General features: G+C 38.9%; 2 protein-coding genes and 1 pseudogene across 8 annotated transcripts in view; all 3 read right to left on the bottom strand.

Annotated features, from left to right (window-relative positions):
• CR2 (complement C3d receptor 2) overlaps nucleotides 1-1,636 on the bottom strand; it is a 66,771-nt gene extending 65,135 nt beyond the window's left edge. Inside the window, exon 1 of the mRNA XM_035010427.1 lies at nucleotides 1,619-1,636. Coding sequence (XP_034866318.1) covers nucleotides 1,619-1,625 — 7 coding nt within the window. The 5' untranslated portion in view covers nucleotides 1,626-1,636. The remainder of the gene's footprint in view (nucleotides 1-1,618) is intronic.
• Nucleotides 1,637-19,080: 17,444 nt separating this feature from the next.
• CD55 (CD55 molecule (Cromer blood group)) lies at nucleotides 19,081-46,637 on the bottom strand. 7 transcript variants are annotated; one of them, XM_035010422.1, is made up of 11 exons: nucleotides 46,475-46,637; nucleotides 45,497-45,679; nucleotides 43,847-44,038; nucleotides 43,354-43,453; nucleotides 42,182-42,267; nucleotides 38,437-38,625; nucleotides 31,861-32,733; nucleotides 28,962-28,982; nucleotides 23,365-23,434; nucleotides 21,244-21,349; nucleotides 19,081-20,374 (listed from the first exon to the last, which is right to left on the bottom strand). In XM_035010422.1, exons 1-10 carry the CDS (start codon nucleotides 46,536-46,538, stop codon nucleotides 21,247-21,249), a joined length of 1,881 nt encoding a protein of 626 aa, XP_034866313.1. In that variant the 5' UTR covers nucleotides 46,539-46,637; the 3' UTR covers nucleotides 19,081-20,374; nucleotides 21,244-21,246. The 7 variants fall into 7 exon arrangements, 6 of the variants coding, with proteins under 6 accessions (XP_034866313.1, XP_034866317.1, XP_034866315.1 ...); XM_035010426.1 differs by lacking the exons at nucleotides 21,244-21,349; nucleotides 23,365-23,434 and having other exon boundaries at nucleotides 31,861-31,926; nucleotides 32,575-32,733; nucleotides 46,475-46,636; XR_004680232.1 differs by lacking the exon at nucleotides 23,365-23,434 and having other exon boundaries at nucleotides 20,288-20,374.
• Nucleotides 40,514-40,613, bottom strand: LOC118014659 (annotated as a pseudogene).
• Nucleotides 46,638-72,089: the final 25,452 nt, after the last annotated feature.

The following is a 72,089-nucleotide window of genomic DNA, read 5'->3' as shown; positions in this document are numbered from 1 at the left end:
GTATCCCTCTGTTGATTTCCGAGCAGTTTGTCTTCTCTCTGATGCTCAGCCCCGCAATTCTAGCCACCTCGCGCCCCGCAGACTCCAATCTCTGCCTGTCGACCTGGCGAGGCTGCTGGCTCCCTGCACTGTATCACCGGTGACTGTCTCCAAGTAGCAAGCTGTTCCTGCAGTAAAGCGCACCTTGTCTGTTTGTTTCCCTTCTCACGAAGATCACGGTCCAAAGTTGCTGCTTGTATGATGTCCCAGGCAGGTGACCCTTCAGGGATTCCTGGAGCTCTTTCTGTGTGTAGCCCTTCCACTCTGGTTCTCTGCCCAGAAACTCCTGCCACTTCAGACTCCCTGAACGCTGCTCTCTATCTCTTAAAGTCTTTGAGCCCACTGTGTTCTGCCTGGGTTTTCCCTCTTTCCATTGTGACCCAAAATAGGGGTCCACCTAGGAGCCAGAGCAATCGTTTCTTTTTCACTCCGTGTCATTTAATATCTGAAACTTGCCGTGCGTATTTTATCCAGTTTACTTGTTGTTTATTGGTATCAGGGCACGTCTGGGACTAGTTATGCTGTCTGGCCTGATCTGGACGTGTGAATTACTGTATTTTTAATTTTTAGAATTTTTGGTTTTTTAAAAAAAAACAGATTGGACTCTTTTCATTATGTCTTGTTCTTATATTATGGTTTCCACTCTTTACTTCCCTTCGGAACATTGTGAACATCCTTAATGTAAGGCATGTTCATCTTTTTTCTATTATCTGTATTTCTTTGGATGTGATTTATCTAATTCACTGCACTCTCTCTCTTCCCTAGTTCTTTCGCTCCTCATGTGGGATACACATTTTTATTAGGAATTCTTCTTCCGTGGAAGCTAGTTCCCCAGGAATCAAGTGTACTAATTTGTGGAGGTTTTCTCTGTGGGGCAGAAGCACATTTGACTCTGTCTGCCAAGGCCCCAAAGGTTTCAGTTTTTATAAGACTTTATCGTTTGGGGTTTTCCACATAGACAAGATAATGCAAATTCATACAACACACCGAGCAAGGTTCAGAGGCAGGCTTCCTATTTCTTTTTTTCTCCGCCCTCTTGTTTCTTTGCTGCCTCACTGGCTTAGTGAGCAGGCTATTCTAGTTTCCATTTTATGGACTGGCTCTCAGATTTACGAAAAGACCTGTTTCTGGGTGGCAATGTTGCCTGGGACTTTGCACTCAAGTCTAGAGCTTCGTATGTGCTAAAACCATGGTCCCCATAGGGATTTACTTCATTCTGGCTTCTCTCTAGGTCACTGGGTTTAGCTCTTGCTCACTGCATTGATTTTGAATATTCTATTTGTTCTTCTACTTGGGGATTTCCCATTCTCAATTTCAAGCTCAGCTGTCTGTTTTAAAAATTAATTTGGGTTTATTGTATCCAGTTTTTCCAAGCTAAGTCAGTCCTGTCTACTGTATTGCCTTGAAGGATGTGTGCTATTAAGAACTCCATCTTACTGCCTCTCAAGTCATATGGTTTCTGGAATCATACTCTTTACCTTTTAATGAATGTATTATTTATCTCTTACTTTGTTCCAAAGAGAATTTTAGATGCCAGTGGTGAACTTCCTATCTCCTTGTGTGATTATAAGGTACTTACGTGGCATGGAGCACGTTACTTAGTTTCTACACTCCAGGACACCTGAAGAAACACCAGCCTAGCACAGTGCTAAGTATCTGTTGAAAAGAACAGAAGGAAAATTTCTAAAACTTTATTAAGAACTTGTGTTTATTAAGTTCAATTTCTTTAAAATGAAACATAAGACAAACTTTCACCCTTTCTATTGGACTGAAGATAACTGACTATTTAAATAGGTAGACAATCACTCAACCAGTAGATGTTTTTGATTTTCTCTATTAATCTGATAAGAAAATATAGCATTAGAAAAAACCTCAATAAAAAAATAATACCTCCTTGGTATTTAAAAATAGAGCTACCGTATGACCCAGCAATTGCACTACTGGGTATTTACCCCCAAAGATACAGATGTAGTGAAAAGAAGGGGCACCTGCACCCCAGTGTTCATAGCAGCAACGTCCACAATAGCCAAACTGTGGAAGGAGCCGAGATGCCCTTCAACAGACGAATGGATAAAGAAGATGTGGTCCATATATGCAGTGGAATACTACTCAGCCATCAGGAAGGATGAATACCCACCATTTGCATTGACATGGATAGAACTGGAAGGGATTATGCTAAGTGAAATAAGTCAAGCAGAGAAAGACAATTATCATATGGTTTCACTTATATGTGGAACATAAGGAATAGCATGGAGGACATTAGGAGAAGGAAGGAAAAAATGAAGGCGGGGGGAATCAGAGAGGGAGACAAACCAAGAGAGACTCTGGACTCTGGGAACCAAACTGAGGGTTTCAGAGGGGAGGGGGATGAGGGGGTGAGTTAGCCCGGTGATGGGTATTAAGGAGGCTACGTATTACAATGAGCACTGGGTGTTATATGCAAACAATGAATCATGGAACACTACATCAAAAACTAATGAAGTACTGTATGGTGACTAACATAATAATAATAAAAAAATATCTCCTCAAAGAGGCAATGCTTCAATTAGCTAAAATGGGAAGTGACAAAATAGATGCAATCCTTTCAAATTTTATTGTTTATCATGAAGTAACTTAGATACACAAAGATGCAGAGAGAATGACATCATAAATGCCTAGCAACCAGTGTAAGAAACAAAACTTCCGAATGGAGATGGGGGTCCAGGAAGGAGTGGGTGGTGGCACTCTCTCTTGGGACTCTGCTATTGGAGCCCCCAGGGACATCCTCCGGATCTGGAGCCGGAGCAGAGTGAGATGTGGAGGCAGGGCCCCTTCTGTAAGGAGGAAGCTCTGAAACCCCCTCATTCTCACTGCTGGTAGCTCCACAAGGGGTGGTGTCTCCCAGAGGGCTGTATAGTGTGGGGACTAGAGGGGCCTCTGGTTGACCTCCCAGCTGGAGACTTTGGGAATAGTTGGATGCACCCCATTCCTCCTCATTTTAAGAAAATCCCTAAGAGACCCTTAGTTGGAAATTTACGCAACTGAATTGCCCCAGACTTCCCCAAGGAGAAGGAACTTCTTGTTGCTTTTGCAAAGAAATGAATCATTTGGAAAACTTGGGACTCTGGATATTCTTTCAGAAGACTTTTCTAGGGAGGGGGCCACAGAGAGAAGGGGGACATGATGCCAATGTGAGACGCTTGAGCACAGCTGGGAAATAATTTATTTGGGTGCCTGCTTCCTGCATCCGGATCTTGAGGAAACCTCTCTCCAGAAGGATCCAGGATCCCCGGAGGGATGGTAGCAAGGGGTGAGGACAGGTTTAATTAAGAGCAAAGTGGCCTCAGCACTGAGCAGAACAGGCTTCATGGGCCTTATTGCCAAACTGAGGACAGTGTTCCATCCCATGGGCAACTCCTCCTTCAGAGAGGGCTTCTAGAAGAATATGTAAAGAAAAAAACTCAAGCTATATATTGGAAAAAGCTGAAAGCACTCAAATATTTATGACTTCCATGACATTTTAAAATTTAGATTAAAGTTTACTAAGAAAGAGGAAAACCAGCAATGATAATGCAGATTCTCCAGAGGCAGGTAAAGACATCCCTCAAGTTGAGTCTACACTTTTGGTACTTGTAAGACAAAACGTTAACTCAGTGGACAGAATGTTAAACCCAAAGGGAAGGAGGGATCCTTTCTCAGAAGAACTTATACCAATTTGGCTCAGTTATTTTTACTTATCTGCAGGGATTGCCCAGAGAGGTGACTCATTCCTGTACCAGGGACTTTTGAAGCAAAGGCTAGGAATTAATTTCCAGCTCTTGATTAGACTACAGAGTCAGCTTACCACGCTAGAAGAAACCTTTGCTAGTCTTCAGTTTAACTCATTTAATTTGCAGGCGAGGGCCTGAAAGACAGGTGGTCATACCACTCAGTGACAGCTGGGACTGCAATCTGATGTCCTGACACCCAACCTCATGGCTTTCTCCGATACAGCTCAAAAGCTCCTCTGGGCTGGAGAACACATTCAGAGCTGGCTTACCTGTGAAAGACAGTTAAGGAAATACTGACTTCAGGTGGGGAAGCGACTTATTCAGCTATAATGGAACCTTTCCAGGGGCAGGAAAATAGATATGGACTAGCCTGTACTTTCTTATTACCTGTGATGGGAAGGAAGAAAGTCCAAGTTTCCAAACTCAACTTTAGACCTTATATTTATTCTAAAGTAACAATCTGTGATTAGTTTTGAGTATATCTGGTTAGATTATTAGAACCACAAGTAACTCCAGTCTCCTTCTGTGTTCAGTACTGCCGGAGAAGGAAGACTAAGTTTGAGATGAGATCTTTGGGTTTTCCTTCTCATTATTGTTGAAAGGAGTGCATGAGGTGGGAGGGCAGGTGGCAGAAGTTAAGAGAAATCGAGGTTACGATTCAGTTGCTCTTCCGTGTAGAGTGTGTTCAGAATGTGCTTTCTGTAAGTTCATACGGCAGGTTCCTAAGGTACTAGGAAGCACAGTGGGCCTCCAGGTGGGCTTGGAGAGACTTGTTCAGATGGTCGGTAACCTTGACAGGACCCCAGAAGGATGTGACTCAGCTTGATGTCTCCTCCCTTTCTGTTGTCTCATTGTTTTATCCAAGTCACAATTCCTTTGATGGGAATAGCATGAAATGGAAAACGGAAGCAAAGGAGCAGGAGAAATAAGAACTTTTTAAAGAGAAGAACCGGAATTGGTCATCTTCGAAGCTGGCCTCCAGCCCCCACCCAAAAGCACTCTCCGTACACAGGGAGCCTCAGAAAGACAGTCAACAAATACACACGCTTAGCCTATTTCTTTTTTTCTTGTTTGTTGGACTGCATAGCATCTTCTCCTTGTCGTTCTTCGAATTTATAGCAGAAATCTTAACATAGCAATAATTGACCCAATGGTATTTTAGGAAGATGGTGCAGAAAAATTGTGGGAAGGTAGAAAATACGTATTTGTAGAAACTGTATGTACATAAAGCCTCTCAAATTTCTGGACATTTTTTATTTTGATGGTCAGCTCAATTCAGCCTGATGTATATACTTTTATGAAGTATTTTTCTATCTTATCTTTCGTTAACCTTCTCACATTCAAAAACCTCATTGTTCTCTTTATTATGTAATTTTACAGTGACTTATATTCCTATTGGATTTAAGCATTTGTAACAAATATTAGCTCATTTAATTATCATAATTGCAAGTGAGGGGAGGTCTTATAAAAGGCACTAAATTTGGAATCAGGAAATCTATGGTACATTTCCATCTCTGACATTTACTTGTTTTTTGAGATTGGATTAGTTTTAAGATCTCTTTACACCACATTTCCTTCACCAGAAGACAGAGACATAAATACTTTTCCTACCTCCTGGCAAAGTTGTGGGAAGTTGGGTGAGACCATGTGCATAAATGCAGGAAGTATTGGAGGTTTCTCAAATGTTGATATTGTTACAGATAAAGAAATGAAGGCTCAGAAAGATTCACTTAGTGAATGAAGGAGAGTCATTACAAAGGTATCTACCTTTTTAAAAACATTTTTAAATTTAAATTCAATTAACTAACATATAATGTATTATTGGTTTCAGAGGTACAGGTCTGTGATTCATCAGTCTTATATGACACCCAGTGCTCATCACATCATGTGCCCTCCTTAATGTCCATCACCCGGTTACCTCATCCCTCCACCCCCCTCCCCTCCAGCAACCCTCAGTTTGTTTCCTATGGTTAAGAGTCTCTTATGGTTTGTATCCCTCTCTGGTTTCGTCTTGTTTTATTTTTCCCTCCCTTTCCCTATGATCCTCTGTTTTCTTAAATTCCACATATGAGTGAGATCATAGGATAATTGTCTTTCTCTGATAGGCTGATTTCGCTCAGCATAATATCCTCTAGTTCCATCCACATCGTTGCAAATGACAAGATTTCATTTTCTGATGGCTGGGTAGTATTCCATTTTGTGTGTGTGTGTGTGTGTATATATATATACACACACACACACACACACACACATATCTTCTTTATCCATTCATCTGTCCATCTGTTGATGGACATCTGGGCTCTTTCCACAGTTTGGCTATTGTGGACGTTGCTGCTATAAACATTGGGGTGCAGGTGCCCCTTCGAATCCCTACATTTGTATCTTTGGGGTAAACCCCTAGTAGTGCGATTGCTGGATTGTAGGGTAGCTCTATTTTCAACTTTTTGAGGAACCTCCATACTGCTGTCCAGAGTGGTTGCACCGCTAGCATCTTTAATATATGTTTTTATATTAGAATTTTAGACATTACACAAAAGGATCTTGTTAATATTTTAGAAACTTGACTCTACTAATTTGAATAAAGTAAAATTTAAATAAAGTTTTCAGTTGGCAGAAAATATTTCCTCCCGGGCGCCTGGGTGGCTCAGTCGTTAAGCGTCTGCCTTCAGTTCAGGTCATGGTCCCAGGGTCATGGGATGGAGCCCCGTATCGGGCTCCCTGCTCAGCGGGAAGTCTGCTTCTCCCTCTCCCACCCCCCCTGCTTGTGTTCCTGCTCTCGCTGTCTCTCTCTCTGTCAAATAAAATCTTTAAAAAAAAAAAAAAAGAAAGAAAATATTTCCTCCCTACATAACAAGATAAACTGTGGAGACCCTGATGACAATTACCCAATAGCAGCCACAGTAATTCCTATTTATTCAGTGCTTCAGATGTTTCCCAGTGTGACCATGGCCTTACTTATTATACAAATACTTGAAATATATTTCTACCACTAGATGGAGACATAACCATAAGTGATCAAAGTTCACTTGCCAGTTTAAAAGAAGGAAAAAAAAGCACCTCACCTTCCAATAATTGTATATGGAAAGGGACATATATGTTAGTAATACAATGTGACAATTTTCTTTGACATTTTTATATACTTGTTTAAATTTTTACTATTTTATTACTATGAAAGCTTGACATGTGAAATGTTCCAGGTAGTTTCCAAATGCCATATTGATACCTCAAATCTCTGGGACTGAACAACAGAAGATGGTCAGTTGTAAAAACAGAATAAAGTCAAACTGCATATGTAAAATTATTAGAACAGTGTCTAGAACCTAGTTTTCTCTCTATTTAAGAAGGGTAAAAGATCTAATAAAAACTATTATATAGCACTACTTTCTGTCAGGAATTTAAAGATTTTTTTTTTTTTTCAAAGTAAGCCTAGATGGATGCATCAGTTCTGCCTAAAATTCTGTAACTCTTTTCACTCTACTGATTCAAGACTATCTTCAAACTAGAAACATCTTCCTTTATTATTTCTGTAGTTATTGACTACAATGAAAGTGTTTTATGTACATTATTATGTGCTTATATGTGTATATGATTTTACAAATTGATATATATATATACACTTCTTTTTATAGGATATAGATCATAAAAGTGAGATTTCTAGGTTAAACATTATTGGTATTTAAATGTGATCATTTACTGCCAGATTATTGTCCAATTGTTTAAACTGACACTTCTATCGCTGATGTGTAAGTTTGCTTTACCAAAATGTTTTTAACACTGAATGCTTAAAATCTTGCTGATCTGATGAAAGAAACTTAATTTATAATTTTTTTATTTGCACATCTTTGAATACCTGTGAGATTGAACTTCTTTTCATATTTTTATTGGGTATATGTAATTTTTTCTCTGTAATTGTCTATTTGTTGGCTTATCCAATTTCTTATTTGAATGTTTATCTTTTTTTAAAAAAGATTTTATTTATTTATTCATAAGAGACAGAGAGAGAGAGGCAGAGGGAGAAGCAGGTTCCCCGCTGAGCAGGGAGCCCGATGCGGGACTCGATCCCAGGACCCTGGGATCATGACCTGAGCCGAAGGCAGATGCTTAACCAGCTGAGCCACCCAGGCACCCAGAATGTTTATCTTTTTAATTGTAAAATTCTTCTTATATTAGATATTAATTTGTTATCTATTATATGGTTGCAAATTGTTATCTATTATATTGGTTCTCTCTAGCTTACATTTATAGTGATTTGTGCCATATATAATTTTGAAAGTAATCAAATATTTTTCTTTAGAATTGTTTTTTGGTATTGTTCAAGTTTATTCAATTGTTATTCTCAATTCTTGTCACGTATATATACTTTCACAAAAAGATAATAAAATGATATATACATATTTAAATTTTGGATGCTTACTCTACCTGGATTTTACTCATGTGAATGAGGTGATGCAGCGATCTTTTTGTCTTCCAGAACAATATGCATTTATCCTGGCTTCATTTTTATAAAATACTCTATTATTTTTCTGCTGAATTAAGATATCAAGTTGATCCTAAGTTAAGTTTTGGTATAATGTTAGATCTGTTTCCCTACTCAAACATTTCACTATATTGGTTTATCTACTCTGAAATATGTATTAGTACCTTTCATGATTACAATTCGACAAGTCTTGTTTCAGATAATTAAAGATATAAAACAATGGCTACTATGAAATCACAGTAAGTCTCAAAATCAGCTTAACTCCTGCACTCCTGACATTGAAGATAAGCAATTTCACTTGTTCCTCTTTCTGAGGCCTCAGAAATGATAAAGCTAGGTGATTCCTAGTTTTCCTGAAACCTAAACACAACACAGGGCTTTTTTAAAAAATAAATTTTCCATGACGAATAGTTCCATTGTCTTGATTTGAATTTTTTTTTTTTTTTTCTTACGGTAAATAACTGTTTTCTCGGAGCAGTGTGGCATTCTGTCTTATTATAAATTACTTAAACTTAGAAAGACCTTTGTCTCTGAGTGGGACTTTCAGGAGGGGAAAGCCTGGGTTGACTGCTTAACCGTGTGCTCGCCTGGTTGGAATGTAGTTCTCTCAGTCTTTCCAAAAAAGAGTCTCAAAACTGTGTTATGTAAAAGTCATCTTATGGTTTGTAACATATTCCCTAAAAGTATGGGCTTCTGATTGGTTGCTTTAATAATATTAGCCTTAGTTATAATATTGAAATTCATATATCTCTTCTGTCAAAGATATAAGTATTTGTGAGCCAGGGCACCTGGGCGGCTCAGTCAGTTAAGTGTCCAACTTTTGATTTCAGCTCAGGTCAGGATCTCAGGGTCATGGGATGGAGCCCTGTGTTGGGCTCCGCGCTGGACATGGAGTCTGCTTAAAATTCTCTCTTTCCTTCTCCCTCTGCCACTCCCCCCTTTAAATAAATAAATACTTGTGAGCCTTATTTTTAAAGAAGAGCTTTGACATTTTTTCCCCATTATTCAAAAGATAAAGTAAAACCCACAGTCTTGTTGGATTCCTTATTCAAAGAGAGAATTAAGAGACCTTGTCTCTTTTAAATTAACAACTCTCTGGGGATTGAATGATTAAACTGAGGTGGAGTGTGTGCTAACAAAGGTCAGAGTAACCTCCATCTGGGGCTCAGAGGGAAGACCGTCTGTCTGCTGCCATCTGTCCCAGCAGCTGGTTGTCACTGAGGTTGGATCCATAGGATTCAGATTCTTTTTTTAATGACATGAGGACATCTGCAAGCCTTTGAACTTAAAGAAAGATGGTTAAACTGCTTAATTCCCCATTTCTGGTTTGATACTTCATCTATCAAACTGGTTAGAGCCCTGGTCTGGTTAAAGGCAGAAAACAGGTGTTTTTTTTCTTAGGGCGAGCTGAAGGTCCAGCAGGGGGAGGTTGTGTTTCTTTAATGTGCCCCCCCCCCCCCCCCCCCAGCAGAAGCTCTGTAGACACATGAGGTACTGCCACCCCCTGGTGGCTAATAAACTCCGTGATGCTCTGCTCTCCGGAAGCTAACTCTGGGCAGAGATAGGCACCTCTGAGTTGAACAGCCTCTCCTCACCCTGGCTCATCATTTGCTATTTCTTTTCTTTTTCTTTGGACAAAAAAGGATGGCAAAACTTCCACTTCGTCGCCCAAGCATTTGATGAAATTCTACTACTGAACATGATCTGTTTTTTCTTCCCTGAATGAAAGTCCATGAATTAAAAGACAGGGAAGTGGGGAATCCAGGTGAAATTCATGAGTCCTAAACAGGGTCTCCAGCCTTCTAGAAGCACTTTGTTTTCAGGATCTGCATATTTCCTGCGAAGTGAAATGGGCGTATTGAAGACAACCCTGATATATTCTGAATATAACCCGGTTCCCAAGGGGGGAATGTTGATCAAGAACTGTTTAGGTATCTAGTTCTTTAATAGAAAGACAATAATATTTTCTAAATGCAATGGTATATTAGTAACAAAAGACCACTAAATGCATATATAAATCAGAGATGAGTCTCTAAGACTTCAGAAAAATTTAAGAACATTATTACAACAAATGTAGTAACATTCCTAATGTTTTAAATGTGCTTTCTGAAATAAAAGCAAAAACAATAGAACAATAGAAACCTCTCTAGTTTGAAGAAAATGGAAGCACCTATCTTGCAATCACTGTGTTTGCAAAGACAACGATTACTTATATATGATAAAGAAATGAATATTCAGGGGACAAAGTCTTAACATGTTTTTTTCTATTAAAAAATGTTGCCTTCAAAACTGACTTATTCAAATGATCTAACACCAATGGCTAAAGATAATAGTATACTTTGATGAGAGAGAGGAGAAATAGAGTACATACATATTAGCTGTGTAGAAAAATCTAAATTAAAAATTAAAATGTTTTTCTGTCCCGGTATAAATACTTTCTATCCTTTCAGGAGTTTTGGGTGAGGAAAAAGAAAATCTATGGTTTAAAGGCCTCAGTGTTTCTACTGAAAATAATAAATTAATCAGCAACATTCCAATAATTAATAGTTATGAAAAGGCCAAAGGAGAAAAACAAACATGGAAGGCATTAGGCCTAAACTGGTTTTTATACTAAAAAGACAATATTCGGAAATATAATATACTTATAAATAACATTAGAAATGCACTTTATTTTTACTTACATTTAATTTAATAAACACATAGCATATTGGGCCAGACACTACTCTAAACACCCTACAAGTATTGACAGATTTCATTCTTATAGAAATTTTATAAGGTTCTACTGTAAGATTTATAGAAGAGGAAACAGAAAGGTTATAAAACTTTCACAAAATCACACTGTTCAAGATCTCGATATATTTTTAGTTTAAAAATTAATATATAAAGTGTCCCTTTAAAATACATGAAAGTAAAATTATTTAGTGTTCTATAAACAAACACAAAATAAATCATGAATACATGATTTAGCTATTGTATTAGCTGGAGCTACCATAACCAAATACCATGGACTGGGTGGTTTACACACCAGAAATTAATTTTCTCACCATTCTGGAAGCTGGAAGCCTAAAATCAGAGTGCCAGTATGGTGAGTTTTGGTGAGGGCTCTCTTCCTGGCTCACATTTGGCCACTCTCTCACTGTTTTCATATAGCGGTGGTCAGTGGGGGAGACGGAGAGAGAGGGCCAGCTTTCTTGTCTCTCTTCTTATAAGGGCCAATCCCATCATGAGGGCCCCTCTCCTGTGACCTCTTAACCCTAATTACCTCCCAAAGGCCCAATCTCCAAACACCGTCCCACTGGAGAGTTAGGGCTTCAACATATGAAATTTGGAGTGGACACAATTCAGGCCATAGCAGCCATCTTGCAAGTGATAACTCAACACTCCCACAGGGAAATGACCATTGAGACTCTACTACATTCAGCAACTCCTCCTGAATCAGTAAAGACCCAATTGTTTTTGGTGTAGGTTGTATGTAACTATATATTTCATGTATTTCTTTTTATAATATTGTATTGAAGAAACTGACCTTGTGTTATTTCTGGATTAGATCTACTAGAGATTATTTACATCCTTCTAGTTTAAGGCTCTGGATGACCAACCACCACCAGCCCTGGGGCTTGCAAATACGTGTGTGGGCCCTTGTGACAGCTCTCACCTATTTGTTCCAACTGGGGTGACACCTCTAGCACCTTGGAATATGGCACCTGGGCATGGCAAGAGCGGTAGCAGATGTCCTTTATCTTCTCTGTCCCCTCAGTGGCACCCAGAACAGTCATCCACTCCCTCTGCTGGCCCATGTGAAGGCAGATTTCCAGAGGTGACCACTTCTATCTCCCCCTCAGAATATTCCAGACTGTGGCTCCACAAAACCAATGACCCTTCCTTTCAATGCTCTCTCTTGCCTCCAACTCATGTGGAAATGCCTATGGTGTCCTTGCTCAGTGTTAGGCCATGCTGGGAAAAGATGGGTAATTTTTATATTAATGGGCTACTTTTTTACTCCATCCACAGGCACCTTGCTTGTCCTCCCAGCTGATGGCAAGGTGTGGAAAGCAGAGATGCAGTCTACATTGAAAGAGGTCCCATTCCAAGAATGCAGTGATTATGACCTAAAGAGTCATACCATAGGTTAAGAGATACCACATACCACAAACTCCAAAGGGTAAATACAACACAATTAGAAAATGAAGTATTATTTATATTTTCACTGCCTGGAAAATGGATAACACTTGCATCTGTGGTTATCATCAGTGAAGCTCTGTAACAACCTTTCAAGTCATTGGAAGGCGGTGTTCACAGGGGGCACAATGAATGATCAACATAATGAATAACAGTATGATTAAAAATGAGTAAATGGTATTAGGGAACCACAGGAAGACCTATATCAATATAAATAGGTTCTAAAGAACTATGAGTAGTAACATTGTGAGTAGTAACAACGTTGCCATCCTTTCCTGTCTCTAGGAGATACAAACTACCCAGGAGTAGCACACTGGGCACATTTAACAATAAAACAATGTGGGGGACCTAGGATCCAAACCAATAGAGATGGTACCTGGACACTCTGAATAATTTCATGTGCATTGATTAGATAATAAACACATAAATAAGTACTTTTCCTCTACCTATTATTCTAAATTTTCATCAATAAATGATTATACCTCATATGGGACCATGGATTTTGTAATGCATTTTTAAGCCAATTGCATTTATAGACAAGGGATTCTCAAAAAAATATATATATATATTGCTTGGGGCCCTGCACACAGTGCTTCTGTGTGGAAACTGAGCTTAATCTAACCTCACTAAAGAATTTTGAAGAGAATGACTAATCAGATGAACTAGTTGTACTGTTAGGGGCAAACATAGAAGATTTTGACAAAGAATTATAAGTTCAGAATATCAGAACAAGCCTGATAAAGAATTAGGAAAGACTCAGTGCACCTGGGTGGCTCAATCGGTTGAACGTCCAGACTCTGGGTTTCGGCTCAGGTGGAGTTATGAGATTGAGCCCTGTGTTGGGCTCCATGCTCAGCGGGGATTCTGCTTCAGGATTCTCTCTCTTCCTCTCCTCCTGCCCCTCCCCCCCTCAAATAAATAAATACAAATCTTAAAAAAAAAAAGAATTAGGAAAGACTGGAATGTCCGAGTTTGCTCCATGTAACCACTGACGCAAAATAAATCCCTGCAGACTGTTTACTAAAACTAGGATGGTGTATAGCAACTGTAGTTTTAATTTTGTGTAAATAGAGCAGAAATCTTCTACAGCTCTGTGGTCATTTGTTGGCTACCTGCATGTATTCCTACTTGTATTATATTTGCTTTACTCAATAATAAAATCAGCTACTTCTATATTTATTAATTAGCTTGTTCCTTTGAGTCTTGATTTCTCTCTCTCCCAATACTTCCAACTGTTTTCATATCTAGGCACAAATAGAAAACTGTGATATTTCTGTGTCATCAAATGATAAACTGAAGGTATCTGGGAACCCCTATTTAGGGCATGATGAAAAAATTCATTACATTAAAAATATCACATAGCTATGATAAGAATAATAAAATACAAGAATTAGGAAAGGCCTTGTATATTGAATGTATATGAAATTTCCAAATAAAATATCTTCAAATTTTTAAATGAGAAACTCCAGCATTCTCACTTATGTAGCTTTTATATAACTTTTTATATAGAATTTTGTTCTTGAAATGCTCTATATAATTCCTGATCGTGAGTCTTCAATGATCCTTTCAAAAGCTTGATGGTCACTATCAATGACAAACTTTTCTTGTACAGTCTGAAATGTTTTTGAATACTGACAATTTATAACACTTGAAATTACAGTTGACCTTGAGCAATGAAGGGGTAAGAGGCTGACTCCCTACACAGTAGAAAATCCACATATAACTTTTGACTCCCCCCCAAAAAATAACTACTAATAGCCTAGTAGTGACCAGAAGCCTTACCAATAACATAGTCAATTAATACATATTTTGAATGTTATATGCATTATTTACTGTATTTTTATAATAAAGTAAGCTAGGGAAAAGGAAATGTTAAGAAAAGCATAAGGAAGAGATAATACATTTGCAGTATTGTGCTATAAAAAAAATCCCATATAAGTGTACTTATGCACTTCAAACCCCTGTTACTCAAGGAAGGGTCAACTGTATATATTTTTCTTTGACTTAATATTTTAAATTTACATGTATTTCATCATTCTGATGTGTCCTTTTTTTTTCCCTTTCAACATTTCATTTTTCATAAGAATATATGACAAGAGCTAACATTGTGCTTAAGAATTCTATTTTTCAATAGTGGTGGCCTAAGATTTGGACTAATTATCTCTAAGAAGCAATCAAGGTAACTGGATTTAAAACATTAGAAATTATCTTAAACCCATTGATAAGCCAACAAAATAGCATGGGGATTGCCAGAGGTAACTCTGATTGCAAACTAAACCCAGAAAAGAAAGGGAGAATATCAGCCACAAAATTAAATCTACCCTAGGGTCATTTAATGATATCAGAAAACTTATGTTTATCCTTTTAATTTCATGGGGCAAGAGGAACAAAAGTCGTGGTCCAGGGCCCATCCAAGGTGGAAAGTTTTATCAGATGTGGTCCTACCACTGCACTGGACTTGTAAAGGACTCTACCCTCAGGCTCAGAGTGAATCAAAAGTAAACCTGCCTTTTCTGAACCCAACCCTGGAAGATTGTAGGGAAGGTTGCCATAGTGTTGAATGAAGCAGAAGAAATTAAAAATGCTAGATACATAAAAACTTAACCCTGAGAACTTGTGGCAATTGCCCAGTCATGGTAAGGATTCCCAGTCCAAGTTCTCAAGACCTGGGTGGGTCAGGAAAGCCCAAGTTCTAAACGTGGTTTAAGGTAGTACCCAAATGATACTGCCAAATAAATTTGGTAGATGGAAAACTAAAGTATCTCTGGAGAGAGTACCTTCACCCTATGCCTTAGGGAATCCCAACAAGTAATTTTGTGAAGAGGAACAGGTAGCACAGTCAAAGGCAACCAGGCACACAAGGAAGAAAGCCCCCATGAGTGAGAACCTGCAGAAATAAGGAAAGAATGAGATGGTGAGTAGGAGGCAAAGAAACAGATCAGGATTGAGAATTCAATTCAGTAAATTATTTGGCAGTGGCAACTATCCCATAGTGTGCCCTGGAAGCAAATAGATCAGAAGCCCACTGAGTTTTTGAGGGAATTGTATAGTCAAAGAAATTAAGATCCTGGACTTAGAAAACCTTTGGCTGGTCAAGCTTTTGGGTGCCCCAAATTTCATGGGCAGTAAGTGGGCTGCAACAGTTGTACATTCCAAGAACAGAGCCCCTAACCTCCACTCATGGTCATTCTGAAGTGACCACGGAGGAAAACGAACAAAAAGGAACCTCCCTGGAGCAGATCCACAATACTAGTGACAAAGGATGTTGGCTATAATGAGACTTACTGAGAATGTAGGAATCAGAGGGAAAGCAGAGGATTCCTAAACCCTTCCTGATATTCCATACATAGGCATGTTTCAGCCAGCAGAGTTGCAAGTGCTGTGAAAGGTAATTTCATACAATGAATCTCATTCCAGCAGCACTTTACATATTTATAGATTCCTCTCCATTTGTGCACTAAAAAGAGCTCAAACTTACTGAGCCCTTCCTATGTGGTTGGCACTATTTTGAGCACTTTATGTTTATTAACTTAATTCTCATAATTCTCATAGCAATTCTATGTATTCCCACTTTATAGACGGAAAGATGCTTTATAGATAGATAACTTTATAGATAGATAAGGTACAGAGATAAGGAATTTTCCTAAAGTCACACAGTTGTTAAATAGCAGGAGTCTGATTTGAGCTCAGGCAGTCTGTCTCCAAAATCCATGCTCTTAATGACTTAGCTATACCATTTCTCAGGATGGAGTCAATTACCTCCCCCCTCCTTGAGGGCTTTAGAAATTCTTCCTTCTTTCTCCTGCATCATATCCATCAGCATACGACATGATATAATTTTCCCCGTATTTTAAAAGAAAATCTCTCTTGAGCATACAGTATGTTCCAGCAAACATTCCTCTGCCCAAACTTTTCTGTAAAACTCTTGAAAAAAGTTGTCCATATTCATCCGTATTGGCTACTTCAATCTCTCTCATCCCAGTCTCTGTTTTAGCCCCTCCATCTAGGCTTTTCATTACAAATACTCTACTGAAAGAGCTTTGCACAAGGCGACCAATGACCTCCATATTGTAAACCCTAATGTTGAATGTAAGTCTTCATCTTGCTTTTTTCATTTGGGTTCATTGACACATGTTCTTACTGATGACTCCCAAATATATATCTCAAGCCTAGACCCATCGTCAGAACTCCAGATATGTATTTTTGACTACTTATACAACATCTTCACTTTGATGTCTAAAAGGTGTCTCGAACTTACCATGTATAAAAACAAACTCCTGATCTTTCTGTTACAAACGTCTTCCCCAAGGGAAGTAAGGTTAGGAAAGAGCACAATCTCCTTTCTGTTGCTCAAGCTAAAACCCTGGGTGTCGTCTTTAATTCCTCTTTCCTTTTTAACTGCACACCCAATCCTTTAACAAATCCTGCTAGTCCCAACGTCAAAATATAACATTATACTTCCCATCACTCACCTCTGAGTCCTTACCTCCTCACCCTAGAAACTGTCAGGATGCTTGGATCAGAGACTTTGAGCAACACAGGTCTTCTTTATTGTTCACAGGAATCTTCTCTCTTCCTGATTCTGTTTCTACCTCCCTCCCCACAGCTTAGTCCATGATGAGAGTACAGGATTTCAGAGAGGAATAGTAAGAAAGAGAGTTGTCTTTAAGTGGTTCTGCTTCCACAGGTCACGATGTTTCCCTGTAGCAAGGAAGACCAAAATTTGGCTACCTACTTGGAATTGAGAGAGAGAAAACTATAGGGAAAAAACATTTTAGTAAATTCCCCCCACTAGAGTGAAAGAATAGTTACTCTTTTTAAAGAATAGATGGAAAACTTGAGATGGATGGAAGTAGACACAATGGCAAGTAAGGAAAAGAATACCACCACTTCTCAACACTGAGGCACACGGAGTAGGAAGATGAACCAGCCACCACTGAGGTAGTTTGCGAGGAAAGCATTGACTTTAGGGAAGAGGTTGTTTTTAATTTAGGCAAGGGAGTGGAGGGAACACTCAAGTTGTTTGAATAGAAAATAAGGTATCCACTTTGGCATTAACCAAAAAAAAAAAAAAAAAAAAAAAGCTGGGGTGTGGTAAGACAAAAACTATTAATGTTTAAGTGTTCCACGAAATCTGATAGTGATAGTAGGTTAAATATAATAAAAGGCAAATTTCTGTGGTAAGCAAGTATAATTTCCTGCAACAAACCAGCATCAGTCTCAAGAGTAAAGGCAACACAATCTTTGAAATCAAAGTATAATCTCAAAGCAGAGCTTGCCTTGGGAAAAAATAAAATTATTCAAGTTCATGACAACAGGACACAAAGTAGTTATAAATCCTACAAGAAAATGCCATTACCCACAATATGCCTACCGTTTATATTATTTTCTTCAAGAAAACTGTTAAATAATTTTTTTCAGCTTTACCTTTATCTAAACAATAAGATATATAGGCTAACTCAATGTATTGTATTGCTAAAGTTCAGTATTTCCCAATGTCTAAAATTCTTGCTATTATAAACCTCTGTTCATTGATTCCAACTTCAATCAAGGCAGAATAAATATTTGGAGCTTATACTTTTTACTTCTACACTAAACACAAGTCTTCTCCCTGAGCCTTTCCTACTTTGAACCCGCTACATTGTTTGCAGGCTCCATTCCTGCTGGGTGAATCTCCTCTATTTGTCCTTCCGTAATTCACATCCTTTCTTGAATGCCTCCCTGCCCACCACTCACCCGTGTAGCAAAGATAGCTTAGGTACTCCCTGTATTCTGTACAGGTGATTACTCTAACACTTGTAATTCTATACTCTTTCTCTCAGTTAAGTGCTAGTTTTGGTTGTCCTGCGATAGAATATAAGCAAAATGAAGGCAGCCACTGTATTGCAGTGATCTTGACAAGCTCACACCTAGCACGTGGTAACCTGCACGTAGCAGGCTCTCAGGTATTTTTCTGAATAATTGAATCAATGCTACTTGCTTGGTACTTGCTACTACCCTAGGAAGCATCAGACTGTCCCAGAGTAGGCAGAGGAGGCCCTCCCATTCAACAAACAAATGAATTAGTAGTTGGAGATGTGGCTATACACAGAACTTTTAGGAGAGTTGAAAGAATTTCCTAATATTAGAAACTATTAGGAAATTATTATTAATCTTGTTAGTTGTGATGGTTGCGGTTAGGTTGAAAATATTTCCTTATTATTAGAAATACACACTGAAGTATTTATAGTGAAATACCATGATGTATATGGAATTTACTTTAAAATACTTCAACAGCAAAATAGATGAAGCAATATGACAAAATAATTATTGTTAAGTTTAGTTATGTGTGTATTCTAGCCTATTCCAACACTTCAATAGAATTAGTAAGATGACAGGAATGTATAATCATCTAGAAATTAATGTGATTGCCCTTAAGCAAACCAGTAACAAGTGACAACTCTAATATGAGAATATGACATGCTTGAGAAAGTACAATATGGTACAACTTCAAAGTAAATGAAAATGTTTCACACCAGGAGAAGCGAAGGACAGCATTCTAAACTACTTATGGGAGGAAGGAAAAGAATATCTTATTTAGAAATAAATTATTTATATCTAAGAAAATAAATTTCAAATACTACATGAGACAAAAAATGTGATCGATTATTTATTTCTACTTAGGGAAAATAAATTTTTCTTTACAGATCTTCTTGAACTTGTCTTGCTATACATGTAAAACCAATGCATTCACTGACATAAATAAATATAAATAAATTAATCTCAGTATTACAAAAGAATAAGATTTACAATGTGGCTATGAACATCTCACTTCAGAAATAGACTCTTTTCTTATGTTAATATCAAGGTATCTCTGGATAGTTTTAGAGACATTAAATTAATGAAGACACTTTTCACTCTTTCATAAGGGTCCTATTCTAAGAAGGAGACAAAAATAAAAAGATTGTCCTTAAACAAAACTATGGCCGATCCATCTTCCTTACAAGTGAGAGGCTAAGTCCTGACTGGGTACCTGTATTTGTGTGACAAAAAGGAAGAGTTATTCCTTTATTCTATATTTCTCCTTTGCCACCAGCTAACCCAAGTAAATCAACGCTCTTGAGTCACAAGCATGTTTTTCCTTTAAAATATTTTGCTGGGGTGCCTGGGTGGCTCAGTCAGTTAAGCGTCTGCCTTCAGCTCAGGTCATGGTCCCAGGGTCCTGGGATCGAGCCCCGCATCGGGCTCCCTGCTCGGCGGGGAGCCTGCTTCTCCCTCTCCCACTCGCCCTGCTTGTGTTCCCTCTCTCACTGCCTCTCTCTCTCTGTCAAATAAGTAAATAAAAAAAAAAATCTTAAAATATTTTGCTAACCCATTCAGGCTCATTTTAATGGAATGAGAAAAGAAGAAAATGCCTTACAGTCAAGGGTTATTTTATAATATGGTCCATCTCTCTTTGGCAGGTTTGCTCAGAAGAGACTGATTTTAGGTTTTTTGTTTCTTTCCAGTATCCAATGACTGTGATTAATTTTTAATTTTTTTTGTAAACAAAGGTAACTTTACACATCTAGTGAAAAAAAAATCACACATTTCCTTTTCTTCATGCTCACGTTCTAAGTATGAACAAACCTCTACACTTTCCTACACTTCGGGGAAAGTAATCACTCTAAATCTTGCAAGTTGTTCTATTTTCAAGAGGTTTGGGAGTGTCCCAGGACAGACTCGCTTCTCCTTGCTTCGTTGATTTTCCTGTGCAGCTTAAAGACAATGATAGTATGCAAAACGAAGAGCACTATTACGTTTATTTTGTCCACTCCTCCAGAAAGTCTAAGAAACTAGAAATATTCTGCATACTCGTGTGCACTTTCTTCTTAACTCTTCTTCGGCTAAATCGGCTAGCCAATGGTTACTAGCATCATAAACAAGACTGTCAGTGTTACACATGTGTGTCCTGAAAGTTAAAAAAGAAAGTTAACATCAAAATAATTTTATTGACTGATGCTACACATTAATCTTTTGGTTACTATGAGATAAACAATGAAAATTAATCGGTTAATGTGGCATGCAAAACAAATGCAAAATTAGTAAGTTATCTAACCTCAATGTGGACTTTAGAGTTTAATAGCTATAGCAACACCAACTAAAATATGACACTTGAGTTTTTTAGTTTCTTGAAATTAAGTAGCCAAGTTAGAATTGATTAAGATACTTCCAGATTAAAAGTCAAAGAAAACCCCTGACATGTGCATTAGAGAAAAATTTCATCAAAAGACACCTCGAAGAAGACACAGAGAACGTTTCACAGATATGTTTATATTAAGTTATTTTTGTCATAATTTTGTATAACATAAAAGAGATGTAAGATCTATAAGCATGACTTAAAAAGATACCATAAAACAAATCTTGGTATTTCCAAACACTGGAAACTCTAAAAGCCACCAAGCAAAAAGGAGAAACAAATACAATACAAGCCAATCATCTCATGATGCGAACAGTCACATTGAAGGCATTCCTATTTGTAAGCCCTAACGTCTCCACCTTTTGGCTTTTCCCTCCAAATATTTGTGGCATTGCTAGCATCCAGTCATTTCAATAAACTGATTGCAAAACACAAGATGAGATGATGAGTGGAGAATGGGTGACATGTCATGCTAATGAGAGATCCAATGTGTTAGTCACTCAAGAAAGAAAAGCCAGTCTGACAAGATAATAGAGGTCTGAGCCCCTATTATCCTTGAACGGTCATGGATAAATCCTGCCCGAGTGGTACGGATGGACATTTTACAAGACACAGAAATGTGACTTCATAAAACCATATACCTTTTATGATTTACCAGAAGGTCTTACTTCTGAGGCATCACCAGTCACAGTTAAATTATGAAACATAACATTGAGTGCTTTGCTGTTTTCATGAGTGTAATAAGAGCTGAATAGTAGAGAAGGAAAACATAAATTGAATCATATAATTTTAATTTCAACTGAAAAGCAGTATCAGCATTTCCTTACAATCACATCCCTTTGAACTAAAAACTTACGGGAACCCTACATTTCTAAAAGAGGTTAAGTAAATCCTCTGATAGGCAAACACAAAGGATCACCAGGTGAAGGGACACGATCACCTTCACACTCATTAACTCTTTTCCCTGTCCCTATTAAGATCCAATTTTTAATTAAATCGGTATGAAATCAGGAGCATAACCAGGAATGTACAAAGTTAGCTCTTACCTTCAACAGCTTTTACTTCCAAAACAAGGCAAGTGGAGTGTTTTTTAAGTGCACATGAAAAAGGCAAATTCTTTCTTAGGGGTTTGCACAAGTTTCCTCTGATTCAGAAATAGAGGAATTTGGTTTACTGCAAAACCCCAATAAAATTCAAAACAAATATTCCCTCCTTCTACGTTTCAGCACTTTGCATCCCACTGAAACCAACATGGCCAATTATTTTCCTGAAAAGTATGTAAAGAAACTGAAGCTGCCCAGAAAGTGCCCAGTGAACTCCACATTCCTTCCCCACCCCTCTTACCTGCCAGGCCCCAGAGCATTGGCTTTGCAAGGTAAACCCACAATGCTCTAATTCAAAAGGAGAGCCAGAACAAGGGCAAGGAAGTACATAGGGTGGGTGGTTTACTTTTTTTCCACAGTAGTTTTGCTCAAGCATCAGTACCAACTTAACTCACTTTATATGACTTCGAATTCTGTACATTTTTGTTGGACTCTAAACCACATTCTTAAAAAGTTTCTGAAACACCTGAACTTCTATTTTACTACATTTGGTATTAAGCATCTAGAATACTTTATTGGCAGTAAACAAATATCTATTTAAAAGCTCACAAGACCCAGTGGTCAGATAGTTTTACTAAAAGACTGAACCATTTGGTGACTTAAAGAACATTTACATACTTTAGCTTACAATAGGCTTCAATAATATTGTTAATTTAAGGAGAAAGGTAAGAAGAGTTCAGAGGGTAAAAAGTAGATAGCTCACATCACCCCTCAAATTAAAACAGGCCATTTAGTGACAGCATTAAAGCAGAGTTGTTTTTAATTAAGGGGAAAAAAAATAGGCAGTAGGGCAGTTTAGAAATAATTCAAGTTTATATAAACTCTACGGTAAGAAACAGTCAAATCTATAAAACAAAGGAGGGTCAATTTAAATAATCCTCTGTCTACAGAATAGGTTCAGAGCCAGCTATGACCTTATACTTAACACATGCACATTCAAGGCAGATCAGATGTTTCAAATAATACTGATTTTTTTTCCTATGTGCAGCTGTTCTACCATCCCAGGGCTTACCAATGTGCCAAGCAATGTTCTACCTTCTTTACAGGGGGCAATTCATTTGATCCTTACTACAATCCCCTGAGGCAGGTGATATACGCCCCCCACTTTACAAATAAGAAGCATCAGAGAAGTGAAGTTGCCCGTTGTCCCATGGCCCGTACTTCAGCCCAGGGATGATTCAAATCAAGCGGTCAGGCTCCTGGGCCCATCCTCTGAACCACGGGGCTGTTTTTAGCTGTTTCGGCATGTTTTCATATATCCAACTCAGAAAAAGGCCTGATCACAGGCAACCTGCCAAATCTATGAGAGGTTGATTTTTCCCTAGGTTTTTGCTTCTGTGTAACACACAGATCTTACCAGAAATTGTACTGAGTAGGGAAACAAGGTGAGTTGGTTAATAGATTGCAAAGCGAGAATGTGCTTTCAAATCACTTTCCTATGAAATGTTAATGTCCTTGAATCTACTGAAAAATTAACGAGAGAAGAAAAAAGACACAAAGTCTGTTTACCCAGGGCAGTAATGACAGAGAAAAGGAGTAAAGGGAGAGCATGTCCAAAAAGGCAATTAAGCTAAGAAAGTTACCTTCTGATATAGTGTCAAGTTTTACTGGAGAGAAGCTAAGAACAAATTTTTTTAAATCATCAGAATTTCTGCTCACCCTGATTTTCCATAGTGCCAGAAAATTTTGACTAGAATTAGGGTACCAATTATAGTACCAGCAACAAGTCCTTGAGGGGGAAAAAATTTGGTAACAAAGTTAATAGAAACATGAGCAAGTACATATACAATGCAGTTTCACAATGACAAGCACACCAGTTACGAGCCAAGTTAAAGAAAAACAGGAGACGTGAATTCTATTTTGTGTATGGCTTTCTTATGTCACAAGTTTGACAGTAAAAATTGCATGCTATTTATCCTTTCGGTCAAAGAAAAATAAAACAAAATATTTAAAGTATCACATACTCAAATAAGATGTGTTTAACCCATTGGAGAGGCTTCCGAAGGGTTTCAACCCCACCAGGCTCAATTTTAAATGCTTTGCTCATTGGTCATTCAAACATGACGACTGCGGGGGTGCCTGGGTGGCTCAGTCGGTTAAGCGGCTGCCTTTGGCTCCGGTCATGATCCCAGAGTCCTGGGATCGAGCCCCACGTCGGGCTCCCTGCTCAGCGGGGAGTCTGCTTCTCCCTCTCCCTCTGCCTGCCTCTCTGCCTACTTGTACTATCTCTATGTCAAATAAATAAATAAAATCTTTAAAAAAAACCATGATGACTGCATTATGTAATGTTAGCACTAGAAGGTATCTTAGAGTTCACATTGTGTAGATGAGTAAACTGAGTCTCAGAGAGATGAGGGCTACATATGTGGTTAATAGGAAGGCCATTTACTTTGTTCCTAGTAAAGATAAGAGCTATAGGCATTTCTCCATCACAGGAAAGGTAATATCACCTGTGCATGGAGGCTGAAACATATTTATGTTGCTTACAGAATATGCTGTTCAGTGTTTAGTCTGTTGTCGATACAATTTCATTTAGGAAAGCATTATTTTGAGATTAAATGCACTATTTTGAGTTGTATGACAGAAAAGTAATTGGTCAAATAAGTTGGTCAACAGTAATTTTTAAAGATTTTTATTTATTTTTTTGACAGAGACATAGCGAGAGCAGGAACACAAGCAGGGGGAGTGGGAGAGGGAGAAGCAGGCTTCCCGCAGAGCAGGGAGCCCGATGTGGGGCTCGATCCCAGGACCCTGGGATCATGACCTGAGCCGAAGGCAGACGCCCAACGACTGAGCCACCCAGGCGCCCAGTCAACAGTAATTTTTATAGTTTATTTTCACACACAGTCTTTCTTCTTCCAAACCACCCATGTGCCCTTTCTCTGTAACATTCTCGGTCTCCCTTTTCCTGCCTACTCCAACCTGCAATGTCCTTGAACTCTATTCTTTTGATCTGTATTGCAAAGGAAATTACAGATGACACTAGGAGAGCAACTGAAAGTAATGTGACCAAGTCACAAATTGGTTCCAAATCAGCAAACGCTCATGTCACACAATTGCACTGTCGTATGGATACATGATTGAAACAGCTATTTCTACCACAGGTAGGTTTTTACAGTATTTTACCCAATCAGTTTCTTTAACTGATTCCCTAGCACCATATCATTAGCTTGGAAAGACTGTATTCATAAAATCAATCATGGCTCCTCAAAAATTTGGGGTTCTTTTCCCTTCACCACTCCCATTTGTTCCACCATTTTCAATGGTTGTAAAACCATCCCATTTTCAATTTGAATGATAAATGAAGACAGAAAATTTTCAAGTGATCCAGAGTATCTAGATGGCTGAACCAAAATCTTATTCTTAGAACACTGATCAGCACATATATGTAATTCTAGAAGAATGTGTGCAGAGACTGAAAACTAAATAAAAACTGAGAAAGTTTTAAATAGGTTGTTCTTCCTTATAATCCTATTTAACATAACAGAATAAAGGAACTGAGGTCTGTGGACAGGTGAAGTCACACTGGAAAGAGGCTTTTATAGGAGGAAAAAGAATGTGCTTCAGTAAACCTTAAATTTTCAGATTTACAAATCAGAATTCAACCCCACTTCCTCGGCAACATCCATAGGACCCTTGAAGGGTTTTGTTATTATCATTGGATTTTCTTTGCCTCTGTATTTTTTAGGTGAGGGAAATTCAAATGCTTCTCTTGCCAGCCTAAGCAGATCAATGAAAAATTAGATGATTATGTTGTCTGATTTCTTAACTTCAAATAACTTGTAGGTAACTGAAGTTACTTATAATGGGATTTAAGTTCATCCTTCAGAGAGAAGGTCATAAGACACAGTGAAGACCTGATATAGCATCTGATGCATTTCAAAGTACTACTGATGATTCAAGACTCTTGAAAGTATGCCTCCATTTGGGCTAGTCTATACCATATGCCATATGCAGGTGGATGTACAAAGCCAAAGTTAATCAGCATGTGATATTTGAAGGATACAGAAAAAGCATTTTAGATATGTCACTGAGTAGTCTTTAATTTTTTTCTTAAATATTCCTTCAACTGACCTATTAATCCCCATAAGAGATTTATGAACATCACGATATAGGATTTCAGCAATGGGGGGGGGGGGAAGTAAAGAATCAGGACTACATTAATTGTCAAATTTGAGTTGTGCAGATTTTCACATAGGACAAGAATCTATCCTTTCAAGTGCTGGAGAAACGAGTCATCTGCCTCTGCTGAAGCGCCTAATAGATGTGTGACCTTGGGCAAGTTACAAATCTTGCAGAAATCATTCTTTCAGATTAAAAAATGGGACATAGAGGGGCTCCTAGGTGGCTCAGTCAGTTAAGGAGCTGCCTTCTGCTCAGGTCACGATCCCAGGGGCCTAGTATGGAGCCCAGCAGGGAGCCTGCTTCTCCCTCTGGGGCTCCCCCTGCTTGTGCGTTCTCTCTCTGTCAAATAAATAAAATCTTAAAAGAAAAATTAAAAAATTAAAAATGGGACATAGATACATTATGTTTTGGGAAGTAAAATAAAAATATAAAAATTTCAGTAGAGTACTTGCCACGCAGCAAAAATGCAAATATTACCTTAATAAAGGACTGTTCTTACTCTTTGGTGTGGCCAGAGGGAATGATAAAACTGTCAGAAACCCATTTTAGGGGGCTTCTGGGTGGCTCAGTCGTTAAGTGTCTGCCCTCGGCTCAGGTCAGGATCCCAGGGTCCTGGGATCGAGCCCCGCATCGGGCTCCCTGCTTGGCGGGAAGCCTGCTTCTCCCTCTCCCACTCCCCCTGCTTGTGTTCCCTCTCTCGCTGTGTCTCTCTCTGTCAAATAAATAAATAAATAAATAAATAAATAAATAATCTTAAAAAGAAAAAAAAGAAAGAAACCCATTTTAGGAAAATAATAGCGACTGCACTACATGACTGCTTTAAGTTAATATTTATTCAATGGTTAGCACTGTGCTGGAGTTTTCATATCTATTATCTCATTAAGCTTCAAAGACTTTAAACAGGGATCATAAATGAGAAAACTGGGACTCAGAAAGATTAAGTTCAATCACTTGGGTTGAATAATTACTAAATAAAAAAAAAAAACAAACCAACAGGATTCAAACCAAGGTCTGGCTGACTCCAAAACACAAGCCTGTCTTCTTTACAATGTTGGCATAAAAAAACAGAAACAAAAGCAAATACAAAACTACATATAAAAAAACAAAAACAAAACGAAACAACTATATAGAGCATGTATTCTCAATGGGGGGTATTATCCCAAAAGGGTGAAAAGAAAAATCTTACTTTTCTGTATATAAAGTACAGATATACATACAGAATATAAATAGATTTACAGTATGTCTGTGGTAGTGAAATTTCACGGGGGGAGGGTGATTGGAAAATAAAATGTCTAAAAAGTTCCTTGAGGGGCAGAGGGCAATAATGAAAAAAAGGTTTTTGAGAAACAGTGATACAGAGCCAGCAGAATAGCTTTAGACCTCACAATAAAGTCTTCACTTACATGGCAAATAAGGGAGTTCTGAGATTAGTCAGTCTCTCTTTCTTAGCAGAATTAAACAGGAAAAAATTCAAATACTTCCAAAGTTCTAGTATCCTCTATATCACTCACTAACATTGCAGTGTAGTCAAGAAAAGCAATTTCCTTGTAAGTAGAGTTTGCTTATCTTTAAAATAAGAAAAGTGGCAGGAATAAAAGGCACAGCATAGGGAATTTAGTCGATGACATTATAATAGCTTTGTATAGTGACAGACAGCAGCTGCACTTGGGGTGAGCACAGCATAATGTACAGACTTGTCCAATCACTATGTCGTATACCTGAAACTAATACAACATTGTGTATCAACTACAGTCAAATTTTTAAAAAACTGATAAAACAAAAATGAGAAAAGTGACCCGATGCACAGAATAAATTGAAGAAATAAAGATAATTTTTAGGTTTATATTTTACAAGTATAAGATCCCAAAGAAAAATATTGCCATATGTCTGATTTAAGAGGGAAAGAGCTCTTTATTTTTGAGCACAAGTTGGAATTACATCTAACCCTAAGGGAAAGTTTCTGGGAGATCACATAGTACATACTTCAAGAATTTCAGAGAAAATAAACCCCTCAAACCTTCATTGGATGCCACTGAGCAGGTGAGAAAAAGCCCATCCACTAAACTCATCATTGTTAACATTAAATGATGAAATCATGAAGTTTTCCTTTAGAATACATTTATTTCTATTTAAAATATCAAACAAAGCGAATTCCAACTGTTCAAATCTTTCAAGATAAGTATTTTAGCTAAGGAGAGGTTCATTCAAAATATAAAAGAACTATAAATAATAATAATAATAAAAAAATACCTACTTTCAGCTTCAGTCCCTTGTCTCATTCATGCATGCATAGATAGGAGACCTTAGCTTACAAGGACATAATTTTAAAATATTCACTTTTTTTTTAAGCGTATATTTTCCGTTGGGCATTCCTTATTAATATGCCAACTTAGCTGTATTGCTTCTTTTTTTAAAATTTTATTTTATTATGTTAATCACCATACATTACATAGCTGTATTGCTTCTCAAACATTTCTTTTATCATCTTCTTTAGGAGTTATTAATCTTCTTGTTAAAATGTATAACATCAAATAATATATTTATGAACAACAACAAAAAATACTGGAATAAAGGCCAGAAGACATTGCAACACAGATATGTCCTTATTTCTATAGCAACAGAATAATTTTAAAGTTTTCTTTGCTTTAAATCACTGACAGGGAAGGGGAAAGGAAGAGAACGTAATCAAAGGTAGCATTCCGGTTTATTTGGAATAGAAGTCTAGAAACAGTCAAGGAGTAGTTTGTGAGTACTTAGGCAATACTTGAGGCTTAAAAACTGTATTGACAACAGCCTCCTTCTTGTTGTTTTTGGCCCCTAAAATGATGATGCATTGAGACAATAGGCATTCAAGGATACTTGATTGACTGGCCAAATGATTTGAAGTTGCCCTAAAATTACCCTGGAACAAGAACATGGTCGGGAATACTTAGGAACATACCGAGTACCTATTGGTGTCCACCAAACACGTCGATAAACTGCATTTACCTGTCTTCTCTTTGACACTCTTAAACATTTCATTTTAATAGTATTCCTAAGACAGTAAAAAGACAATATTCTCTTCCAGGAATATGGATTGTACATCCCACAGTGATGACAATTTTTTTTAACTGCTGAAGAACCAAACTTACCAATTGCAATGATGGCAGCATCTGAAGAAAAAAAAAGAAAAAAATAATTACAAAAATAAAAAAAAAATGTAAAGCCATTGATCTGCCAGCAATTTAACATATATATCCACAGAATGTACTTGAAAGTTCAAAAGTAACTCAGATTTTCATAACTAAAAGAAATAATTATAAATAAATTAATGAAAACAGTTGTATATTAACTTAGTCAAGAAACATATACACCAGTGCCTATATCTATTCAACAGAGTCAACACTATAAACATGAAACCTGATAAAGAGTGAGTGAATATTGAAACAAACACCATATAATTCAATTATATGACTTGATGGCAAGAAACAAATTTGAAAGCTTATATAGTAAATAACTGTGATCCAATCCTATGATCAAGAAACTATCACAAACTGAAGTCTCTCTCAGCAGACTCTATCAAAAGCTCAAATTACTTCATTTTTTACCTTTCAAAGACTACGAATGTGGCACTGCAAAAATTACTTTCAAATAAATATATTTATAATAATATGCTGCTCTCCTAAGTAGTGAATGGATTTATTCAAAATACCACTAAGAATAAGCGAAGAAAGCACAGGATTTAGAGTCAGCAAGTAGGTGTTTAACTCCCAACTTTCTCCCTATCAACTGGGTACTATATGATTCATACAAATTAATCTCTAAGCCTCTAGTTCATCACCTACAAAATGAAGCTGAAAAGGCTTATGTCGCAAGGTTGTGACAAGGATTCGTGTCCAAAGAGGTGAAGTGCATGGTGCATACAACTATAGTGCATACCCAGCAAGTGGCAGCGACTCCTTTCTTTTTCAATATGAGCAAAAAATGGTAAATGATATTTGAGGAATACATTAATTGCATAAAAGAGAGAAATCTGACCCCAAATACTGGTTGGACTTTCATCATAATTATTGACTCAGGTTTAGTTCATGTTTTTTTTTCAGGTTTCGTTTAAATTTGTTAAATTACCTTGTATATTTTTTTTTTTTTTTGTACAGAAAGAACTATTTCAACAAAGTTAGAGCTCTAACAAATTTATATTGGTGAAAGTGAGACTTCTTTCTCGTTGCCTTGCTCTATGAAAAATCAGATGTATTCAACCTAAAACTTTTAGGCCCAGAGAGGTCATGAAAATTGAAGAAGTCAGTAAACTCCCACAAGTGTTAAAAGTAATGAACTAGACCTAAAGGTGTGAACACAAGCTATAAAACTGATGTGGAGGGCCAAAAGCCAAGGTAGATAATAAAATATACAAGATACTGCTTATGTAAATTACAAAAAAAAAAAAAAAAAAAAAAAACCCAAACAAAACAATATCATGTACTACTAATGGATACACGTGTGCAAGTGTAAGAATTAAAACATAGATAGGATGCTTAAACACCAAGCTCAGGGCAGTCAGTGCTTCAGAGGGAGAGAAATGGAAATGGCACAACACAAAATATCTATAATGTTCAAATTCTTAAAAATAGCCAGGTAAGGGCAAAAAAGGCTTCAAGATAACAACTGTGAAATATATGAAATCATTATGAAAATATGGTCACAATGTGTCAAACTATTTAAAAAAAAAAACAACCCATGATTATTTGATGCCATCAAAGAATGACCAAAAGCGGGCAGGAATGGGTTAAGATTTTGTGCATGTGCATGTATTTGGCTTTTTACAGAAAGGAATCATGGAATATGCAAAGGAAATTTCAACAAGGATACCTGTAATGTTTCAAGCTCTTAAAAATTATCTGGGTGATGATGGCAAAACGGACTTCATCACAGCAATTATGAAATCTTGACAAAATATGGAAAAGCAACCATAACAATGATTTGAAGGCACTGGCTGGCAAACTAAGACAGGCAGAAATGGGTCAAGGCCAGAGAAGGGAGAATGGTATGGAATGAGGTTTGCATATTTGCAGTGAGGGAAGACCCTGGGCCATGCGGCATAGGGAGAAAATGCCAAGGTTGTACCGACTAAGTAAGAGGACAAGTCAAAGTATGAAGTTCAGGATCATTGACAGAGCATCTGGAACTTGAGGGGGCAAATTTGAGGGGCTGCTAATATTTCATTTCTTGACATTGGTAGTGGTTACACAAATATTTGCTTTAGAAAAGTTATTGCGCCATACATGGGTGTTTTATGCAGTGTGAGTGTGGGTGTGTGTGGGTGTGTGTTGACTTCAATTAAAAGGTTAAAACAATTTTAAAAAAATTATCTCTTGGCTCACAGTCCTGTTGAGATTTTCCAAGGAACAGAAAAAAAAAAAATAGGTATCTCTAATAGAGAATAAGAGTATCCATAAAAATTTTGGCTATCCATTAGGTAAGTTAATAGACAAGGGATCCTGGTAGCCCGAAGCAGCAGAAACTAGTAAGAAGGGTTTCATTCATTCACTCTACACGTATTTTTGAAGTCTACAACGTATTTTACTCCACTTCTACAAAAATTGTCATTTAAAGACCCTTGTGTAAATATAGACCATCTCAAAGAATTCTGTCTTTTCAGTTACTTAGAAGACACTGTTGAGATGCTTTACCAAATTAGCAACTCTATGGAATCTGGAGAGATCCTTCAGCATGCTTAAGGGATGGGTCTCTATCAACAAACCAGACCCAAAAAATGGCTGTAAGGATGGTACATATATTTGGTTCCCTAAAGGGTCTTGAAGAATTCAAGGACTACCTAAATCTCATATAAAAAACAGAATTTCTTTGCCAAGCTTAACTTAGCACTGTTTTCATGGAGCCCCAATCTTTTTCTACATTATTGCAAAATGTTGCACCCTAGCATACTCCCAATCTGCCTCTGAAGAAAGTCAAGAGCGTTAGTATGAAAAACTCTTCCCACCATAGCACCTTAGATCCCTACTCAGGAAAATCTGAGCAGTGTCAACTCACCTGAAGAGAGGGTCCCTTTTCCATTAGGTGTGCTGGTTGTCCTGGGAGTAGCTGAACTCTGTTTTGCTGTAATATGAGCAGAGGTCAATCTTTTTGTTGTATGGAGACCCTTAGTCACTGGGGCATGGATAACAGTGGACTTTCGTGTTGCTGGAAGACTCCGTGTAAATGAAGTTTTCGCTGTGGTGGATCTATGGGTTGCTGGCATGGCCTGTGTAGCAGAAGCATTTGCCATGATGGGATTCTGGGCTGCTGCTGGGGTCTCTGTAGATAGAGCATTTGATATGGGGGATTTTTTGGCTGTGGCTGAATCTTTTGCTGTGGTGGGTTTCTGAGGAGTTGATGGGGCCTTTGTAGCTGAAACATGTACTGTGTTGGGTTTCTGAGGAGCTGATGGGGCCTTTGTAGCTGAAACATTTACTGTGTTGGGTTTCTGAGGAGTTGGTAGGGCTTTTGTAGCTGAAGAACTTATTGTGTCTGGTTTCTGAGGAGTTGATGGGGCCTTTGTAGCTGGAACATGTACTGTGTTGGGTCTCTGAGGAGTTGGTAGGGCTTCTGTAGCTGAAGAACTTATTGTGTCGGGTTTCTGAGGAGTTGATGGGACTTCTGTAGCTGGAACATTTACTGTGTTGGATTTCTGAAGAGTTGATGGGACCTTTGTAGCTGGAGCATTTATGGTGGTGGGTTTCTGAAGAGTTGATGGGACTTTGGTACCTGAGACATTTGCTGTACTGGGTTTCTGAGTTGATGTAGCTTCAGAACCTGGAACATTCGCTGTGGTAGGTTTCTGAGGAGTTGATGTGGGCTTTGTAGCTGATACAATTACTGTGGTGGATTTCTGAACTGGTGGTGTGACCTTAGAAGTCTGAGAACCTTATATAGAAGAAAAATGTTAAAAAATATTAGCTAAATAATGCTGTCAAGTTAAGACTGAGGAACAAATTGCTTGCTCTATGAATTCTCTTTCTCTCTCCCACAAACACCTAAATATGAATATGACTTTCAGGAGACCAAGTCTAATTATGATTTTCCCAAGGAATTGAAATGCTGCAGGTTTTTGCTTTGATATAAATTATGCCTGTAGCCAACTAAAGTGGGTTTATACCAAAGTAGTACTGAGGTTCTTAAACTGTTTTCTATGTAAAGAAAAGAAACCAAAGTCAGAGTTGGTAGTGATCTCATTCTGTGACACATCCCAAATTAAGGTATTTTCTCTCACAAAATGTTTTCCTTTGCTCATGCCAAGACCAAAGAACCAAATAGAACCACTGGGCAGACAGAGATAATCACAACATAGTTCCTTTTCTCGATGCTTTCAGGACATGTTAGTCACCTTGGGAACTTGTTCTGTTTTACTCCTTTTTAAAAGTAATACAGTCAATCTGAAAAAAAAAAAACAACAACTCTTTTTTTCCTCTTGTGCTGGTTACCAACGTGGCACGTATTAGTTTAGTTCTTCTTTGGATTGCAGATCAGGTAACAAATACCTGAAGCGCAACCTTTTTTTTTTTTTTTAATATTTTATTTATTTATTCATGAGAGACAGAGAGAGAGAGAGAGAGAGAGAGGCAGAGGGAGAAGCAGGCTCCCAAGGAGCAGGAAGCCCGATGCGGGACTCGATCCCAGGACCCTGAGATCATGACCTGAGCCGAAGGCAGACGCTTAACCATCTGAGCCACCCAGGCGCCCCTGAAGCGCAACCTTGATTAAGATCCTATTCTGAGAATTGCAACTCTAACCATTTTGTACAGTTTTAGGTCTTCAGGGCCTGTCGGCCTTTGGGCCACTTACAAACTCCCTCCTCAGGCAGCACTGAGAAGGGCGGCCTGCTTCACCACACACTGGAGACTGTGGGCAACTTCTCTAATCCTGCTAAGCTGCGATTTTCTCATCGGTACAGTGAGGATAAAAACAAAGCAGATTTGAGAACATTATTGTAACGACTGAGAGAAGTAATTTAGGGAAGTTATTTCACACAATGCCTGTCTCTGAAGGAGCGCATTTTACCATTCCAGTGAGCAGATGCCCACACCACCAGCATCACACCCTGCTCCACTCACTCAGACACCCAGCATCATTTACGTCTGCTTCCTGTTTTTCTTCCTCAGAGGACGGTGGGGATGGGACAGCTCACGGAGAAGACCTAGCCAGGAGAGTAGGACTGACACCCTCAAAAAATGGTACATGGTATTGTTAGGGTAAGATTGTATATGGACTTTTCCTCTAAGGTGCTCATATCATACATCTTATTCTTTGTCCCACCACGTTAGTTCTCATTTTTGAGCCAGAAGACGTACATGCTAGTAGAGTGTAAGTGTCCTGGAAATTGCTTTTCTCGTTGCCTTCTTGTTATTTGATGTCTAGTTTAATTCCATCGCCATCAGCGCGCTCCAGATTATTTCAATCTTCTGAACTACATTGTGATTTAGAGCCCAGCCTATGGGCGATGTTCCATGCACACTTGGAAAAACTTCTTCCATCTGTCCTTATAGGGTTCAATGCTCTTAATATGTCCATTTTTTAAAAGAAGTTTAACCGTTGCTTCTATATTCTTACTGATTTGGGGTTGCTTATTCTAACAGCTATTGAAATAGGGGTGTAGAATACTCAAACTCTAATCATGGATTTCTCTCTTTTTCTTTCTGTCCATTTTTTGCTACATGTGGATTGACGCTTTTTTTCTCCAGTGCCCATAGATCGCAGATTGTGATAGATTCCTGTTGAACAGACCCTATTTATCATTATGAACTGTTGTATCTTAAAGCATTCTTTGATATTAATAGAACTTCACCAGCTTTTTTTTTTTTTTTGGTAACTGTTTGCAAAATATATTTTTCCATCCTTTACTTTTGACCATTCAGTGTTCTTATCATTAAATTTTGTCTCTTGTAAACAGCAAATAGGATTTTTTAAAATCAGTCTGACAATCTTACTTAAATCACACTGTGTAATTATTGATAGAGTTGGGTTTATAGCAAACACCTTACTATCAGTTTGCTTTTCCACCCATTTATTTTATGTTCCCCTTCTTCTCTTGTTTCCTTTTGGATGAAGTGTTCATTATCATTCCTTTGTTAGCTTATGATTTATACTTTCTTTCACTATTATTTTCATGGCGGCCCTAGAGATTACAGTATGTATTAGACTATAAGTCAATTATGCAAATTAACATTTTTACAGCTTTTTAGTATTGCCAGAACCTCATAACTTTTAAATGCAATTTACCTCTTATTGCCTTTTGCTCTGTTGCTATTATACACTTGTATTCGACATACACATCAAACCCTAGAAGACAATGCATTTATCATTTTGTACAGTACCTATTCATGTACCTTTGCTAGTGTTCTTCATTTCCTCTTGCATTTTCATGTTTTACTTGGGATTATTTTCATTCTACTTGAAGGAATGCTTTTACTTTGTTGTTCTGTGCAGGTCTGGTCTTCTGGTGACAAGTTCCCATAGTTTTCGCATGAGAACATCTTCATTTTGCATTCAGTTTTAAAGCATATATTCATTGGGTAAAGACTCCTAGGTGAGCAGTCATTTTCTTATCCTTAACTTGGAGGATTTCTTCTCATTGTCTTTGGCTTCCATAATTTTTGTTGAGAAGCCTGTGGTCAGGTTTGGTGTTGCTCCTCTGAAGATAATGTTGTCTTTTTGTCTCTTGATGCTTTTATTATTGTTTTGAGTTGCCAAAATTTTTGCCATGACATGTTGGGAAGTGGTTTTATTTTTATTCTGCTAAGAGTCCCGAGAACCTTTGGAATGTGCTGATGTATTTCATCAGTTTGGGAGCATTCTGTCATCTCCTTGAATACTTCTGCTCCTCTTTCTTTCTTTCTCTGTCTCTCCTCTTAGCTAACCTATGCTAGAACAGTTTAACATGTCTCAAATATCTCCTAAAGTTTTATCTATGTTTTACATCCCCTCCTCCCCCAACCCCCCCGCTTTGTGCTTCTGGGCATTATTAATGAATCTTCTTTCTTGTTCCTAATACTGTGCCCAAATCACTGTTAAACCTATTGTGCTCTTCATTTCAGATTGTATATTTTTCAAAAGTTGTAGAATGTCTACTTTATTTTTATAGATTCCAGTTCTTTGTTGAAATTCTCTATTTCTCTTTTCCTTTAATACCTTAAACATATTAACCACTGATTTTAAAGTCCTCATCTGCTAACTCAATTATCTGGATCTCCTTTATCTGGATTTATTTTCCCCTGATTTGGTTATAATTTCTTACTTCTCTCCATGTCTAATAACTCTTTTATTGTATTACTGACATTGTATATAAAACATTCAGATGGTATGATCTTCCAAGAGAGTCCCCTTTTCTGACAGGCAGACTGGTTGGAGGTGATCACATCCTCAGCCCTGGAGGGACTGAGCTGGGTCTCAGCCTTAGTGAAACTCAGTCTACTTCTACTCTTGCCTCTGTTCCTTGGGAGTTGTCCCTCTGGGCTTTTCCTCGACAGCCTGGGAATCTTTGTTTCCTCAGCTCTGAGAAACTGTGGGAGATGCAGGTCTGTCCTTCAGGAGTCCCCAGCCCAGCAATCTTGCCTCCTTCCCCACATAGCTTCAAAATGGGCACAAATGTGTTAAGGGGGACAGGAGTGTATGCTTGATTCAAGCTTCTTCCTCTGATATTTGTTGCCCAAATACCAGAAGGATCTGAGAGACTGCATTTTGTACTTTGGAAGCTTTGGGTCTAACCCCCAGTCTCCCCCGCAGCCCAAGAAATCAGCAAATGGCCCTTGGGAAAAACTGGCTCTGCACTGAGGACCTCAATTTTCAGTATATTTTTCTAGCCCACCACAACCACTAAAAGCTTGGCCAGTTTCTCTCTTTCCTGGCAGTGGTCTTTTAAGTGGGTCACGATGGACCCCCAGCCCAGGTGTACCTCAGGGTGGCTTGCCTTCACTCTCGACCCCCAGGAATTCTAGTTCATTCAGTCCTGGTCGTTCCCACCCTTGTATCTCATGCCTTTCAAAATATGACTTAAAAAAAAAAAATCTATCCAGATTTTGTAGTTATTATAAAGGAAATACTGGCCTACCATGGCCTACTCGGGCACTACCCTAGACTTGTAAGCTCTAAATAACTGATAATTTAATAAAACAGGGGAAAATAAATATGGAGTGCATCACATAGCCAGATTAAGAAGCAAACACATATCAAATTTCTCCCATAATTAAATTAATTCAGACAATATAATGAAATTCTCACCATACAGTTGTCACATCTCCACTTCATAATAACCATTACCGTTAGGGGTGCGGAGAGCCAGCGCAGTGAAGCACTATTCCTGGGAGAGTGAACTGCTACAGTTTCTTTGGAAACAATGTTGGTAACGTCTGTCAAAAGTTTAATGCATGTCCCTTTGTTCCAGTAAGTACCCTGCAAAGAATTTACTGTACAAAATGCACTTGGCACACTTGTGCAATTCCAGATGCCCAATATTTGTTGCAGCATCTTTTGTAATAATAATCAAAAAACAAACAAACAAACTAGCTAGAATCAAAAACTAAATTTCCCTCAATAGGTTAAATAAATGATATATTCATACAACTGCTATGATTAAAAACATAAATATGTGTATGTATGTTTATTTTCTAGAATCAAATGCAAACATTTGTGAACGATGGTTACTTCTGAGAGAAGGACTAGGGACAGAGAGATTTTTACTTTACATTTTATACCCGTCTGCATGGTTTTAATATTACTTCCCTGTTGATGTAAGCCATTTATAACAAACAACTGTTTTCAACAAGCACTGATATTTAAAAATTCATGCTAACATAATTCCAAGTATAATTATAAAGGGAGCTCAAGTCACCCTGGCATCACATATCACATTGCTTAAATACCGCCTACTGGGATCACTATCTAGATCCCTCAGTTTAGTCTAAGGTTCCCTCCCAACTGAAGAAAATAAACCATTTTATTTACTTTTATATTAATATTAACTTATTGAAGGGGATATGGTAAGAAATAGCAAATGCAAGCTAACTCACTAAAAACATGAGACATGTTACTTCTTAATCTGGCTATGTGATACATTTCATATTTATTTCCCCCTGTTTTATTAAATTATCAGTTATTTAGGAGCTTACAAGTCTAGGGTAGTGCCCAAGTAGGCCATGGTAGGCCAATATTTCCTTTATAATAACTACAAAATCTGGATAGATTTTTTTTTAAGTCATATTTTGAAAGGCATGAGATACAAGGGTGGAAACGACCAGGACTGAATGAACTAGAATTCCTGGGGGTCGAGAGTGAAGGCAAGCCACCCTGAGGTGCACCTGGGCTGGGGGTCCATACATACACTGTGTGTGTGTATGCATTTATTTATTTATTCATACATTACCACATATTCTCCATATCAGTGTTTCTCCTTCCTTGGAAGTCATAGACCCCTCTAAGAATCTGATGAAAAATTGCACCCCCCCAGAAAAATAAAAATACATATATGTACCACATTTTCCATTCATTTCTCAGGGAGTTCATAGAATCTCTGTAGCCCATATATAGACCTAAAGGTATAAATAAAACAAAAATACAACAATGCAAACTCATTACCTTTGCATTCAGGTGGCAGGCCACTCCATTCTCCTTGGTCACCTCTAACAGTACAATAAATAGAGTTCTCTCCGATCAGGGTGAAGCTTTCATTACATCTATATTTTATAGCCTGTTGATACACATAAGTGTCCCGTGGATCCAGAATGAATCCATTGCTAATTTCTGGTGGTTCTGGACAGAAAATTTCTTTAAAAAAAAGTCCAACATATTTTACATTAATAAAACTGCCAATTACTTACTTTAATAAGTAAGATTAAAACATGTTAAATAACTTATTTAAAAAAAGTAAAAACCTACCATTTTTCTAAATTCAGCATTATCAACCAGGGAGCTTAGAAATACCTATTAAGTAATGAGTAGTGTATTTGGAGCTCTGGATACAAATGGTGTAAAACATGAATGCTAACTTTGAGACCAATGTATAGAAATAAGATCTAGAACATATATGTGAAGCAAAAATTACAATAAAGTCCTCACACATTACATATCAAATTGTGCTAGAAAAAGCCCATACTGCCGGAGTTCAGAGGTGAAAGCAGGGCAGAGATGTTAAGGAGGAAATGGAACTTGAGTGTAATACTGAGACATATCCTTCTGCTAAGAGAGCAGAGCAGAGGGCATTGCTCTGCGTTCCAGGAGGAAATGATGCCAAATGGAAGGAGCCTAGAAGTCAAGTGGCATACTTGGGAAATAGGAACAGATGATTCTGACAGAGTGAAATATCTGAAGTGTCAGGATTACATTTTGACTTTCAGGATCAAATTTTGTTAAGCATACATTGACGCACAGCCTTTTACTTAAAGTAAACATATTGAACAGCGGCACTCGGAAAACCGTGCTAGAGGCCCCTCCTTGGCAGTAGCCCTGATAAAAAATGCAATGGATCCACATTGTCTAGAGCCAGGAAAGCAATGTGATCATGCGTGTACATCAATTATGTTACATCGAGTGGCCTTAAGTAACCAGAGACTATTAGCAAACTGATACGTTACTTTTAAGCCGCTGACCAAAGCAAGGAACAAGAGGCTAATTGGCTTTACATGAGGCTAAGGTGCAGGCCGCCTGCACATCACCATCAGTGCCGTTCAGAGATTTTCTGAGCACCCAACACATACCAGGCGCTGTTCCACAAATGGAATTGCAAAACTAAATAAAATACTAAGTCGTAGGTGTTAAAATATAGTGAGAGTGGCGCGTGGGTGGCTCAGTTGGTTAATCGGCTGCCTTCGGCTCAGGTCACGATCCCGGGGTTCTGGGATCGAGCCCTGCCCTCTCCTGCTCCCCCTGCTTGTGCTCTCTCTCTCTGTCAAATAAATAAATAAAATCTTAAAATAAAATAAAATACAGTGACAAAAAAGATTCAAAGATTTTCATTTTAATACAAAAGAGCGAGGCTTTCACAGAAGCGTGCACCATGGCGTGGAAAGAGAGAACAGTTAGCCAGCGAGGAGGTCAGGAAAAGCTTTTAGAAGGTCTATCAGAGCAAACTCTTAATAAGCAAAGAAAAGAAAAGAAACAAAAGAAAAAGAAAAGCTAAGCAAAGAAGGGGCTGAAGGACATTCTAGGCAGGGGCAGTAGCAGAAGGAAAGATGTAGGGAGGTTTGCATGGATAGAGCATAGAGTATGAGGGCAAGACATGAGTGTGAAGTGGGGAGACCATGCCAACCCTCGTATGCTTTACTAAGGAGTTTGGACTTTGTACGTGATGAGGAGACGTGTAAGTTTAAGACGGAAGAGATAAGTCACATCTGTGTTTCAGATGGATCACTCTGGGTAGAATGTGGATGAAACATTAACAGTCCCAAGAATGGAGGCCAATGCAATCAGCATCACCTTTGAACTCAGGCAAGTGGGACTCCTGCCCCAGCTCCTACGCTTTAAGAGGCTACGGCCCTCTTCTGACTGTGCTTCTCCCTACCAGTGGGGTATCTGCAGGGCTGTGGGTATGCTCCCTGAGAGCTCTTCCCCCACCCCACTGTAAATTCTGCTCTAGGAACTGGCCCTCGGAATTCCCCCCTGCAGGGCCTGAAAGTGTCCCTTCTCCCAGTCAATATTCTTTTTTTTTTTTTTTTTTTTTAATATGGAACACTACAAATTTGCGTGACATCCTTGAGCAAGGGCCATGCTAATCTTCTCTGTATGGTTCCAATTTTAGTGTATGTATCACATGGTCCTGATTGTTATGTACACCTGTAGTCCAAAGTTCAGTGCCATGGGGGTGGGGGGAGGTCCCCCAGGACATGACTTGGGCGTGTGGGCCATGTTGTGCATTTACATGCATCAGAGGCTTCTCACAGTGCCAGAGGGGATGCCTATTTGAGTAAGTTTGCTGTCCAAACTCACTTTAGTATCATTTACAACATCCCTTGCTAGATGACGGAAATGGGAAAGGTGGGTGGTGGGTAGTAATGCTGAAAATTTCGAAGTACTAATAATGAGAAAAAGGGGAAGTAGCAGACATAGGAGGGTAGAGCTCAAGGTGGTGTGTGGTGTAGGAGGGTATCTGGGTGTGACCAGCTTACACCTGCAAGCTCTTGGTTGGCAAGACTTCATTTTATTTGTCTTCATATCAACTGACCCCATACATTTCCTACCGCAGTGTGTCAATCAAGACACTCTTGTCAAATCCACTAAGTCTAGTCTCGTTTTCTGCTCCTAATAACACCCAAAACTTGACCTTAGCGATAATTTTAGCAAAGATGGGAGAAACAATAAAGCCTACATTTTTAAACGTTGCATTTTTTTTCTTAAGAAGAAAAAGAAATATGCTGCACATATTTTACTCCTCTCAATTTTCAGGAGACATATGCCTCTAGTGGATATAAATTTGACTGGATACATGCATTTATGATACTATTTCTATGTCCTAATCTCCCTCTAAGAAGATAAGATTTTCAAGTGCAGAAATCATATTTCTTCTTTATTGTATAACCTTATTTCTCTAATCATGAAAAATCAATCCCATTTCAAAACATTTATAGATAATTAGCTCACTTCATAACCCTAAAAGAGGCAACACTGAGTCCTAGAAAAATGATGGGTTTGATGTCCAGAGATCTGGGTTAAATGCCTTCTCTTGCCATTTATTTTGGGATGTAGGTTCAGGTCATATAGACTCTCTGATCAAGAGTATTTTAATTCATAAAATTAAAAATTATGGGGAAGAAAAACCCTGTATCTATTTTGCTTGATTGTTAGAAGGAAAGGTAGGATAATAAATGACCAACCACAATATACACCTGTTTGCTGGGGTTTTGTTTATTTGTTTTGTTTGTTTGTTTATTTGTTTGTTTTGGAGTTTGTTGGGTTTTTCTAATCCTTTATCTCTGCAGCTAATAAATTAAGAAACATTACTAATAAAGATCTTTATTTTTATTTTTTTAAAGATTTTATTTATTTATTTGACAGAGAGAGACACAGCAAGAGAGGGAACACAAGCAGGGGGAGTGGGAGAGGGAGAAGCAGGCTTCCCGCCAAGCAGGGATCCCGATGCGGCTGGAGCCTGATGGGGGGCTCGATCCCAGGAGTCTGGGATCATGACCTGAGCTGAAGGCAGACGCTTAACGACTGAGCCACCCAAGTGCCCCACTAATAAAGATCTTTAAATTAGCTAAGACACTCCTACACTGGAAGTGGGGGGTACTACAAATACACAATGTGGATAATTCTTCATGAGAGAAAGTAATTTACCATTCACTATTCAGCCTCACACTAGAGTGCTTAGGTTTTTTTTCAGTCTTACCTTGGCATTCGGGAAATGGATCACTCCACCCAACACCCTCGTCTACAAGGGAACAGTAACTAGAAGTTTCACCAACTAGCCTGTACCTAAAGCAATGAGGGGAGAAAAAAAAGTTAGGTTTCATCCACACGTTTGGCTTCCCTTAAGTTCTCCAAAATATCATCTTAAAATATTTACTACACCAGTAGATGGAGACAAAACAAGTTGATCAAAGTTCACATGGCAGTTTAAAGGAAAAGAAAAAATTAAATTAAAAAAGGTGATATACAAAGGATACAAAAGTATAAGACATACAAAACGTTTTTTATTTGGGTGGGGTCCACATGGGAAAACAGGAAAGTATTTTGAAACATTTTAAAGTGATATAGATGCTTGAATATTTTATATTTCTGAATTCTAAAAGATCAACAGAGGCTTCATAGAATAATAGAACATATTTATATTTTAAGGCTCAAAGTACTCCCCAGATTTGATATTAATCATATTAACGATCCAAGCATCTCTGTTGCGTACAGGAGACACATGATGTTGATATTTTTATTTTATAAAGAGCAGGTACACACACACACACACACACAGAGTAAAATATCATAATTCAATATGCAGATATTTAATGAGAAAATGAACATAAAGTTTCCAGCAGTCTCTGAGACACTGATGATACCCAAAGAGTGAGTTCCTTTTCCCTATATAGAGAACTTAGAAAAGACCTCAGGTCAGCATGATATTTTTATACTAGGAGTAAATGTTTTTAACACATAATATTTTGCAACAGGCAGTTTGCATACAGAAAAAAATGCAAATTCATTATTTAGGTAAAGTAAGGATTGGTTTCACTTGAACACTTGAAGGATATAATTTCTGCAAGTGCCAACATATTACAGGTTTTTCCCTTTACTAGTCACATTTAAAATTTTATAATGAATCATATACCTACTGAAATCTAACAAGTGAGAGAATTTGGTGTTATAAAAAATTGTCCTTTCTTGCCCTCATTTTATTAAATTTAACCATGATGAGCTCATGATGAAAGATCTTTGAGCAAAGGAGTTGTTTTATAGAGACTAGCTTGTAAACACTGACCACAAGTCTAAAAACTTCCATCTTAAGTCCTAATTTGTTTTTACATTTGTTAAATATAGAGTATAAATACATAGTATGCCAAAACTTACCCCTCGTTACATGAGAAGGAGATAGATGAACCATATAATAGGTCAGTGGGTATGCTGACATGGCCATGTCTTAAATCTCCAGGATTAGGACATGATTTTTCTAGAAGAGAACACAAATTGATTTTTTTTTCATTAAATTATCAGGCACTTCTATGCAAATTCATCATCTGAACTATTGACATTTCTTATTCTTAGACTTTTTAAAATCCTTCCTTCATTTTGTAAGTTTCAAATAAAACACTATATTTAGAATATATGCTTATTACATCTTAGGTAACCTTAAACAAATTAAATGTGAATAAATTAATACTCCCATCTCACAAGTATTTAGTTGGCCTAATTTAGAACAAAATTATAAAATTACTCTAATGGTTCTTTTCAGAATCATTCAAAGTAATAATATGTACACATGGACTTCCAGCATGAATGAAGGAAGAAATACTATTTCCCCAAACACCATATGATTACGAATACTCTGTAAAATTATACTCACTTTTACAAAATTCATCTGGTTTGGACCACGTAAAATTCTGAAGGCAAGTTAGTTTTCCTGAGAGAAAACGGTCCCTTCGGAAGCCAGGTCGGCATTCATATTCCACAGTGGAACCCGCTGGGAAATAATTCTGTTTGGTAAAAGACTTTTTGAGAGATGCAAAAAGTAGCCTGGTTGGAACGTCACAGCTACCTAAAAGTATTAGGAAAAGCAACAACATAACTAATATCACCTTATTTGATAATCTGTGTTTAATTATCCAGAATTATTTGGTCCTTACATCATCCCTTTTTCTACACTTCTTTGTACATATTTGATATTTAACTATATAATAATATCACTACAACATTCACAGTATGTCAAGCACATTCACGTATATACTTCTATTTCCTAATTAGTAAATTTGGTACCTAGATATCACTATGCCTACAACTCAGGAAATATAACACATTTTAGTTGCCTGGCACAGTTCTGCCACTGACCCTTACCTGCCCAAAGGAGGACAGGGGTGAGAGGAGAACCGGTATTTCCTCAGACCCCTGGGGCTAATGTCCTGAACAACAATAACAGTAACAACAATAGCTAATATTTATTGAATACTTCTAAATGTTTTATATGTATAAACTCATTTCATCCTCACAACAACCCAGAAGGCCACAGATCAGGTGAACCAGGGGTGTACATAAAAGTATTTATAAACAGTAAACACCTGGGCCAATGTGATTGTGGAGAGGCATGGTACAGTGGAAGGGACATGGACTTTATAGTCCAAAGACTCAAGTTTGGACCCTGGCTCTCCTGCATAAGAACGGCTGATTTCAAGAAGTTACTTGACTTCTGGGGGACTATTTCCCCAGACTACCTCCTTACTGAAAAATGGGGGTAAGAGTCCCTACTCCACTCATGGGGTTGTCCACTTATGAAGGAGTCAATGGAGTCAGCTATGTAGAAGCATTATAAACTCTAAAACATGATACACGTGCAAAGGCTTAAGTACTTCAACCACTGCCTTCTATCCTGCACACACAGAACCCAAAGGTTCAAGTTGATTTCACACTGGTTTCACAAAATACTCGTGGCAGTTTCTATATTTCCTGTACCTTCTATTACTCCAGGTTGTCCAAAGCTAGGAACCAAGTGTCATCTTTATCTTTACTTGTCTCTGTCAAAGTTAATATAGGACTATGCATCTAGTGATAGATTTTGAGGGAAATACAGAGAACTTTTTAAAATGCTACCACAGAGTTGTATTTGGTGAGTCCTACTTTACAAAATGAAATTTAAGAACACAGAAGACCTATGTTATGTGTCGCGAGGTGATTGCCAAACATCTTCATATATAATTTACATCCTAAATTGTACCTATTGTTTATTCTGTCTATTAGTTCAGGAGGTACAGCATTAGGTGGGGGCAGGGGGTGGGGCAGAGAACAACAACAGAAAGTCCAAACCTGTTAATGAAGAAGCAGGACCTATTCTGGGAAGTAATGTGGTCAGTTAGCTGTAGTGTGAAGTGCCAGGTATATATACCCTGGGGTTTCCTAATGCTTGAAAACTATCAATTACCACTCACGCTGAAGAGGGATAAAATTAAGCTAACAAGATACATTCCATTCCCGTAACTTATATATACAAAAATGAAGAACTTACGGCCACAAAATTCTGCCATCTCTGACCATGTATTGTTGAGACAGACCACTGAATCGGCCCTGCCAGGAACCTTTACAAAGCCTTCATTACATTTGTATGTTACTGTGGTTCCTTCTTGAAAACTCAAGAGATCTCCCAAAGTTGGTTGGGCATTAGGTACCTCTGGGGGAATGTTGCAGGCACCTAGGGAGGAAAAAAGAAAAAAAGAAAAGAAAAAACAGAACTGAAGGAAATAACACTTTTCACTTCATAGCAACATTCCTTTTGCAAGAGGAGTAAGGGAAGCAGCCAAGGCTTTTGATGCACAGGTAAGGTTTCCATACAGTGCTGAACCGACATACCAAGAATTTGCTAGGCTGCCTGTCTTGTCAATTAATTCAGTCTCAAAATAAGGACAGAACCAACCTCTCCCTTTCATTATTTAAAAAAAAAAAAAAAAGAGTAGTTTAGAATTGGTCTCCACATTGATACTGTTACTAAGCACACAATAAAGACAGACGCCCCCGTGGAACGTTCCACCTGGAAGACAAGATATGCTAACGGGTAGCGCCCCGTGCAGCACGTTTAAGAGGTGACAGTGGTCAACTCTGGCCTCCCACCCTTCAAAAGATGTTGGGGGATTCAGAATTCACTCTTTGAGCCCTGCCCTTCGGCTTCCCCAGGTTTGGCTGCTCCGCAAACTCAGCCCGCGCTTCCTCAATGGTCCCCTCCTCACTCCTGAAGCCGTGCTAGCTGGGGTCCAGCACAGCAAGACCCCACACTGCAGGACAGCCCGGAGATCCTCTCCCTGTCCCCAAGGGATCGTGCCAGTAGGAGCTCCGAGCCTTAAGGGTAGAGGATTACGGGAACGATCTACCCATGCCCACATTCTTCACCTCCCCGGTCCCCAGACTTCCCGGTCGTCGCGGAGACGGACCCAGCCCCTCCCACCAGCCTAAGGGTTCCCCTGGCGGGGCCGGACCCCCAGCCCCCGCTCACCCTGAGCCGCAGGTGGACCCAGCAATAGCAGCAGCAGGGGCAGCGGCCCGCGGAGAAGGTACATGGCGCCCAGGGCCCGGGATCCGGAGTAAGTGGAAGCGGGCTCCTGCAAGGAGCTGTAAGCAGCAGCCGCGCCTGGCTATGGCCCCAGGCGAGTTAAATGAGCGCCTGGGCGGGGTTGGGGCTCTGAATCACAATGGGTGGGGCGAAGAGAAGGGCGGAGGAGAGTGTAGCTCGCACCAGGTGCCGGGCAGGGCGAGGGCGAGGGCGAGGGTGGGGGACTCTCGCGGCTCGCTCCCCTAGAGACCCTAGGCTGGGGAAGGGCGATAATGGGCCGGGAGAGGGGCTCTCCGGCCGGTCGCCTGGATTCTCTTTTGCTCTTTGCTGGGGTGGGGCCTGCGCCGAGCTCCCACCTGGAAATGTAAATATCTGCTTTCCAAGTAAACAAAACACTTGGGGGGCCCGGGGGGCGGGGGCGGAGGAGAGGGGCGTGGCTCAAGCGGCCAGGGCTTCGCTCCCTGGAAATCTGAATTAGGTTAAGAGAAAATGTAGCGCTCTTGAGTGCTGCCAAGCTGAGCAGAAGGTGCGGTGGATTCCCAGGTAGCCCCTGGAAACTGAGAAAGAGTGCCCACCCAGGGACCTGGTGCCTTCAACTGGAGGTCTGTCAACTGCCAACAAGGAATGGGAAAAAACAGTGTGTGGTCTGCTAGCACACTCCGTAATCTGAAAACAGCAAGTGGGAAATGGCCCAAGAAAACAGGTCAGGCAACACAGCAAGGAGTGACCATTGTTCATACTATGTTTGGGTGGGAATCACTTTCCTCGCCAGGGTTCTCCTTATTTACCAAGGACAGCTCATGAATTCCACTTTGGGACTATTCTAGTCCGACTGCTGGGAGAAATGCACCATCCCGTGGAGTGTGCGTGTGTGATGCGAGGGGAGAAAAATGCCCAAACAAAAACCAAGCGCCAGAAAACGAAATGATAGGGTGGTGGTTTTAAGAGGAAGGTTTGTTAGAAGACCTTAGGTATATTCCAGTGGTTTGCAAGACTAGCCACACATTAGAGTGACGTGGGGAGCTTAAAAAAAAAAAAAAATCCAGATGCTCAAACTACACTTCAGACTACTTAGATTAGAATCTCTGGGGATGGGAAGGAAGGGGACAGAAGGATTACTTAAAGCATTCCAGGTGATCACACTGGGCAGCACAAATCTATATGGGGCTGGTCAGAGTAAAGGTCTCTCCTTCCCCCCAGTCCAGCACTGTCCCTGTCAAAAACACAAAAGGACATCATCTTTATGGAGAGTAACCCCAAGAACATTTCCCTTTAGTAATTCACATCAGTCTGGTTAGCAGAGTTCATCCTAGGTTTCCTATCCCCTCGAATACCTTCCCTGGTTAAATGCAATCCTCGACTTGGAAATACGCCGTGGTCCATGGATCAGATGTGGGGGTATTTGTGGCTCCAGTAATGATATTCTTTCCTAAATGTTTTTGATCACTCTTTTCCGGTTAGTAAGAGCTTTGTAAGAAGGAAGACAACAGTTTTCTCTGTTTCTCTGGCTCATGTTTACTGTAGTGAACTGAATAAACCCTGTGTTACCCAATGCTGGAGCCAATTGTATAGGGATTCCAAGAAAGGAACTCCTATAGGTTTTCATGGAAACCTATCAGTATTAAAACATTCTAGAGTTTAGAAGTTGAGTAGAGGGACTTTTAAAATTATCTAGCATTGGGGCGCCTGGGTGACTCAGTCAGTTAAGCATCTGCCTTCGGCTCAGGTCATGATCGACCTGGGTCCTAGGATCGAGCCCCACATCGGGCTCCCTGCTCAGCAGGGAGTCTCCTTCTCCCTCTCCCTCTTCCTCTTGTGCTCTCTCTCTCTAATAAATAAATAAAATCTTTTAAAAAAATAAAGTTATCTGGCATGATCCTCCTATTTGATATTAAAACATCTTGCTTTCACTTCCGTATGTGATATAAAAACACAAAATATATCAGGGCCCAGCAGTGTTTTAGAATTGATACCAGATCTTTGTTTATTCTCCCATGACTTTATCCACCATTCCTTTCTGTCCCACCATTATACAGGCAGGCAGTCTTTATTCCTGCTTGAGCTCATAGAACTGGTGTGAAAGGCAAGGTGGCATTATGGAAAAGAGCTGAAGGTCAAGGCCAGTTATGGAGCTGTTGAAGACTTAACTTCAAGCAAGGCCCGTTAGAGCTCTCTAAGTGTTTATTAAGTGAATGTAATACCTTTTTATCCAGGAGAACAATGAGCTCTGGATAGTGTTTTTTTAAAAAAAAGATCTCTAGCACCCAGTTTAGCTACACTAAGTGCTGTACACATTCACCTTCTAAAATATTTTGTTCTTGATAGTACTTTTTTTTTAAAAAAGGAACTTCCCCATGAATAACTGGGTGGGACTTTTTAGTAATACTATGACTACTCCCCCAAATTTCAACATTCTGAGAGTAAAGGGAAAGAAAGAAATCCACTATCCATTTCTCAATTTAGAAAAAAAGATCTGTGACGAAATTCTATGCATTAAGAAAAATGAAATATGCAAGTTTGGAACTTACTGAGAATTATTTTAAATAATGGCTTCAATGTGTTGTGTTCCAATCACTTCATACACACGACACCATTTCACCAACACCACTTCACCAAGTGGAGATAATTGCCCACATTTTACAGATGAGGAAAAAAGCTGAAAAGCTAAGTAATTTTCCAAAACCCATGCAGCTAATAAGTGACCAGGCCTGAATCTACACCAAGTTTGTCTGATTTCAAAATCTGTACTTCTCCAACTCTACATCACTACATTCTTTTTATTGGACCCAGGTGGCGAAGGTTTCTTCTGTGTAGAGGACAGTGAATTCGGTATTTTGGGAGGTGCTTTGGGAACCCAGCTGCTTCCGGTGTCAGCAGTTGACCCAAGTCCTCATACTTGACCTTCCCCAAAACTAGCTGTGTGTTCTCATTGAGTCACTCTACCCCTTAAGGCCTCATTCCTACACTGACTAAGCAAGAGTATGGGGCTGAAATAGTCTCTATAGAGCTTTCCAATTCCAAAACAATAAGTTAATGTAATTATGTCAAAAATATTTTTAAAAAACAGCAAATAAGTGTATGACTTTGGCAGAGGTTAAGGATCATGGCTCTCACTCTGTCCCAGGAACCATATAATGACTGAATCAAAGACTTTTAATAAACCGGAGAGCACATTGTATTCAGAGGCACATTAAGGATGTGCCAATACTTGTGTCCAAGCATCTGTAATCTACTAGGGAGGTTTTATGTGATTAATGTTAAGAGAATGCCACAGCCAATGGAGCGCGGGGGGTCAAAAAGAGAGAAAAGACTATGGCCATTGGGGTGGAGGAGGATAACGGCCTGGTGATTCAGCTAAATGTGACGAATGAACATCAGTGCAATAGGGAAAAAAATATGAAAGGTGATAAGAATGGTATGAGCAGGGGCGCCTGGGTGGCTCAGTCGTTAAGCGTCTGCCTTCGGCTCAGGTCATGATCCCAGGGTCCTGGGATCGAGCCCTGCTCGGAGGGAAGCCTTCTTCTCCTTCTCCCACTCCCCCTGCTTGTGTTCCCTCTCTCGCTGTGTCTCTCTCTGTCAAATAAATAAATAAAAATCTTAAAAAAAAAAAAAAAAAGAATGGTATGAGCATGTGTTCGCAGTCAGGAAAATGTTAGTTGATTCCAAGAATATTTAGAGGCGTAGGGGAGCGAACTAGAGCAATGGAAGAAGGGGTTGAAGAGGCTGAGAGATAGGTTGCGAAGAGGTGTGAGAGCTTTAAACACAAGTTTTCTTCCTTTTCTGCGACTTGGAAGCACTGAGGGACTGTTGAAGATCTTAAGCAGGGAAGCCCAAGGTTGGCTTGGAAGTTGTGTGCAAGATGCTGCCGTGGGAGCAACTCTGTCAGGAAAGACCCAATTTCCCTAACTGTGCAATAGTTCAGGCTGTTAAGTTTGGAGAATGGAAATGTCTTTAATTTTAGTTTTCAGATGAATAAATCTATAATAAAGAAACAGTCTTGTTACCCTACAAAACCCCTGACACAATTACTATAACCACATAAGTGTTCCTGTCTGTTCTGATGGAAGAAGTTTTGGAGGAGGAATCCACAGAATTTGCTGAGTAATTAGATAAGGAACAAGCGGGGAGAAAAAGCGTTAAGGATGACTCAGAGGTTTGGTGTCTGTGAGACCAGGGGCCCTATTTAGAAGAACTATCCATTCCAGAGTCAAGAGGGAGTTTAGGGAAGAAATAACAAATTTAGTTGCACATTGGCTGAATGTAAACTGCCAGGGATCCGTGTGCACATGTAGAGTGTGAGATGAGCATACCGGGAGACTAAGTCGGAGCCTGCATGAGACAGGGCTGCAGGCAAGGTGACCAAGGGAGAGAGTGTAAACTGAAACTCAAACAGGCAACCCCCCACATTCAAGTATAGACACTAAAGCGGAAGGAGAGGGGAATGGAAAAAGAGGAGGATGGTGCAATTTCCTGAAAGCCCAGGGGTACCAAACTGTGAACCAAATACTATCACTCTAGTTGTAGGTGAGGCAACCCGGTGTTTAGGAAGTTTAGTAACTAGCCCCAAACCACAGGGCTTGTGGGGATGGAGCTGGGCTTAGGATCCTTAGACCCTCTGTTACATTGCTCAGGCATTGCCTCTTCCAGGAAGGTTCCCCTGCTTACGCTGTCAGACCCAGTCACCTCCTCTACTCCCCTCCTCTACACCTGCCCTGCCTCTGGCTTTCCCATGTGTGAGGAAAGTCTCAATGACCAACGAAAGTATAATGGCTGACTCACATAAGGGAATACTACCCAAAGTCCTCCATGTGTCTGTCAGTCCTCCAGTCTAAGAGATCCGTCTATTTCATATTCACATTCAGAACTCTGCCTAGAATGATTCCCAATTAATCTTAACATGGCCGAGGAAAAACAAAAAACTTTTTATTGAGGTATTTTGCCATGCAGCTGCAAATGAGAGCAGTTGTAATGTGCACAATAACCCCATTCTGTGGGTTTCCTCTTTGTTTCATTGACTATTTCCTTTGCTGTGCAGAAGCTTTTTATATTGATAAAGTCCCAATAGTTCATTTTCACTTGGGAGAAGATATTTGCAAATGACACTACAGACAAAGGGCTAACATCCAAGATCTATAAAGAACTTCTCAAACTCAACACCCAAAAAACAAATAATCAAGTCAAAAAACGGGCAGAAGACATGAACAGACACTTCTCCGAAGAAGACAGACAAATGGCCAACAGACACATGAAAAAGTGTTCATCATCATTAGCCATCAGGGAAATTCGAATCAAAACCACGTTGAGATACCACCTTACACCAGTTAGAATGGCAAAAATTGACAAGGCAAGAAACAACAAATGTTGGAGAGGTTGTGAAGAAAGGGAAACCCTCTTACACTGTTGGTGGGAATGCAAGTTGGTACAGCCACTTTGGAAAACAGTGTGGAGGTTCCTTAAAAAATTAAAAATAGAGCTACCCTATGACCCAGCAATTGCACTACTGGGTATTTACCCCAAAGACACAGATGTAGTGAAAAGAGGGGCCATATGCACCCAATGGTTCATAGCAGCAATGTCCACAATAGCCAAACTGGAAAGAGCCGAGATGCCCTTCAACAGACGAATGGATAAAGAAGATGTGGTCCATATATACAATGGAATATTACTCAGCATCAGAAAGGATGAATACCCAACTTTTGCATCAACATGGGAGGGACTGGAGGAGATTATGCTAAGTGAAATAAGTCAAGCAGAGAAAGTCAATTATCCTATGGTTTCACTTATTTGTGGAACATAAGGAATAGCATGGAGGACATTAGGAGAAGGAAGGGAGAAATGAAGGGGGCGGAAATCGGTGGGGGAGACGAACCATGAGAGACTATGGACTCCGAGAAACAAACTGAGGGTTTCAGAGGGGAGGGGGTAGGGGATGGGTTAGCCTGGTGATGGGTATTAAGGAGGGCACGTATTGCATGGAGCACTGGGTGTTATATGCAAACAATGAGCTGTGGAACACTACATCAAAAACTAATGATGTACTGTATGGTGACTAACATGACATAACATAAGAAAAAGAAGTGGCATATTTTTAAAAAACTAAGTAGCAGACCCCTATTTCTCGCGAGGGAAGTTCATCCTCCAGGACTTCACTAATTGGATTATCGCCCACTACGGCAGATACTGTGTGTGTTTTTTCTCACTAGGTAAACGTTTAGCAGTCCCCAGTAAAGTGGCCTAATACGTGGCATTTTCACCTGCCCTGCCTCTGGCTTCCCCATGTGTGAGGGAAGTCTCAATGACCAACGGAAGTGTAACGGCTGACTCACATAAGGAAATGTTTTTTTGCCAAGCCCTAGTTTTCTGAGATCACAGCGCATTTTTGCCAAGTGGAGGAAGTGGTGGCAGGAGCCAGAAAAATTATGTGGGGGGTGTGTGTGTGTGTGTGTATTAGTGTGTGTGTCTATGTGTATTTGTGTGTGCGTGTATATGTGTAAATGAGTGTGTGGAGTGTGTGTGTATGTGTATTTGTGTGTGTGTCATGTATGTATGTGTGTAAATGTGAGTGTGTGGAGTGTGTGTGTATGTGATGGGTGACAACATAGCACAGGGACAGAGTGGGTGGGTTTGGGAGAGTCAAACTGACTTAATTTGACATTAGTCAGTTATTGCTCCCTTACTTTCTGTGTGGCCTGGTTTTCAAACCACTCTGTACCACACATTCCTCATTCATAAAACAGGTGTGATAGTATTACGTACCTCCTAGAGTTTCTGTGAAGGATAAAGGAGATAACATACGTAAGCACCATAAATATTAGCAATAACTGATAGCAATGACTGACATGAATGAACACTTCATATACCAGAACCTGCCCATTTCTCATGTAATCTATACAAAGGGACATGTCATGACACAGAATCTGAAAAATCTGTAAGAGAAGTAGAAAATTTCCAGAGGAGATGCTGATAGTGTTGAGATCATTCAGTTATTCTCCTTATTCTTTCCCCACCCAATGGAATATGTTCTTTGGCAAAGATTAGGTCATTTGCAAAGTCCAGATTTGTTTAAACATTGTCCTCTTTCCTTTCCTCCGTTGCAGTCCATCTGCGTTTTGTTTACCTTGATTTATGATCTTTCAAATTAAGAAGCAGAATCACACTCGTGAGAATCGCACAAGGATGAGGAGAGAAGAAAGAAATTTGCATTTAAGGATCATGTACTATGTGCTCTTAGTTTGAGACCTAACCTCCTGCTTACCCATTACATCAATGCCGGGAGTAAACTATTAAAACATCCACTTTGACTTAAAGAAACAGGATCAGAGGGGAAATGACTGGACCAAAGGCTGTTGTAGATAGCAAAGCCAAGATTTGAACCCAGGTCTAAGTAGCTCAAAATTATGCTCCTTCCACTACGTGTGTCCCCTTATAGTTGTTAGTGCATAATTAAGGCTAAATGTTTCCTTGATATGTCTCAGGAGTATTCATTAGTGGGTAAATATTTTCCTACCGCTTTTCTTTCAGTTGTCAAATAAAAGTCATTTACCCAAATCATGAGCACTTCCCAGGATAAATTGCACTTTTTTATACAGAGCCAAATAGGAATAAAGAAGACAGTTCACTTCAAGCAAACAATAATTGCAATTAGTCTTGAAAATGTTACTCTTTTCCTCAAGAGGAGGAAAAGACCACCTCCACCTCTGAGACTCCTGTGATACCCTTTCTTTCTCCCTCCTGTACGTCAGTCCTCAAGTTTCAGAGCACTTGGACTCTCCTTGCTGGTACTTTCTTTGTTTATTCTGCCACATATAGGCTAATTGAGGTTCAAGCCTAAATCTCAGGGAGATTTGAACTTATTGAGGGCAGTATAATGTCTAATTTATCTTTATATCTTTTACTCTCTAGTGTAATACCGTGCACTTTGTAGGCTCTGAATAAATGTTTGTTAAATTATAGTTACTAGTCTGTCTTCTTTATGACTCTAGGACTTACATGTTCATTCAATAAATCCTGCAGATATATTAGCATTAGCCCTGAAGACATTATTTCAACCTCTGGCCATTTTTCTTTCTTACTTCATAGTTAGGTAAACCTCCCCTGACCTCTATACCAGATCAGAATTTTAATAGGTAGAAAAGAGAAGAAAGGATTTCCCAGGAGAAAAGAGCCTATATAAGATGATTTTGAGTTTATGTAGGAAACCTAAGGAAGTGAGCTCATTTTCGTATTCATCACCTGTCTCTCTAATTCAAGCCTGCTTTACCTCCAAGAGTGGTACCATTATCCACCCACACCTCGGTGCCTCCACATCTGTCGCTTGAAGACATTTTATGAAAGAACATATTAGAGTGACCCAAATGAGCACAGGGGAAGAAAAAAAGCTCAACATGGTTACTCATCAGGAAAATGCAGATGAAAAGCACCGTGAGTTACTACTAAACACCCACTAGAATCACTAACATTTTAAAGAGACTGCAAAAATCTAGGTGTTGGTAAGGATATAGGACAACTGAAATGACTCTCATTCCTTGCTGATGAGAATATAAGATGATACAACCATTTTTGGAAAACACTTTGGTGACTTCTTATAAAATTAAACAGATACCTTATGACCCAACAATTCCATTTCTGAGTGTTGAGCCAGGGGAGTAAGAACATGTCTACAAAAGATTTGCACATAAATGTTTACAGCAGCTTTATTCACAATAGCCACAAGTGAAAACAATTCACATGTCCATCAACAGCTGAAACGATAAACCAGTTGTTGTACTTCCATACAAATTAGTGATATATAAAATATGGACAGATCTCAAAAACATCCTGAGCAAGAGATGCTAGATCCATGAGAATATATACTATATGATTCCATTTATGTGATTTTCTAGAACATACAAAACTAATTTACAGTGGCAGAAATCAAATTAGTGACTGTTTAGAGTAGGGAGTGCAAAAGGGTAGGAAGACTGACTACAAAAGGGCAAGAGGGGACTTTGGGGGGCAACAAAAATATTCTTTCTATATATTGATTGAGGTTAGGTTACATTACATATCTATACATTTATCAAACCTCATCAAACTGAATAAACGTCCATCCATAGATGAATGGATAAAGAAGATGTGGTACCTATATACAATGGAATATTATGCAGCCATCAAAAGGAATGAGATCTTGCCATTTGCAACGACGTGGATAGAACTGGAGGGTATTATGTTAAGTGAAATAAGTCAGACTGAGAAATACCATACCACATGATTTCACTTATATGTGGAATCTAAAAAAATGAGTAAACACAGTCTGCTCTTACCACACCATACGAGTGGTAATGTTTTCCGAGCTAGTGAGGAGAGTTTCTGGCTCTTTTGCAAATGACCTCTCCCTTGCTCAGTGAATCCCCACTAAATCTTGTGCCAGGGTAATGCAGAGGGCAGAAGTGATGACAGCAACAATTAAGATATGTGAGAAACTTTATGGCTTCTGGGAGTTTTTCATTGACATCCCAGTTAATCTGCAGATCCAGTCTATGAGGTGGATCTTCGGACCATCTCCCAAGTGAATTTCAAGCATTACCTAACTAGTCCAAAGTCATACATCTGGTAATGATCAGGGCAAAACTTGAACCCAAATCATCCGACCTCAGATTTGGTGTTTTGTACATCAGGCCACTCATACTTCATAACACACTGCAAAATGAAAAGCTGACCCCTGTAGGCACCAGTGCTCACTTGGCAACAGAATTTCACTACCGGTGAAGTTAGGGGCTACTAACTGGCTCAGATATCTCTTCTTAATAATGTCTACTGTTTCTATTAATTCAGAATTTTAAAACAACAATATGATGAACTAAGAATAATTGCACCTATACTTCAGAATGTTCTATGTCCACACTCCTAGTTAACTTAAATGTAGAGACACATAAATAAATTTAAATGCAACATAAAAACACACAAATATAGGTATTGCTATAGTGTGCTTTTGATGTTAATTATCAACCCTAATTTACTTCCTTAGATGTTTTCTATGCTCTGTTTAATTTCCCGAGCGTTATTATCAGTCGTTCTTCAGGGGTAGCAGTGTGGTTAAAAAAACAATCGTTTTGTTGCCTCACTAAGGTTTTGCTGTTTAACTGTTTCATCCCCACATAAGTAGAAGTTATGTTTAAACTGGTCATTTATTTCATTGTCCATTGTTTTTCTCAAAGATTTTTATCTAGGAAACTAGCCTAAGGAGGTAATTCACAATACAGAAAAAAGATCTTAAGCAGAAATTACACTGTGTAAAAAGAAAATTTAGAACATACTTAAATACCATTATATTTGGGGGGCACCTGGCTTGGTTAGATGGTTAAGATGGTTAAGCCCCTGACTCTTGATTTTGGCTCAGGTCATGATTTCTGGGTCCTGGGATCAAGCCCCAAGTCGGGTCCATGCTCAGCATGGAATCTGCTTGACTTTTTCTCCCTCTGCCCCTCCCAGCCCCCGTCATAAATAAATAAATCTTTTTTAAAAAATACCATTATATTTGGTTAAAATACTTTTAGGACATATGCTCACATTATTGAATGTTAATTATTTAGAGTTATGTATACAAATAAATTTGTAGCAGATTATGAAATGTTTTCTTTTTCTTCTGTTTTTTTTTTTTCTATTTCTGTATTGAGCATATATTACTATTTATTCTAGAAATCTTTATTTCATTTTAAAAAGAAATCCTATCAGCTGATTCAAGATCATAATTGCGAAGTATTTGATTATTCTAGGGTGTAAGTTGTTTGAATCTAGTAATGTGAACTGATTTTTTAAAAAGCAGATACTCTACTTGAACTTCTTACAACTTAGCTGCATTTTAATAATATCTGTTCCATACTTTCTGGTTTGAAAATCTTTCTCCTTGGTATCCTAGAGTTTGAGAATTACTCTGATTTGATTTTTCCATTTAGCACCCCTTGCCTCCTACGGGGTAGTCACCTGGATACTCTGTGTTTGAGAAGGGTCCTTGGGGCCCAACTGCTTTACATAGCTTTTCAACCTGTTCTCCCATTTTTCAGTCCAAACCCTCATTCTCCACCTTCAGAGGTTCTTGGTGCCTCCAACTTCTCAGTGTTTTGAGGTTCTTCAGCATAAAAGATGGGCTTTTCCTTATGCAGGCAGTTAGGTTTCTCCTCTCTGCTAAATCAGTAACCATTCAAACACCTTCCTGCATCTCCTTACCCATTGTCATTCTCTTGTGTTCTTATGCCTTTGGAAAAATTACTGTCATTTTAGTGGAATTTGTGGAAAGAGTAGAAGTAAACATGAATATTCATTTTTTATCATTTTAAACCAGAAGTCCCTGTCAATAGATGATAGATAGATAGATAGATAGATAGATAGATGATAGATAGATTTACAGCTTATCCATCTCATGTGATGCTATTATCACCTAAAAAACAGAGACCAATTTACCAGCCAATATTTATTTAGCATCTGGCTAGGAACTTTGAAAAAACTGGATGTCAATTTAAAATGCAGAACAGAGGCATAAGTTGGAAAATCTTTGTTCCTAGGGAGAAAAATCGTATCTGGCAAGTAAGGCAAACTGTAAATCAGCTCTTCCCTTTTAAATGGTTGGAGAATGGGCTGTTCTTATCCCCAATATTACCTAAAATGCAAATCAGAGAGGGAGACAAACCATAAGAGACTCTTAACTCTAGGAAACAAACTGAGTGTTGTTGGAGGAGAGGTGGAGGGGGAATGGGGTAACTGGGTGACGGGCATTAAGGAGGGCACGTGATGTAATGAGCACTGGGTGTTATATGCAACTGATGAATCACTGAACTCTACCTCTGAAACTAATAATACACTATATGTTAATTAATTGATTTTAAATTTAAAAAATAAAAATAATAAAAATAAATAAAATGCAACAAATTGCATCAATATTTGTCCTCTACAGCCCACTAACTTGTGAGTTATAAAAGAAAGCCATGATGGGCACAGGGTGATGTATGGAAGTGTCAAATGACTATATTGTGCACCTGAAACTAATATAATTCTGTATGTTAATTAACTGGAATTAAGATAAAAACTTAAATTAAGTAAAAAAAAAAGAAAAAAATCTTTGAGGTCTGGCTGTGTTTCTCAATAAAATCACATGAAAAAATGTTAATTCAAAGTTCAGGGTCTAATGGATATAGCAGTGCTTCAGGGAGTAGACAGGACTAATTTTTATGCATTAATTTAGCAACTATTCATCATGCCCCCACTTTGTGCCAGGAACTGGGTTGGCTGGACTTTGATGGGAGTATTTCCTGTGGATAAAGTAATAGGGCTCCATGGGGATCCTTCCTTCTCTAAAGCAGCCAATCCAGAAGGGTTGCCAGGGATCACAGGTGCTTGATCTGGGCACAGAGCACTAAAGTTTTTACTTCTATTTGAAGTTTACACCATTCTAAATATGTGATGAGTCTAAGCTTCCAAAAGGGGGGGTTCCAAATTAAGAGTTTTTCTGCGATGATAACAGCATGTACTTAACAAACAAATCAAGTTCTTCGAGAAATGCCAGTAGTTTTAATCTAGTAACTCAAATGATGTAGCTAGCTATTCCTCATGGACCAAGACCCAAAATGTTTAAAAGAAATGTGAGTTCTAGTGGGGATGATGCAATTTGAAGTCAATTTTGTCTTTATTTCTTCGAGCCAAATTCCAACTGACTATTTCCCAAGCAGGAGTCCCTCAAAGTCCCAGTTGTGGGTAGCAGCTTTAGTTTGGCAACGTTTAGATTGAAGAAAATCTGAATATGGGTATTTCCAAAGGAAGTCTTTCCTGCTGTGAAGGATCCATAATGTCCAGTGTATTTTCAGGATGAGCAGGTAAAATATGCAGATGTGGCAAACTGGAGGCCTGCAGGCTGGACCCAATGCTCTGTGTGCACTCTTGCCTCCACTCGGGCCCCGGACCCATCCTGCCTCTCCTGCTCTAGAACATTCTTCCAGTAGTTGTCTCCCCTCCCGTGGGCATCCTTAGCTTTTTCTCTCCGTTGGATCTTTCTAGCAGCAGATACTGTTGTCTCTACCTCCAGATACATCGCAAATCGGACTCTATGTCCCCCTACCAGTCTTGTCATTTCTAGCTAGAGTTACTGCAGTAGTGTGGTCTTGGGTCTCCTCTCTCCTTCCCTGACTGTAGAAGTATGATTTCAACATAGTGAGCACAGAGTCCCTCCTCAGCTCCAACAGACCAGTGGCTCCCCATCTCACCTAGGATAACTGCCCAGACCCTCACTGTGGCCGTCAAAGACCCAGGAGGATCCTATTGTCCTTACATTTCCCCTCATCTTTCCAGACTCTTCCTCGAGGTCTCATTGCATCTGCTGTACTGGCCTCTTTGAACTCACTGGGCAAAGTACTACCTCGGAGACATTTGTTGTTCTCTTTCACATGAATATGAAAGTAATTATCCAGGTGGGTGGTTCCTTCGCTTCCCTAAGGCTTTTACTCAGACCTTCCTTTCTCAGGAAGGCTTTTTTCTGCTACCCTTTTTAATATTGCAGCCCACTTCAACATTATCCATCCCGCACTCTTGCTTCCTATGTCTTTCGCTCACTTCTTCATCCTGCAACCAAAATTGTGTCTCTTCCAGTGTTTCTAATCATAATTAATGGCCCCCACAGAACACCAAGTAAACATGGGCCAGACTCCTGCAGTCATCATGGAATTCCTGTACTTTTCTCTTAATTTCAATGTACATTTCAGCCACCAAGTCCTAGGAGTTCTATGTTCTAAACGCCTTCTATTCTCCTCTCTCTCTTTTCCTTTCCCACACAAGTGTTTTTTGTTTTGTTTTGTTTTGTTTTTTAATAATCTCTTAACTGATCGTCTGGCCTTGAGTTCTCCCAACCCTCATCCCTACTCTTCTCAGTCCATGTGGCCAGTGTTGCCATCTAAAAAAATTATGTAAAATCTTACATAGCCTTGACTTTCTTTGGATTAGAATCCAAACTCCTTAGCATGGCATTCAAGGCCCTTCCTGATCGGATCCCTCCATACCTTCCCATTGATACAACCTGCTTCTTCCCTCCACATACCCTATGCTAAAGCCCAGCAGAACTCCTGGTTCTTTTCTGTATGCTGTGCTCTTTCTCCACCTCAACTACTAGACCCTTACCTAAGATTTTCTTACTTCAAGATGCAAGCTAACTGTTGTCAGCTTCAGGAAATTCTCCAAGGCCTTCCCATGAAGACATTCATAATGCTTTGTACAATATTCTATCACACCCTTAACAAAGATCTGTAATTATTTCTGCCTCTAGATCATGGCCTCTCAAGGAGAAAGATCAGGAGTTAATCACCTTTATGTCCCTAGCAACTAACTTAACTAGCAGTGCATGATATATAATATATAATCAATAAACATATAAATGGGTGAATCTGTCAAGGACAGAGATTTGCTTCCATTCTCTCTCCTTTCATTAGAACTTTGTTTCAGGGCTTGTGTACATAATAGCCATCAACTCTCAGGCTTATAATCATAATATATCAGATTACTGAGCCATAAATGAATGATTTAATGGCTCTCAATCTTTCCTAAGAATTGTGAGTCACAAAGACCTAGGTTTAGTACATTATATATTTCGTCATAATACATTACAGGGCTGTACAAATAAGTAAACCGGTCTACCAGGCACAGAGCAGAACAAGAGAGAGCCTCAAACTAGGGTGAACTCAACAGGCAGAAAACACGACTTAAAGAAAATATACAAGCAAGGGAACCATATCATTTACAAGATGCTAATCCATTTTCTATTTAAATTTTTCTTCTTAAAGAAAAAGTTAAAAATATCAACCCAACCTCACCAATTCTGTGGTTTCTATTAGTAAATAACATGTTTGTTCCGCACTGTAGTTTCAGATAATTTCTCTTCCACCTACACGTAAGAACGTTCCCCTGCCCTGATTCAGATTGTCCCATTTAGCAATGCTGTCCCATGCCTTCTGCTCAATGTCAGCTGCAGACCTCTCTTCACCACAGCTCTTGATTTATTGAAGACTTTGGCATCCTCACAGGCTTCTTCTCCATCCAACATCCACCCATTTTTCTAGATGACATCATATCCATGTTTGAAATTCTGGATATTTATTTCCTTGACATATTCATTTCCAGTGACTTCTTCTATTGCAGGCACCCCTTCCCATAGACACACCCTGGGACTTGTCATCACCTGGAATTGCTCCAGCTGCAAAAACATTTTTTCAGACATCAGACTCTGAACATAAACTTGAATCAATCACTCTCAATCTACAGTTGTTTGTCCTCACTGAGAACTCCAACTCACTGATCCCTCTACTTTCTACCCCCTCTCAGCTTCTGTCTGTCTTTATTCCTTCCTTTCCTGATAGATAGTCTCTGGCCCATTACTTCTCCATTTTCTTTCCAACACCCTTAACTTTCGTACCCTGTTGTTCTTCCACTGTACCTGCCTGGCCAAGTACCAAAGCTCCACAGACCCCCTTGCTGCCTGTATCTATCTCTTTGGATGATCTGCTGGAGAAAATAAGACACCCAAAGGACATCAAACCATCCGAACTAAAGAACCAGTACTGTGTTTCTTCATCAACTCCCTGCCATCCTCGACCTCACCTATTTCCTACTTCTTCCACTTTTCTCAAATAGTTATCCTTCTCCCTAACAGGTTGCCCCCTCACTTTCAGTAGAGGATTTTTCCCTTCTAATTAGCAGCTATAAGGCAGGCATCAGCCTCCCCCAACAAACACACCCTCCACAGTTCACTTTGCCAGTGTTTTAGAAAAGGCAAGGCTCTGTCTCTTGAGGCCCTGGAGGCTGCTTCACTGCATTGCTGCTTCTTCTCTTCTCTCCCAACACCACCCAGAGAAAGCATCTCTTAGCTGATGGTAAGTGCCTGGATCACATAGACACGGCCTCCTCAAAGTCATGCTAGGTTTCAGCAGAGGGGTGAATGTGGGGCAGGCCACACTTTCCTTATTTCTTTCTAAAAAATTTCTCCATCCATTTATTCCCTGCAACATTATCATGTAAAGTTATCCCCATACAGGGGCACCTGGCTGGCTCAGTGGGTAGAGCATGTAACTCTTGATCTCAGGGTTTTGATTTTGAGCCCCACATTGAGCATGGAGCCTACTTACAAAAAACAAAATATAAAAATGTAGACAAAGCTATCCTGATACATCAAATTTTTCTGAAGCGTTGGGGGTACATATCGAGATCCTATGATATAAGAGGAAATTAAAAAGACAAGCAAACACAAAATTAGCAACAACAACAAAAACTCTTGGCTAAACATAATTGTAACTATTGTCCAAGAAAAAAGAAGAAAAAGGTCAAATTATTCATAAGAAATGCGCTCATGGATGGACCCCATTGAATAGCATTGGCCCCCTGTCCTCAAAAGCTGCAGATCAGTCTTATCCATGAGAGGTCCTGCTTCTTTAAACCTCTGCAGTGTAAATACCCATCCCAATTTAAGGAAACTCCATGCCCTCCCTTTGGGGCTTGATCTGGCCCTGGGACCCAGCCCTCCAACTTCCAGGCAATGCATGTGAGGAAATGACTAGAAAGAGCAATTGTCAGGTCCAGGAGGGAAGAGCCATGTCTGCCTGCTCCTGAAATATAAGACCTACCACAGAGCTTGAACAAGAGTTAAGATTTCAATAAATATTGCAGGTAACAGAGGAGAGAATAGAGGAGGAAGGCAGAAACTATCTTGATGTTGACTTTGTGTAGGTTGTGCATTGTGTATTCTTGTATTTTCTTCTGACAAACACAGGTAATCTTTGACTTCATCTCCTTTTCCTTAGCCTCTCATCTTTGTCTTTGGAGTTAGGTGGGCCTTCTACAATGTCCATTTATTCTTGGGCCTGAAGCTTTTAGTCCACCTATGACTAGCAGAATAAGTGTAGATTATATCATGTATCCATCATCCCTGTAGGATGCTATGTTCCTGACGCTTACCCATGAGCCTGTATTTAATGGCAAGTTAATACTTATTTTAGCAACAGGAACTAACTTAATGAACCAACTTAATGTTAACATCCCTCATAATTTATGTGGGCCACTCCTTCCCTATTATCATATAAAAGCACATCCTCATTAAAGAAGCTTACAATACTGAGAGGCAGCAGTTTTTACCCATGTCTTGCCAACAGGTAAGCTGTCAGGGAAAGGAAAGAAGGAATTGGAAAGAAATGAAAATAGAACCCAAACATTTTGACTCCTGACCACCTGTTCTAACTGCAAGACCAGAACCACCCCCCTCCCAACTGTGGCTTGCCAGAACCTATGTGAAAACAAGCAAACAACTTTTTAGCTTAAAGCTAGGTGAGTCCAGCTCTGTAAGAGTCAGAGACATGGAGAATCGTTCCCTTTGAAGAGGGATTTCCCTTCAGGACTTTGGACTTTCCAATATCTCTATTTCCTGATGATATTACTCTCTCCATCCGGTTTGTCTGCAGTTTCAGGAACTCTCCTCCAAACTCAAAGACCATTTTTGGCCTCAATTCCACGTGGGGCTCTGTGTGTGCGTGCTAAAACATATAATAATTGATTTGGCACCATTTTCACGTCATCAACAGGGGGCAGTTTTAATATTTCATATGTAAATATGTAAAGCTAACACGTAATTTGTGCATGCTCTCATGAAAGTGTGCTATTGGATCTATTGGAGAATGCACACAGTGGCATAACTTGAACCAGGGAGTTTCTTGGGCCAGCGTGTGAGACCTTATACGAGGTGTTACAGTCCTTCAGTTACTAACAGTCTGAACAAGGGGTTTCCAACCCAGTGCTGTAACTCTTTTTGAATGTCAGAGTCTAGATCCTTATATAATAGTGGTTTTACTTTTTAGAATCTTTTGATTAAAAATATATATAATGATAAAAAAAAGCTACCATGAATTCAGAAATACTTTAAAATTCATTTTAGCCTATTAATTAATAGCATCTGTATACTTTTATAAATATCATTTTATTAATTTGTCAGAAAATGGCTTTACCAAGCACAAAGACCCAAAGACATCCTTACCATATCCACAGCATGTCATCTGGACTCACTTTTTCTTCCTGCCATGCTGGACTTTTTCTTTTCTTCTTCTTTCTGGCCTGGCTTATCTCTGAGATCCATCCTTCCACCCCAATTACTAACCTACTCTGTCTCTCATTTCTTTTCATTGTGCCCATCCTTCAGTATGTTCTTTGAAATTCAGTTAGTTCAGATTTAACAAACTTTACTGAGCATTTATTATGTGCAAGGCACTGTGTTAGGCACATGCCTTAATTACATGTAATCTTTACATACGTCTTCTCAATAACACTTTGAAGATGCTATTATTACCACCGCTTTACATAGAAGAATATTGATGACTTGGTCAAGTTGCAAAGTTTTTAATTAGAAGATCCCAAATGCATCTCAAGGCCTCTAGTTTTTCTGCTGTATAGTATCTGTTATGATACATATGTCCTGTTGCTTTTAGCATTTATGTGGATGACACGTCATGTAGCATTTGTTCTATACCAATATCTATTTTAGGTGCTCAGTGAAGGCAATAAGAACAGGTTCCAAACGTCATCAAATGAGTAAAATAAAGTAATGGATTTTTTCAACATGACTAAGCATACCCAAAAGTAATTTTTTTACCTTGAATGCAAATGTAATTTCTCCATTTAAAAATGTTAGTCAAGTGTATTTCCCCTTCTCCACATAATAAGGATTTACTACATACATCCTTATTAACAGATTAACAGTCAGAACCAAATTACAGAGATGAGATTTACTACATACATCCTTATTAACAGATTAACAGTCAGAACCAAATTACAGAGATGTGATAGTTATTTCAAATTCAGTGCCTGCTAAACCTTGCCGGGAATATACTGGCCTCTGTGGAAGTCTTTGTAACCAGGCAAACATGACATTGCTATGGCATTGTCTCTTGGAACAAAATAAGGCCCTAAGGGCTTTGGGGAGCTGAGGCCACTTTGGACTTCAGATCAAATTGGACTCTAAAGAAGCCAACCATGAAGTACACCACAGGCAGAGTGTACGTTCATACATGTACTTACGCACCCACGAGTATAAATGCTTGGCCTCCTCTGTTACTCTTCTAAGCGTGTGACAGGCTCTTCTGTTGGTGTGCCTATTTTGTCTTTTGACAGAAGAGTAGAACTTCAGCTTTAAATATTTATTTTGGAAAGCAAGATTGACTTCTTTTAATAGAATAAACAACTAAAAAGAAAGGAAATAAGACTAAGAGGTAAAAAGATTTGTGTCTTCTGGCATGGAGGGAAGCTTGCGTGTGGAGAAGTCTGACAGAACTGAGCAAACACCAGAAGCATGTAAGAACTGGGTGTAATTACAACAGAGTGAAAGGACTTTGTTGTCAGAAGTTGGAAATGATTATTTAGGCATGAGCACATTTGGAGACACATTGGTAGGGCCATGGTACTGAGAATTTTTAAGCCCATGTGAAAACAGTGCCGGGAGAAAAGGAAGGGGGTTATTTCTGAACAGCTGAAATTTTCATTTTCCTTTGAAGCAAGATTCTCCTAGTTCCCAAGCCCTTCTGGCCTCAGCACAAAGTCTTGGGTTGAGAATCAAGACATGTGAGTTCTAGTATCAAATCTCATAGACGAGTAGGCTTACTTTATGGAAGTCAAAGAATAATGAAATTACAGCCTTGAAAGAAACTTCAGAATTTTCTAAATACATCACTTTATTTTCTAGCAGCTGAAATGGAGCTGGGACCTTCTGGGCTTTGGTTTTTCCACCCTGTCAAATGCACTCATCATTCTCATACCTCCATCACAGAATTGTGGTGAGGGTCCGATGAGCTAGGTATGAGAGTGGCTCATCCCTGTGATCTCCTCCTTCCCTGGATTCGTTTATTTACTGTGATTCCCATCCTCCCAACCTCTCTCCTCCTTCCCTCCCTCCCTTCTCTCCTTCCTTCTTTTTTCTAATGGTCTTGTCTTATTCCTTACACTATATTTGTCTACCTTTGATCTTACCTTGATTCTGAAGGCAAGGAGTTATATATTAAATAGTAGAGAGCCTGAAACAGATTTGTTGAGCATATACTAACAACTGAAATCCACTACATGATTACAGTGCACCAGGCACTGGGCTGCTGTACACAACAAATCCTTGGAAGTGGATAGCATTGACCTTCCTTTTCCATCCAAGGAGACTGAGCACTAGAGAGGTTAAGTGGCTGCCCAAGAACACACAATTAGCAAGTAGTGGAGAAGGGACCAGATTCAAATTTCCCTGGCTCCAAAAGCCTTATTTCTGTCCATGCAAATAGGCTTGATTAAATTAAACGTGATTTTGAAATGTTAGGCATAATTATGATAACCCTTGAATTTCCCTCAGGGACGAGGGAGATAAAGTGCAGGAAAAATCAGGAGGAAGCAAAGGAAAAAAAGATCCTTTTGATGTTATTGAAACCAACAGTCCGAGAACTGGAAAACCATTCATACATCTCATACCCTCAAGGATACTGAACAGGAAATTTCGATCAGCCTCATCTCCTACCCCTTCCTTCAGCCTAGCTACAGGCCTATAATATATGTTCTCTGGCTCTTTTTTTTTTTTTTCTTACCCAAATGAGGGATGAATTAAACATTTTTAGATCCTTTAAATTTAATCACTGTCCAAATGTCTTCCATTTTACATTCTTCAGATCCTCTTACCTCTTCTCTCTCTCTGGTGGGGCAGTGCAATGGGCTCAGTCTGGGCACTATTTTTCAGGCTGGGTTCCATAATGAGTGGAAAGCTACAAGCCATTCCCTCAGGGAGCACTTGAACCCTGTTCTCTGCAGCTTCTATGCTTTCATGAGGCACTGGCCACCAAGGATACCTGGCATTAAAAACAGCTGCAGCTTTAAATGGCAAATCCTCCAGGAAAAGACTGCGTTTATCAGATTTTTCTACAATTTTTAACTCTTTTTTAGCCCTTACTCTTTATTTTTTTATTTTTTATTTTTTTAAAGATTTTATTTATTTATCTGAGACAGAGAGAATGAGAGAGACAGAGAGCACATGAGAGGGGGGAGGGTCAGAGGGAGAAGCAGGCTCCCCGCCGAGCAGGGAGCCCGATGCGGGACTCGATCCAGGGACTCCAGGATCATGACCTGAGCCAAAGGCAGTCGCTTAACCAACTGAGCCACCCAGGCGCCCTAGCCCTTACTCTTTAAATTACACCTTGTTAGAAAAAGGCAAATTTCACCAGAAGAAAACTCTAAAGAACAAATGGTCCGAGTAGGTGAAATATGAACCCCCTCTGTTTTTAATTCATTTAATACGTATTGATTGTCTACTCCCTGCAAAGATTTGTGCAGTGAACTTTGAATTGATAGGCATTCAGGGTCCCAAAGAGATTGCTAGGGCTACAACATCACCTGCACAATTACATCTGGACTTCCCCAAGCTTTCCTTTCTCCCCTTTGCCATTGTTTTTTTTCTTTTACTCTATGTCCTACACAAATACTGACCATTTTTAAAAAATCTGCTGGTCAGAAAGCAGCCCAAGATTCATCTCAGGGAGGTATGAAGATGTAAGACTTATGCTGGAAGATGAGGCTTTACATTATGATAAAAATATACCCATCATCTAATCCCATTGTTTTTATTGGCTTTAGTTTTCCTAAGAGGGCTTTTCTTCTATTTATTATTTTACAAAGCCCATTTTTTTTTTTTTTGAGAGAGAGAGAGAGTACATGTGGGGGGTGGGAGGGAAGAGGAAGAGAGCTAGAGAGAATCTCAGGCAGGTTTCATGTCTAGCCCAGAGCCTGATGCAGGGCTCGATCCCACAACCATGAGATCATGACGTGAGCCAAAAACAAGAATCAGACACTAACTGACTGGCCACCCAAGCACCCTACAAAACCCATTTAAAAAAAATCAGTATGTATTAAAATTGAGATATATTTTTGTGTTAATATTTTTGTCACTATTCAGTTTGGAACTCACTACTGACCATTTCTCACTTATCTGGCCACAAAAATATTAAGCATTTAAGCCTATTGCTCAAAATCAAGACGCTGGATTAAAACATGGCGAGCCATCTACCTTCCTCTCTCCACAGAAAAGAAACAAACAAGTAAAACATAAAATCTTTGAGTACTTGACTTTCTAGAAGTTTGTTGTCCTAAGTCTCTGTTAGTCAGGATTATCTCTAAAAAAGAGGAAATATTTAATGTCAAATCACATATTATATACTCATAAATATTTAATATCAATGACATTAAGTAAAATATATAGGATTAAAGGGGGTAAACATCTAAGTGAACCCATCAAAAGTGATTATTCAGTATCTTGGTGAATTCCCCCTTGACTTTTTTTCTTATATTATTTTTACTTAATATTATATTGTGAACATTCCAATATCAATAAAAACTTCTAAAATAGTTTCACAATGGTACATTTATAACTGGTCAGTAATTTATTAATCATTTTCCTATTGTTGAATGCTTAGGTGGTTTGCAGTTTTTCACCATTACAAATAAGGCAGAAATGAAGATCCTCTATATACATTTTCCCAGTATTTAAATTATTTCATTGGTGGACCCTTATACCATACACAAAAATCAACTCAAAATGGATTAAAGAATTAAATGTAAGACCTAAAACCATAAAACTATTGGAAGAAAACACAGGGAAAAACCTCTTGACATTGGCCTTGGCAATGATTTTTTCTGGATATGTCACCAAAAGCAAAGGCAACACAAGCAAAAATAGACAAGTGGGATTATATCAAACTAAAAACCTTGTGCACAGTAAAGGAAACAACAGAATGAAAAGGCAACCTATGAAATGGGAGGAAATATTTGTAAACTATACATCTGATAAAGGATTCATCCCAAAATATATAAAGAATTCCTACAAATCAATAGCAAAAAACCCCAAATAACTCAAATTTAAAAATGAACAAAGGACCTGAATGGAAATTTCTCTAAAGAAGACATACAAATGGCCAACATGTATATGAAAAGGTGCTCCACATTACTAGTGGTCAGAGAAATGCAAATGAAAACCACAGTGGGATAGCACCTCGTCCCTGTTAGGATGACTATTCTCAACAAAACGAAAGGTAACATGTTGGTGGGGGTGGTGAGAAAAGGGAGCCTTTGTGCACTGTAGGGAATGTGAATTTGTATGGCCACCATGTAAAACAGTACAGAAGCTCCTCAAGTATTAAAAATATAGCTACCAGGGTGCCTGGGTGGCTCAGTCAGTTAAGCCTCTGCCTTCGGCTCAGGTCATGATCTCAGGGTCCTGGGATTGAGCCCCATGTCAGACTCTCTGCTCAGCGGGGAGTCTGCTTCTCCCTCTTTGCTCTCCTTCCCCCCACAATAAATAGATAAAAAATTTAAAAAAAAGTTTGAAAATATAGCTACCATAAGATCCAGCGATTCTGCTTCTGGGTTTATATACAAAGGAAATGAAATCAAAATCCTGAAGAGTTCTGATCTCAATGTTCATTGCAACATTATTCACAATAGCCAAGACATGGGAGCAACATAAAGGTCCACTGATAGATGAATGGATAAAGAAGAAGTATATACATACAATAGGATATTATTCAATCTTAAAAAAAGAAGGAAATCCTGTTATTTGCAACAATAAGAATGAAACTTGAGGACATTATAAGTGAAATAAGTGAAATAAGCTGACACAGAAGACAAATATACCATACACAAAAATCAGGATTATCTCTAATAAATCATCAAACCCATAGAAATAGAGAGTAGACTGGTGATTGCCAAGGCCTGGGAGGAGAGGAAAGCAGGGAGGTAGTAATCAAATGGAGCAAAGTTTTAATGATGCAAGATGAAAGTCTTAGAGATCTACTGTACAGCATAGTAAATAATAATACTGTATTGTATGCTTGAACATTTGGTAAGGGGGTGGATCTTATGACAGGTGATCTGATTACATACACACAAACTAATAATAAGTAAAAAAGATGGGAGGAGACATTTAGAGATGTTGGAGGTGTTTATGGCATAGGTGGTGTGATGATTTCATGGGTGTATACTTATCTCCAAATTGAACAAGCTGCATATATTAGATATGTACAGCTCTGGTATATCAATCACACCTCAGTAAAGTGGTTTAAAAATTATTCCATTGAGAATAATCTCTTTAAGAAACAAAACAAATAAACAAATAAAAAAAAGATACAAACAAAAAAGCAGACTCTTAAATATAGAGAACAAAACCCGTGATTACCAGAGGGGAAGAGGGGGTGGGTGAAATAGACAAAGGAAATTAAGAGTACACTTATCACGATGAGCATTGAATAATGAATAGAATTGTTGAATCATTATACTGTACACCTGCAACGAATATAATACTGTATGTTAATTATACTTCAATTTTTAAAGAGATACCAACTTCCTGTTGTAAAATAAATAAAAAAAAGAGAATGAATCTCAACTACAAAATTATTATATCAAAGACTTTTGGTAGAAATTTCCATATTACTTTTCAAAAGATTTGTAGCAGCTTGCTATTTTAAGAGAAAATCAGTCCTGGGGCACTTGGGTGGCTCAGTCAGTTAAGTGACTGACTCTTGATTTTGGCTCAGGTCATGATTTCGGGGTCGTGAGATCAAGGCCCGAGTTGGGCTCCATACTGAGAATGGAGTCCGCTTGGGATTCTTTTTCCCTCTCCCTGTGCCCCTCCCCCCCTCCGGTATGCTCTCTCTCTCTCTCTCCCAAAAGAAAAAAAGAGAGAGAAAAACATCAGTCTACCGCACTCTAAAATTTATATTCAGTTATGATACCTGCATTACTGATCTCTGAGGCACTACAATTGGGAGGGACTCATGAGTTCCTATGACTCCTTGACAGTAGGCTTGCTGTCAAAGTTAGGAATTTACCTTATCTCATTTCATGTTCTGGAAACTTGATTTTTACAAAATGTGAGTTATCTATAAAGAAAAAAATTCTAAAGGAACTAACAAATATTTCCTAACAAACTTACTATTCATGAAAAAACCATACCTAATGCTAGGGAATATACAGTGCTTGCCCTCAAAGTACTTACTATCCAGAAGGAGAGGTAATATGATGAACCTGCCTTCCATGGCATCCATTTCTCACTGTTTTGTATTAGTTACACAGCCAACACAAAACAGAAAGTAGTAAGAGCCACAGAGGAGATTCAAAGAGCTTAAGACAGAAGAGAGGGATACATTTGATGAGATTGGGAAATCTAATATCAATTGCTTTGAGCCTTCTTTTCTTTTATTGAGAAGAATAAAACGCCAGAGAGAGGGTTTTGGGGCCTTAAGATACTGTTATAGAAGGCTCTGGCAGAAATAGGACTTTCTTGAGAAATTTTGCATTTCTTTAAAGCATTGTATAGGATGGGATGAGGAAGTTCTTATTCATGTTCACCATCTTTTCCACTAGTATAAACTCTTTCCACAGTGTTTCAAGTAGAATGGACATGCAAATAAGTGCTCTGTGCCACAAATACTCTTGATATCTGTATATTTTAAGGTCTTTCCTTTTCTTATATTTAATAGAGATGAAATTGATTCTC

The sequence above is a fragment of the Mirounga leonina genome, unplaced genomic scaffold (assembly GCF_011800145.1).
Source record: "Mirounga leonina isolate KUSES-001 unplaced genomic scaffold, KU_Mleo_1.0 Mir_154, whole genome shotgun sequence".
Classification (NCBI taxonomy): Eukaryota; Metazoa; Chordata; class Mammalia; order Carnivora; family Phocidae; genus Mirounga; species Mirounga leonina.
Note: the sequence above shows the minus strand (reverse complement) of the source record. Positions and strands in the feature narration are given on the sequence as shown.

Coding starts and splice junctions, on each gene's coding strand:
- CD55 (XM_035010421.1), bottom strand. CDS start 46,538: ATGTACCTTCTCCGCGGGCCGCTGCCCCTGCTGCTGCTATTGCTGGGT. Junction 45,680..46,474: donor GGGTCCACCTGCGGCTCAGG/GTGAGCGGGGGC, acceptor TTTCCTCCCTAG/GTGCCTGCAACATTCCCCCA. Junction 28,983..31,860: donor AAAAGGGACCCTCTCTTCAG/GTGAGTTGACAC, acceptor TTTTTTCTTCAG/ATGCTGCCATCATTGCAATT.